The sequence below is a fragment of the Melospiza melodia genome, unplaced genomic scaffold (assembly GCF_035770615.1).
Source record: "Melospiza melodia melodia isolate bMelMel2 unplaced genomic scaffold, bMelMel2.pri scaffold_235, whole genome shotgun sequence".
NCBI classification, from domain to species: domain Eukaryota; kingdom Metazoa; phylum Chordata; class Aves; order Passeriformes; family Passerellidae; genus Melospiza; species Melospiza melodia.
This window is the reverse complement of record NW_026948562.1, coordinates 1989-74077: the sequence shown is the minus strand read 5'-3', so window position 1 is coordinate 74077 and position 72089 is coordinate 1989. Positions and strand designations below refer to the sequence as shown.

The window sequence follows — 72089 nt, the reverse complement described above, 5'->3', positions numbered from 1 at the left end:
AAAAAAAAAAAAAAAAAAAAAAAAAACAGAGCAAAACCAAAAATTACAAAGGCACCTTACCACCCCTAAACACAAAACCCAAAATCACAAACCTAAACATTCCCTGTGTTCTATGCTGTTTTCTTCACAGAATCTTCCAAGCCTCTGTGCTTTAGATGGCCAGCAACACCTGCTGAAAACAAGCTGAGACGAGATGAAAGAGCCTCTTCGCTGAAATGGGAGGAGAGCTCTTACCCCAACACATCCCAGACAGGGTATGAAGCCCCTCAGCCACGGCTGGGGTTAATAACCCCTGGTGGTGCCCGCCTCTCGTTCCCATGCCACCCAGGAAAAGGGAGGGAGCTAATCCCACCAAGCCCTCAGAGCAGCTGCAGCTGTTTAGCTCTGACTCAGATTCAAGGGGAGTAAAGGGCTTGTTAGAGAAGAAAGTTCTTCAGAAAAATAGCAGTACTTTCTTTTTTGCAACAACTACTTGGAGCAGAAGAACAGAAAACTGGCAAGATATAAAACTTTGTGGTAAGGTTACTTAGCTGGATAAATTGGGTAATTGAGTAATTTGCTGTTACCTTCTATAATTATTCTGTGTTTAACAAAAGCCATCTAATAAATTCACACCCAAAACTCCAGCAGCCCAGCTGGCCCTACCAAATCTCTATGTTTATGCATACAGTAAACAAAACCAAAATCCCAGTAATACCTATCAGAAGTCTATGAAAGAAACCTATTGAAATTAATCCTACCTCAAATACAAAACAACCCATCCAAAGTTAGCTTCACGCAAAAAACAATTTACACAGAGTTAATAACACCAAGAAATAAAACAACACACCATATACCACCAATGAATATAACAGTGAAGAAAAAAAAACCACTTTTTTTTTTTTTTTTGTTTTTTAAACTAACTTCTTTTATTAGCTAGAACAAAAGATTTTGCCAGGACTGTAACAACAACAACTTCTTCTTCTGAAATGTCCCTTCTTCTTCCCAAATTCCTTAAAACTTCTGAATTTACATCCAAGCAAAAAGCAAAATTCGTGCACTTGTGCATTCCATGCTCCTGTCAGATTCTCTGTTTCCCTCCACATCTTCTTACACTTTCAGTCTTCACGCTGTGCTGCCGTGATGAGTTTGACGGAAGAATTGGTAAACGTTAAGAGAGGATTTCCCTGCCTCCCTCCCCAAAGCTGGTTTCCTTAGTGCATTTCACTCAATCCCAAACCGGCAATGATGCACGCTCACCTCAAGGCTCACAGCTGCTCGGCTAAACTCGGCTATTGTCGGCTGCATTCGGCTGTACTCGCCTCTTCAGCGCGGCTCTGCTCTCTGCGCTTCGGCCGAACTCGGAGCCGCTCTCTGCGCTCGGCGCGGCTCGACTCGCTTCGGCAGAACTCGGAGCCGCTCAGCGCACTCGGCGCGGCTCGGCTCGCCTCGCTTCGGCGGAACTCGGAGCCGCTCTGTACGTTCGGCGCGGCTCGGCTCGCCTCGCTTCGGCCGAACTCGGAGCCGCTCAGTGCGCTCGACGCGACTCCGCTCGGCTCCCTGAGAGCGGGCAAGCGGCGGCGCCTCACGTTAAACTCGCCCGGCTCGGGGCTCTCCTGCTGCCGCGTCCCGCGGGCGGCCCGGCCATCGCACCGACACGATCGGGAGCGCGGCGTGCCGCAGGAGCTCATTAGGCTGTGACCGCGCTCGCGCTAATTAGCGCGCACGAGAGCAGCGGGCTCGGTTCGGCTGAGCTCGGCTCGGTTCAGGCAGCCTCGCAAGCCTGGCCTCGGTTCGCTCGAGGCCGTCAGGTTCGGCCGGTCTCGCCTTGGTTCGGCTGAGCTCGTTCCATTCGGCCGAAGGCGGCGTCGTTCGTTCGTGTTTTTATAAATATCTTTCTATATTGACTGTATATTTCTATATTTAGATTTATATTTCTATAATATTTCTTTTATTCAAAATAAAACCCCCATCTCTAGCCAAATAAATACAAAAAACCACCTTCTTTCAAACGATATTGAAATATTTTTATACTTAGTATAATTATACGCACATTTATAGTTAGTTTCTTTTGATGCAGTGTATTATTAATTACATATAATATACATAAAATTCTAGAAATGGATTTAAATTATTATTTATGTATCATATCTACTGCTACAACTAATTTTTTCTTGTTTTTAAACTTTTTATATATATATATATATCTGTATTTATTTATGATATATTCCTATACTTACATTTCTACCTTCATATTATTTGTATTTATAATTTTTATAATCAAAACCCTGCCTATTGACAAATAAAAAAAGCCTGCTTTATGTAACGATTTTAAAAAATATTTTCATATTTATAATTTTCATATTTATATTTATAATTTATTCTATATTACATGAGAACACATCTGCTCCTGCACCCCAGTGGGGCTCCCTCTCCTGGGGACCTTGGGGTGCCCCAACGGCATCAGAGCCCAGAGTCTTCACCCTCTTCTCCTCTATTTAGAAACTACACTACAACTCTTTTCTGGAAACAAAGATATTACCTAAATCCTCTCCCCATGTCCCAGACAGATAGATATTCAGTTATTAGTTGGCTGGGCAGCAGTTTCTTAAATAGAATGATAAACAAGACGTGAACATTTTAGCTACAAGCAAATAGGCAAATCTGAACAAGGTACTGATGGCCAGCCACAGAAGTTATTTTGAAGCAATTTTTTAAACAATAAAATACTGATACCACAAAAATAAAGCAAAAAGCTAACTACTGGCTAAAAAAAAATTAACTTTTGACAGCAACAACATTCCAACCACACAGGTTTTTTCCCGATGTCATACTTTATAACTACCTCTCTTGGGAATTCTCATCATGTATCCCAAAAGGAATAAATACCTTAGAGCGTCCTAAAGCAAAAAGTAGCACACATGAGCTCCTCACACTCCCGGGAGGCCGGCACAGCGTGCACTGAGTCAGCAATGAATTCTGCTCAGTGAAGGTCTGCAAACAAAGGTTCAACTGATGAATTTAACTGATTTTAAAGGGAGGTTTTCTAAGCACTGAAGCACAACAAAGAACAAGCAACAACAATTCTTAAAAAAATCTGCAAGTTTTATTTAGCATATATGTGACTGATTTCCACGCTGTGGCTTCTCACTTTGATTTGTCTGTAGGTTCAGGAAGATGACAATGCACACTCTGCCCTCCCTGAGCCCCCCACAGCAGCTGAGCGCTGCTCTGTGTGCTCAGATCATCAGGAACTGGATTACACGTGCCCGGATGGACTGGAACTGCTCTGCTGCAGATTCAGGAGACGATGGCACAGAGGGGCTGGCCGAGGCGTCGTCCCAATTCCATTTCTGTGTGACGAGAAGCGGTTTGTTCCAAACAGCTGCAACAATCCCCAGCTCCCTTCCGTGGTGAGTACCGATGGCACGCAAATGGCAGCCCGAGGAAATCGTGTTCTGGGCTCTAAGTGGTTGGGACAGGGTCTGATTTGTTGTTTTGTACTTGTATGAAGATTAGTACAACAGGGCTCTGATGGATGACATGGCAACACAGAATTAAAAACTCCTCGATAGGATTACATCGACTTCTAGGAAAAGACAAAAGCTTAGGACCCTTCTGAAATCTACTTTTAATCCAAAGCACGGGGATTGTCAGCATGCTGCACCTTCCAGCTTTTCAAAGCAGCTTCCCTCTGAAGACCAGGAAACATTGATTTCTACAGAAACAACGGGCAACCCCCAGGCTAATCTCAGCACTACTGTTTAATAGGGGACCTGCCAGCGTGCCAGTCCAGCTTCAAGTGTGCTTTACTTCACTCTAACGTCCCCACAAAATTCTTCTCACATCTTCCAACCCTGAAATCTTATTTTCCCCTAAAGCTTCTCTTCATTAGCAATTTCCAAGTAACATGGTATTTTTACAACATTCAAAAATGTCATGCTGGACTGTGCTAGAGAGTAATCTGCAAATATAAGCTTAGCAAAGTTTGAATTGACTTGTCCAGAGAAAAAAACTACAAGTGAACACCTACACCTGCCTACAAAGAGCTAACAAGCCCCTGGCAGCTGCCAGCATCAAAGCGCAGCGGATGTCTCTAATACAGGGTAAGGATAACAATATCACCTTCTGTTCTCTCCAGCTTCTTTTCCCTGCAGTCGTATTTTGCTTCTTATGATTTTTTTAGTCCCCGTATCTTCTTGGACAGCACCGAGCCCGACGACAAGGACACGAGAGTCTTTCCCTGCCGGGCGGAGAGAACCAGGAAAACAGTTAAAATAAGAACAGGGCAGTTTGAAATTCATACTTGCAACGAGAAGCAGCGCCTAACCAACAGAACAAAAGTAAACAAAGCATGACACCTCCCTGGGGACAGAAGACTCACAAACTCTCCAGGATTTACAATTCTAGCCACCAACCCCTTCAGGACAGCAGCCAAGTGTCCCCTGGGGTGGTGCTGCACCAAAGAACCATCTGAGAGGTTCCAAAGAGTGAAATGCACAGTATTTTGCAAAGACAAAAAATCTTGCAAAATAACAAAAATACAATAGATGTAAACTACAGGGCAAGAGTACAAGTGTTACCTTTGGCAGCTGGAACCATCCAGGTGAGCACCTGATAACTGGATCCTCACCAGAGTTTGAACCCTTCAGGACACAGAAGGGTTTTCCCCAGGAATTTCACAGACTGAGTTTTGACAGAAGCACGCTCGCCGGATCCTCAGAAACGTCGCCCATTCTCCAGGCGTCTGGAGAGAACTGCAAATGGCTCTCATGTAGTTGGAGCTGGTTCTGTAAGGTCTCAGGGTGAATTTCACCAGATGCAACCAAATTGGGCAACTCCCAGTGGGACAGAAGGAACCCAAAGCTTGGGTAAGCAGAGCTGCAGCAAATACTGAGGAAACAAACATAACAGCGTAAAAGATAATAAACCATCCTTTTTTTTCCCTTGCTTTTGTTTTTTTTTTTTCTTATTCAGATCAGCATAGCAATTAAAGAGAAGGTGAAAAACTCACCATTACTGAACATTTCATCACCTGTAAGCTGAGCATCCTTAGCATAGGGGACTCCAAAGTTAAAATTCACTGATTCCTGGGAAATGAAACCAAATATCGTATGGTAAATAATCAAACAGCAGACATAAAAATTTGTTTCCTCTAAGGACTTTCAGGTACGTATGTATCTTTGCATTACACATTAGAACATACACTTTATACCATCACCTAATACATAATAATTTACCTTTAAATTTTGATAGTATAGCATGAATTTTTAACTTAAACTGGTGATCTATTATTATTCAGTTGGTGCCTAAAGTTATTTCTGCTGTCACGTTCAAAAAAACATGAATTTTTTTTACTGGAATGAGCAATTGATTTCAAAGTCATCACAAGCCCACCAAAACACAAAGCTGGGTTCACTGGACGGGTCTGTGAGCTAGAAGTAGTTAGGCTTGTACTTCCCTCTTGTTCTTCCAGAACCAATAAATGCTGTCAACAAAACCAGGATCTTTAGCCCACTGCTGTGAAAGATTCTACAAGGATGATGGTTTGATTTGTGTTTAGAAGTTTTGATTTGAAATGGCCAGTCCAATGGATAAAGACAGTTTAAGTAGTATTACATTACTATTGTTATTATTTCTATTATGATTTTTACTAGTACTACTACTATTATTATCACCTGCTACTGGAAGAAACAAACCAGTAGTACCTATACTTAATTACTTTTATTTCCAGAAAATAATAAAGAAAAAGAACCAAACCAAAAAAGTCACTTCCTACCTTTTATATCAAGGGATGAAAAATTTCTCTTGGGCTCTTCTCCAATTGATCAAGACTCATAGCACTGAAAGGCAAACAAAACAGTGCTTTATAGAAGGCCAGGTGCACGTTTCAAGGCTGAACCACCAACTGATTGCAGTGACAGCACTTACAACATGAATCGTTCCCAGAGCCTCTGTTCAATGGAATGTTCTGTGGAACTGCCATTTCTTTCCCAAAACACTAACTTCCAACACTTCCTAAACTTATCTTGTATTTTAAAACCACAGAAGTTAGTGAGACTCTGTGCGGAGGTCAGCTTTAAATTTATTTCCTTCTAAAGCACAGAGCTCTGTTCCATCACCCTTCCCTTCGGCTCTACACTGGATCATGGTGAGCATTTGAGGAGTGCTCAAGAACCAATTCGATTTCTCTCTTTTTCTAGTTCTCTCTACTCTTAAATAATGCAAGACAAGTCAAATGAAAAATGACAAGTTCAGCATCAAAGCCACACTTTTTCCCTTTGTCTGCTCAAGAACAGGCTCTAAATCCACTTCTTGCTGCCTTCAACGATTCAGACTTGCAAAACCATTTTGACATGTTTTACAGCTTTATCATAACCCACAGAACGCAAGCTCTGTATTACAGGAAAAGGTAATTCACAGGCCAATATCTAAAGAGACCACTTACTTGTAAATACATACCTTGATAGAGATCGCACTGAGAACGTTTCTGTGGGACTCTAAGGGAGACATATTTTCTGAGTATCCTGTAAACAAGAAAAGCTACGATATATTACAAGACATCCCCACTTTTTCTACATATTCAAATAGGATTTTTAATAAAAACAATTCAGTTAAAAAAGAAGGAAGAAAATCAAGGTAATTTTACTCAGCTATATTTACTCCTGATTTAGAGGGAAAAAAAAGTCACGGGTGCTGCAAAGAAAAAAAAAGTGAACCATAAACGCTTACAGTAGAATTTTAAAACAAGTGCTTGCATAAAAGAATCTTACGGAACGTGAAGTAGAACAAAAAGTGAAACCACTATCAGACCTGCCTATTTTCTCACCATTGTACAAGAAAATCCTAAAAGCATTATAAAGTCGCTGCCTAAAACCGGTCATGGGATGTAACCAAGAACAATTGAGGCATTTGCTAATCTAGACAGAAACCTTTTCTGGATGCAAGTGTCAGATCACAAGTTTTGTCTTTCAGAAGCTCGACAATGCTGGAAAGCATTTTCCCTGGGGCTCGGGAGGGCAGGGGCGGAAGGGGGGGTGACTTTGCAGCTCGCACCTGTGCCATCCGAAGCATACAGCCCGCCCGCTCCCTGCGCTGGGCATTCTCCCGGCCATCTCTGGCTTTACCGCTCAGCGCCGCTCCATCCGCTGTCACGGCACAAAGAGCCACGAGCACTAACGCAGGCAGCAACCCCGTCATGCCGGCGATACCGCAGCGCTCCCTGCTCGCAGCGCCCAACACGCGGCGGAGCCGCCTCCGCCCGCAGCACCGGCAGCAGCCCGAGGGAGACGGCTGCAGCTCGGGGGCTCCTCCGGCGCCTCCGCCAGCCCGAGGGCGGCCGCCCCACCGGGACCGCGGCAGCGCCCGGCGCCGCTCGCCCGGGGCGGCTCCTGCAGCTCCCGGCCCACGGCAGCAAAGCACCGCCTCGCCCTCCGCCATCGGCGGGCGGCAGCGCCCCCCCCCCCGGCACCGCTGAGTGCGGCCGAGGAACCGGGCGGACGCTCCTTCCGCGCTGCTCAGCTCCGGGCGGGCGGCCAGACGGAGGCTGCGCCCCTCCAGCGTCGCTGTCCCGCGCGGGAGAGGCGCCGGCAGCTGCGCGCGCACAGCCCCGCGCGGCCGCCTGGCACGCCAGCCACTCATGTGCCGCGTCAGCCGTTGCGTCACACGCCGCGCCAGCAGCATGGCCTGCCGGGAGTTGTAGTCTCGGGCTGACAGCCACCGCTCCGTCCCCCGCCACCGGGAGCTGCAGTCCCTCCTGGGCATCAAACAGGTCCTTCGCCCCAGGGCTGGGAAGGACCTGAGGCAGCACCGCTCCTCTCCAATGCCCTCTCTTTTTCCCTCCAACTCTTTTTACTTTTTTCACTCTGTTTTTCACCACTTCCCTTCCCCTTCCCTTCCCCTTTCCTTTCCTTCCCCTTTCCTTTCCTTTCCTTTCCTTTCCTTTCCTTTCCTTTCCTTTCCTTTCCTTTCCTTTCCTTTCCTTTCCTTTCCTTTCCTTTCCTTTCCTTTCCTTTCCTTTCCTTTCCTTTCCCTTCCCTTTCCCTTCCCTTTCCCTTCCCCTTTCTTGTATTTCTAATCTTGGTTTACCTTTCCACCTTTAGAATAAAAAAGCAGCAGTAGAAACTTTCAGGCTACCCGAGAGTAAAAAAAAAAAAAATCCAAAACGAAAATGATTTAAAGAAAACTATTTATTCCCTGGGAGCCTGAAATTTTCTACTGCTGCACGTGACATAGAGCTTTTATTCCTTCTTACAGATAGTTGATATTTTATATATATTTATCGTTTATATTGATGCATTATATTAATAACTATATATAATATGCACCTTATTCAAAAAATATACGGGAAATATTTTTTAAATTATTTACCATATCTACTGCTACAACTTATTTTTCCTTATATTTCTAATTTTTATATAAATCTTTAATGTGTTTATGATATATTTCTATACTTATATTTCTACCTTTATATTATTTGTATTTGTAATTTTTACACGAAAACCCCTGCTTTGGCAAAGAAAAAACAAAACCATCCATTATTTTAAACTACCTAAATATTTCTTTATATTAATATTTATCATAATATACAACAAATGATAGATATAGATAGATAGATATATCACATCCGTATTTATATCTATTTTATATCCATTTCCGATAATATTTTTCATAAAATAAAATATATTTTCATAAAATATAATATGCAGTATTACTTGTATTATATATTGTATCAATTTATGTTATTTTACATTTACAATTTAATATTAATTTTTTATATATCTGCATATAGTTGCAATACATTTATATATTTGTATTTTTGTTTGGGTTGTATTTACATTTATATTCTCTATTCATATATCTATAAACATACACAATACTCTATTAAAATTAGAATAACTTATTGTAACATATAATGACTTATGTTACATGTTAAATTTTAAAAATTGACCGAATATATAAAAATAAAATTGGCTCATTCCCATTGCTACACATCTATTTCTTTTGTTTCAATATAGTTAGAGTCATAATTGCATATTTAAAATCCAATTCCTAAATGAAACGACAAAACAAACAGCGTCAAATTCCCACCAATGTCTTCCAAAAACATCAAGATACCTCCAACAGCCAAACAAGTGTCAGCAAAAAAACAAAGAACACTCTTTTCAATAACAATTCTCATCACGACAGAAAAATGGAACCAAAATAAAAGAAAATCCTATAGAAACACACACAGCAAATTACAAAAAGTACTAAAAAAAAGTCAAACCAATCTACTAAACTCAAGCCAGTGCCACTCACCCTGAATGACGTTACTAAAAAAAAAAACCCAACAAAATTCTACCTCTACACTAACTCAAGGAATAAACAATCCTCTGTAAAAATAACTTTAAAACCTGAACTAATTAACAAAATGGAAAAACATCTCAACCACTAAAAACTAAGAAATTAACTACCCAAATAAATAAATACTTTAAAAACCCACCATATAAATACCCATGTTCCCAAAGAAAACCCTGATAAACAATACTCAAATACATTAAAAGACAACAACAACAACAACAAGAAAATAAAGAAACCAACAACAGGAATAATACCAAAAACCAGATAAACTTAAATCTGCAACCAAAAAATTATTCCCAACTGAATAAACCCATAGTGCCTCAAGCTATCAAAATAAAAATACCACCTAGAAACAAACACAAAGACTAAAGACAAACGTAACCATAAACAATGTCCCCCAAATTACCCGTAGCCATAAAACATACACTACAATCAAATAAACCAAACAAATAAAAGCCCTGGAAGACGATAAACACACATGCAATTATAAAGATTAAAAACCCGCTGCTATGAACGACAGGACGCTACCTCAAGCCCCCCAAAACAAACACTACACACTCACGCTAATAAAAGCCACCGCAACAGAATTAAAATGCGAACCGCTGCTTCACGCTACGACCCGTAAAAACCACTGCGCTCCCTTCTAAACATAATACCCGGGAAAAAAAAAAAAAAAATCCGACTACAAAACCCAATCCAAAACAAACCATTATCATCCCTACCGGCACCGAGAACCGTGCCCCTCAGGAAGAACACCGTATCCCTTAGCGGACACCCGCTGCAAACCAAACCCAGCGATGCCACCCAGCCTCCAAAGCGCCTCCGAGCCACGGCACCGCCGAACCTGGTGCGGCCGAACCCCGCGCTCGCTGCCGGCCCCGGACGGAGCGCGGCTCCCGGCAGGAAAGCGGCTCCTGCGGCGGCTGCTCCGGCACGCGGGGCCGGCGCCGCCCCGGGGAGCCCCGCCCGCTGCCCCTGCCCGGCGGGGCCGGCACCGGGCCCGGGGCTACCGGCGGCGCCCGAGCCCCGCGCCCGGAGCGGACGGAGCGGCCGGCACCGCCCGGGCCGGCGCAGCAGCGCCCGCGCCGCCTCTGCCGCCCTTGGCCGGCCCGGCCCGGCTCCCCTCGGCTCCGCGCGGCTCGCACCGGCGCGGCTCCGCCACTGCCGCCCTTGGCCGGCCCGGCCGCGCCGAATCCCCCGTGCGCCCCGGCAGCTGCCCGGGCCGTGCCAGCAGCGCTCCCGAGCCGGAACGTTCCGGGCCGGGCCGCGGGCACGAGAAGCGCCCTCCAATGCAGCGGCACAGCCCCATTGCAGCCCTGCAAACGCTGCCGGAGCTGCGGCTTCCCGCAAGCCAACCCCGAAACCGCAGACGGGGCGCACCTCACTTCAACAAGGGCAAAGAAATGCGTTCTCCCCTAAAATTTCACCCCCTAGGAGAGCAGAAAAGAAGGGGCGCTCCCCAAATGAAAGCCTTCGACTGATGGGAAAGGGCGATTTCAACCTCCATTCAAACCCTTCAAAAGGAGGGACACAAGGGCTGCCCCCTCCATTTAAACCCGAGGGTGATGAAAATGGGGTGGGCTGCCTTCAAATCAAACCCATAATGCCACAAGAATACTTTTCCCATTCCCCTTAGAATAGAACGCAAGGATTCCCTGTCACCCCCGGGATACCCCTAACAGCCTGGAAAAGGCAGCTTTTCCTGCAATCAACACCCTTAAATCCACAAGTCAAGAGGGATCCCCTCAGGTCAAACGCAGACAATAAAAGAAGAGGAGCTGCTTCCTTCTCCTTAATTCCTTTTGTCTTCATAAGCTCCATTTTTGTTCCTGGGGAACCGGGGAGGGACTAGCAAGATGAAATTGCAAAGGGGAAGGAGAAAATTCCCCGCTCCAAACCCACACGGGCTCACCTGTTCGGCTGCTGCTCCCCGGCACAAAGATTTGTCCCTCGGCACCTCCTTTAAGCGATGCTCCACGTACCCAAGCGCGGATCCAGGTGTCCCCCCGACCCTGTGGGAAGCTCTCGCAGTCCTTCCATGAGACAGCGCCGGGAGCGGCCCATAAACCCCTCCACTCAGCAGTTCCATGCAAAAGGGAGCTGAGGCAAAGCCTCCCCCTAAAACAGCCTCGTCCTGGCCCCTCATCATCCTCACACTCACACCTGGTGCTGATCTGAGCCCCCATCATCCTCACACTCACACCTGGGCTGCTCCGAGCCCCCATCATCCTAACAGCTCACACCTGGGCTGCTCCGAGCCCCCATCATCCTCACACACACCTGGTGCTGATCTGAGGCCCCATCATATATTTTTCATATTTATAGTCGCATGTATATTTAGAATTTATATTACTGTATAATAAAAATTATATTATATATTGCATCTCTTCATGTTAGTTACATAGATTTCTATTTCTATTCATAGTTTGGTATTATATTTTTGTATCTCTATATATTTATTATATATTTCTGTGTGTCAATTTACATTTCTATAGTACTTATATTATTTAAAATAAAACCCTGCCTCTAATGAAATAAAAAGCAAAGACACCCCTTTATTTAAAACACATTTAAAAGTTTAAAAATAATTTTGTTTGTCATAATTCTATTCACATCTATATTTGTAATTTTCATTTGTTATATTTATAGATATTATATATATTGGAGAGAATACCTTTTTATATAATAATAGATATTTTCTTTTGACACAATAGATTTCTTTTACTTATATTTATATGTATTAAATATTTATTGATATCGACATATATATATGGTATATTTGGATTTCTAGTTTTATATTTTTTATGAAATCTCCAGCCCATACCCCAACAAAAGCCAAACAATCCCCAATTTATTTAAACTATATTTAAACATAAATCCTGTCACGGCTGCATTGCACAGCAGTGCCCCAAACTAATCTGACACTTGCTCATCTCCTGGACCTGAAACTGAACCCGCTCACCTTGATCGCACCTGGCAGAACCATTTTCGTACCTTTTTCTGGCATATCTTGTTTTTGGTTTTTTTTGTCTTGAGTTTTTGTGGCCTTTATTGCCACTCTTTCTTGCCTTGTTTCTTGGGGCTTTTACTCCCTTTTTCCTTGATTTTTTTCTGGCATTTCTTGGGGTTTTTTCTTCATTTCTTCTTGCCCATCTTGTTGGGGTTTTTTTTGGTTTTTCCTTGCCCCCCTTTGGGTTTTTTTTTTCAGGTGTTTTTTGTTTTTTGTTGTTTTTTTTTTTTTCCCTGGGTTTTTCTTGGCCTTTTTTTTTTTCTTTTCTGGATTTTTTCTTCCCCATCTTGGTTTTTTGTTCTGATTTTATTTCTTGCCCACTTTGGGGTTTTTCTCTGGTCTGTTTTCAGGGATTTTTCTTGCCCATCTTGGGTTCTTTTGTGGGTTTTTTTTTTTTTTTTCTCTGCCTTTCTTACGGTTTTTTCTGTTTCTTTTTATTTTTTTTTTTCCTGGGATTTTTCTCCCCCATCTTGGGGGTTTATTCTGGACTTTTTCATGCCCATCTTGGGGTTTTCTTCTGCGTTTTTTTCTTGCCCATCTTGTTCTTGTTTTTGGTTTTTTTTTGTTTTTTTTTTTTTTTTTTGTTTTCTTTATTTTGTTTTTTTCCTGTTTTTTTTTTTTTCTGTGGTATTTCTGGGATTTTTCTTGCCCATCTTGGATTTTTCGGGGAGGGGAGGTTTCTCACCCATCTCGAGTTTTTTTTTTATGTGGGTTTGTTTTTTGTTGTTTTTTTTTTTTTTTTTCTTTTTCGTTTTCTTTTTTGTTTTGTTTTTTTTTCCCCTAGGTTTCTCCTTGCCCTCCTCGTTTTTGGGTTTTTTGTCTGTCTTCCTTCCTCCCTTCCTGTCCTTCCTTCTTTCTTCCTTTCATTTCATTTCCTTTCCTTATTTTCTTTTATTCTTTTTCTTTCTTTCTTTCCCTGCATTTCTAATCTTGGTTTTCCTTTCTAGCTTTAGAATAAAAGAGCAGCAGTAGTAACTTTCAAGCTACCTGGGATTAAAAAAACTCCAAAACGAAAATGATTTAAAGAAAACGAGTTATTCCCTGGGAGCCTGAAATTTTCTACTGCTGACCCTGATATAGAGCTTTTATTCCTTCTTATAGATAGTTGATATTTTATACTTTATACAGCGCCCCCTGCCGTGTGCATGGGCGCACTGCAGGCACAGCGCTCCCTGCCGTCTGCACAGGCGCACTGCAGGCACAGCGCTGCGGCGTCGCCTTTTACGACAGTCGCGCTTTACGGCAGTCTTTACGGCAGTCGCGCTTTACGGCACCTTTTGCGACAGTCGCGCTTTACGGCACCTTTTGCGACAGTCGCGCTTCACAGCAGTCTTTGCAACAGCTTTGCTTTACGGCACCCTTTACGACAGTCGCGCTTTACGGCAGTCTTTACGACAGTCGCGCTTTACGGCACCTTTTACGACAGTCGCGCTTTACGGCACTCTTTACGACAGTCGCGCTTTACGGCACCTTTTACGACAGTCGCGCTTTACGGCACCTTTTACGACAGTCGCGCTTTACGGCACCTTTTACGACAGTTTTTTCTTGCCCATCTTGGCGTTTTTTCTGTTTTTTTTTTCTTGCCAGTCTTGGGGGGTTATTTCCAGATTGCTTCTTGCCCATCTTGGGGGATTTTTTCTGAGTTTTTTCCTGGATTGCTCTTGCCCATCCTTGGGTTTTTTTCCAGTTTTTTTTTCTGTTTTTTTTTTTTTTTTTTCTTGGTTTTTTAAGGTTTTTCTCTGGGCTATCTTGTTTTTTTTTCCTGGGAGTTTTCTCGCCCATCTTGGGGTTTTTTCCTTGGTTTTCTGTGGGTGTTTTCTGGGTTTTTTCTTGCCCATCTTGGGGTTTTTTTTCTTGTTTTTTTCCCTGTTTTTTTTTTTCCTGGTTTTCCCGGGGTTTTTTCTGGTCCATTCAGCATTTTTTTCCTGGGATTCTTCTTGCCGATCTTGGTGTTTTTTCTGGTTTTTCCTTGCCCCCTTGAGTTTTTTTTTTCAGTTTTTTTGTTTTTTTTTTTCCTGGGTTTTTCTTTTCTGGATTTTTTCTTCCCCATCTTGGTTTTTTGTTGTGATTTTTTTTCTTACCCATCTTGGGATTTTTCTCTGGTCTGTTTTCAGGGATTTTTCTTGCCCCTCTTGGTTTTTTTCTGTGTTTTTTTTTTTCCTCTGCCTTTCTTACATATTTTTCTGGTTTTTTTTGTTTTTTTTTTTTTCTGGGCTTTTTCATGCCCATCTTGAGGTTTTCTTCTGTGTTTTTTTCTTGCCCTTGATGTTGTTTTATGGGTATTTTTGGTTTTGTCTTTATTTTGTTTTTTTCCTGTTTTTTTTTCTGTGGTATTTCTGGGATTTTTCTTGCCCATCTTGGATTTTTCGGGGGGGGGGGGGGGGGTTTCCTCACCCATCCCGAGGTTTTTTTCTGTGGGTTTTTTTTTTGGTTTTTTTTTCTTTTGTTTTTCTTTTTCCTAGGTTTCTCCTTGCCCTTCTAGTTTTTGGGTTTTTTTGTCTGTCTGTCTTTCTTTCTTTCTTTCTTTCTCTCTCTCTTTCTCTCTCTGCATTTCTAATCTTGGTTTTCCTTTCTAGCTTTAGAATAAAAAAGCAGCAGTAGTAACTTTCAGGCTACCTGGGAGTAAAAAAAACTCTTAAACGAAAATGATTTAAAGAAAACTATTCATTCCCTGGGAGCCTGAAATTTTCTACTGCTGCACTTGACAGAGAGCTTTTATCCCTTCTTATCGATAGTTGATATTTTATACTTTATACAGCGCCCCCTGCCGTCTGCACCGGCGCACTGCAGGCACAGCACTTCGCCGTCATTCAGTTCTGTTTAAACTCGGCTGAATGCGGCTTGGTTCGGCTCTTGGTCTAAACTCGTTTCAGTTCAGCTCTTCGGCTAAATTCGGTCGTATTCGGCACGTTGTCTAAATGCGGCTCAAGTCGGCTACAGTCTGCTATCGGTTCCAGTCGTCTATCATCGGCTCTTCGTGTAAACTCGGCTATTTTCGGCTGCACTGGGCTCTTCGGTTCAAGTTGGCTGTTTCCGGCCACGCTCGGCTCTTCGGTTCAAGTTGGCTGTTTCCGGCCACGCTCGGCTCTTCGGTTCAAGTTGGCTGTTTCCGGCCACGCTCGGCTCTTCGGTTCAAGTTGGCTGTTTCCGGCCACGCTCGGCTCTTCGGTTCAAGTTGGCTGTTTCTGGCCACACTCGGCTCTTCGGAACAATTCAGCCCGGCTCGGCTGCCTCAGGGCAGGAAAGTGGACGCGAGAGGACCCCAGCACAGCGAGGCATTTACCCAGATGCCTGTAACAAACCCGCCAAAATACGCTTGCCCGCGGCGCCCCTGAGCCCACAGCATGTCTTGAGTACACATGAAACGCCACAAAAAAATCCGTCGGGGCCGCAATGACGTCGGTATTCCGTGCAGGCAGTCCAGCTACACCCACCCAGTCCTCCACTTCCCCGCCCTTTTCACCGCCATCTTGAGAAGGTCAACCAAAACTCCGTGACATCAGCCACGCGCCACTCCCAAGCTGGCGGCCTCTCGGTGCACGGCTGCAGTACCGCGCTCTGCCCACAAGGCGGCAGCACTGCCGCCCGCCCCAGCCGGGGGCGCAGCGCGCCTCGGGGCTGCAGAAGCGAAGGCGGCAATAAAGAACAGGGGCGACCCCTGCCGAAAACTGCTCTGAAATAAATGCCCCAAAACAACCGGGAAGAGGGAAAAAAAACCATCTGCCTCTAATCTAATAGGATAAAAGACAAAACAAAAACACTACACAAGAAAAAAAAAAAAAAAAAAACCACAAAAAGACATCAATTTATTTTAAAAATACTTAAGTTTTTTTTTAAATATTTTTTCATATTAACATTCACATTTCTATTTACAATGTATATTGATGTACACTGTCCATTTATACATTTCTTTTTATAAATACATTTCTATTCCATATTGCATATATCCCTAAAACTTAAACGTATTTTTGTATTTTTATACATATTTTTACATAGTAAGTATATATTTCTGTTACGATTTTTACTTCTGTAACACTTGGATTATTTAAAATAAAACCTTTACCTCCATCCAAATTAAAGCCAAAAAGAACCCCTTTTTTCTAAAGTGTATTTAAATATTTTTTAAAATTCTATTTTTCAGGTCCATATTCACATGTACATTTAAAATGTATACTTATGTATACTGTTATTTGTATTCTTCATTACATCTCTTCCTGTTATTTGTGTTTCTTTGTATTTTGTGTTTATATATATTTATATCTTGTTTGTATATCTCAATATTTAGAAATATATGACAATAATATCTACACTCATATTATTTAAAATAAAAACCCTGCCTCTAACACAATACGACTAAAAAAGACCCCAACCCTTTATTTTAAACAAAATTTAAATAGGTTTTATCCTAATGTTCAATTTTTATATTCATATTTGTATTTATAATGTATATTTAATGTATATTGCTTACTTACACATTTATCTTTACCAATGTCTATTTAAAACTAAATTTATATTCTATATTAGATCTGATGCGAGTAGTTTTTCATAATTTTTATATCTTTTTATTCATATTTTTTTATATTTGATTAAATATTTCTGCGTCAAGATTTCTACTTCTGGAATTTTTACTACGGCAGCAGGCCATGCGGCAGGGCAGAACAGCTCCAGCACAAATGTGTGCACACACCCGTGACACAGAACGTGACAAACAGGGGGACATAAAACACAACACATCATGCTTGTGCTGAGGGGATTGAGGTGGGAAGGCAAAAGGGACCCCAAAGACACACTAGGGAACATGGCACACCGGACAACACGACAGAGACCAGAGCTGTTCTGCACTGCCCGCCTGAAAGCTGCCATCAAAAGCAGAGCCTCTCTCCCTTCAGCTGTCCTAAGAGGCCCTTGCAGAAGAGATTGCTTTCCCCTCTGCTCATTTGTAAATCTGTCCCAGGGATTCCCAACCTGCTACTCCGCCATCTCCAGGCCGTGGCCCCCGACTTATCTTTTGGATGATCAGTCATGAGAATCCACGCTGCACCTGAAATGAGTCTGCCTTGGAGGGCCTCGTGATGGCCTGTGAGCCTCTCGGTCAGCTGCAATAAAGAAAACCAAACCCAAAGTATGAGTCCAGAGTTATGTGGGCCAAATCCCTGCAAGTCAGCTACTTGCCCTTTCCTGAGCGTGCCTGGCTCCCTCAGGCTCCAGCTTCATCCTGATTCCAAGGCTGTGGCCTTCATTAGGGGTGGCACCTGGGTTAGAGAAAGGCAAAGTTAAATGGCATTCCTGTGAGTGCACTGGATGACCTTGTGTGCTCTAAGACATGGCAATGCCTCTGCTAGGCTTCTGAACAGCCTTGTGTGGGGGGGCCCTCAAATAAACACCCTTACTCACCCTGCTGCCTGCAAACCCCCCGCCAATAACTCCTAACTGGATACCTGCTCACCCTCCCTCTCCCAGTCACAATCCCCAACTCACCTGAAGCCTCAATCTCAAACATCATCCTTGACACTGGGAAGATCCCTCTTGGGACACAATGAATCTGCTGAAAAATTGTTGTGCTTGAGAGCTGAGCAATAACAACCACTTCTCTCCGCTGCTCACCTTGGCTGCTGGTATCCAGATTGACTTCCTAAAAGAAAGACAAAGAACAGTGCTGTAACACAGTCACCATACACACTTCTGCTGCAGAGACAAATGGGGCCTCACCTGCTCGGGGCAATCCCCTCACCTGGGATGGGGCCCTCTGGCACAGATTTAATCCATCTCAATCTGAAAAGAAAGTTAGGACAAGAGTCAAACTGTTGCAGGATAACTGATGAGCTCCAGATATGATGAGTCCATCTACAAAACCCATCTAGAGTCCAACTACACCCCACATTACACATTCCAGGTCCCCGGGCCCTCTCCTATTGCAGCTGGCTATGCGGCAGGGCAGAGCAGCCCCGTCCCAAATGCGTGCAGACACCCGTGACACAGGACACACAAGACATGACAAACACCGGGGACACAACAGGAATAGAAATCTCTTAGCAAGGAAAATGGCTGCAAGGACTGAGAGAACGCAAAAGAAGAAGAGTTGAAGATGACGGCGAGCTGATGAGGCTCAGAGAACCCTGGAGGAAGAAGATGCAAACGGAATGATTTATTCCAAAAACTGCAAAGATGGATGCTCGAGAATCCTACAGTCAGAACCCTCTCCCTAACATCACATCCTTACAAGTCCCAGTCTGCTATAATGGATCATTGCACAGCATGGCTGTCCGTACAGCTCAGAACAAGACCTGACAAGACATCTGACTGGATGCTTCTAAAGAGAGATGCATTTCTGATGCCTGTGTGAGCTCCCCAGTCAAAAGTTCTATGGCACGGGTGCCAGGGCGAGGAACACTGAGATCACGGATACTAGGAAAGGTTTCTGAGAGGCCCCTCGCAGGGCTAAGATAAGAGACATGAGATATCCAGACAACACACAATACACAAAAGACAAGTGACACGAGACACACCGGGACTGCTCTGCCCTGCTGCGCACCTCAGCACTGTGATCAAAAGGGAGACTTTGCTTTTATAGGGCCTAAGGGGCAACATCTTGGCTACCCTCATTGCCAGAGCCAACTCAGACCCCCAACTCAGGGAGTCCTGACCAAGCACCCCACGTTCATCTCCTCTGTGGGTCACAGCCCTCTACTTATCTCTCAGACATCTGGGGATGCTGGTCCCTGTCAGGTGTGAAGGAAGGCCACCTCGTCACCTGGGAAGGTCCTGCTGGCACCGGGCTGGGGTCTCTCAGACAGCTGGATTAAAGAGAACCAAACATCAGTGCCTGACCTTGGCACCGCATCGGTCAAAACCCCACCACTCTGCTACTCACAGTGCTCCTAAGAAGGCCCGGCACCTCCTAACCCTGACCCTCTGCATGCACACCTGAAAGAAAGTTAGAACATATGTCAAACACCTCCACAATAACTCACAAGCTTCAAACGCCCTATGTCAATCTAGGAACAGCATCTAGAGCCCAAGTACAGCCCACGCCACAAATTCCAACTCCCCATGGTTTGTCCTACTGAAGCACGCCATGCGGCAGGGCAGAACAGCTCCGGCAAAAATACCTGCAGACACCCGTGACACAGAACGTGACAAACAGGGGGACATGAAACACGACACATCATGCTTGTGGTGAGGGCCTCGAGGGGAAAAGGCAAAAGGGATCCCAAAGACACACCAGGGAACACGACACACACCGGAGCTGTTCTGCACTGCCCGCCTGAAAGCTGCCATCAAAAGCAGAGCCTCTCTCCCTTCAGCTGTCCTAAGAGGCCCTTGCAGAAGAGATTGCTTTCCCCTCTGCTCATTTGTAAATCTGTCCCAGGGATTCCCAACCTGCTACTCCGCCATCTCCAGGCCGTGGCCCCCGACTTATCTTTTGGATGATCAGTCATGAGAATCCACGCTGCACCTGAAATGAGTCTGCCTTGGAGGGCCTCGTGATGGCCTGTGAGCCTCTCGGTCAGCTGCAATAAAGAAAACCAAACCCAAAGTATGAGTCCAGAGTTATGTGGGCCAAATCCCTGCAAGTCAGCTACTTGCCCTTTCCTGAGCGTGCCTGGCTCCCTCAGGCTCCAGCTTCATCCTGATTCCAAGGCTGTGGCCTTCATTAGGGGTGGCACCTGGGTTAGAGAAAGGCAAAGTTAAATGGCATTCCTGTGAGTGCACTGGATGACCTTGTGTGCTCTAAGACATGGCAATGCCTCTGCTAGGCTTCTGAACAGCCTTGTGTGGGGGGGCCCTCAAATAAACACCCTTACTCACCCTGCTGCCTGCAAACCCCCCGCCAATAACTCCTAACTGGATACCTGCTCACCCTCCCTCTCCCAGTCACAATCCCCAACTCACCTGAAGCCTCAATCTCAAACATCATCCTTGACACTGGGAAGATCCCTCTTGGGACACAATGAATCTGCTGAAAAATTGTTGTGCTTGAGAGCTGAGCAATAACAACCACTTCTCTCCGCTGCTCACCTTGGCTGCTGGTATCCAGATTGACTTCCTAAAAGAAAGACAAAGAACAGTGCTGTAACACAGTCACCATACACACTTCTGCTGCAGAGACAAATGGGGCCTCACCTGCTCGGGGCAATCCCCTCACCTGGGATGGGGCCCTCTGGCACAGATTTAATCCATCTCAATCTGAAAAGAAAGTTAGGACAAGAGTCAAACTGTTGCAGGATAACTGATGAGCTCCAGATATGATGAGTCCATCTACAAAACCCATCTAGAGTCCAACTACACCCCACATTACACATTCCAGGTCCCCGGGCCCTCTCCTATTGCAGCTGGCTATGCGGCAGTGCAGAGCAGCCCCGTCCCAAATGCGTGCAGACACCCGTGACACAGGACACACAAGACATGACAAACACCGGGGACACAACAGGAACAGAAATCTCTTAGCAAGGAAAATGGCTGCAAGGACTGAGAGAACGCAAAAGAAGAAGAGTTGAAGATGACGGCGAGCTGATGAGGCTCAGAGAACCCTGGAGGAAGAAGATGCAAACGGAATGATTTATTCCAAAAACTGCAAAGATGGATGCTCGAGAATCCTACAGTCAGAACCCTCTCCCTAACATCACATCCTTACAAGTCCCAGTCTGCTATAATGGATCATTGCACAGCATGGCTGTCCGTACAGCTCAGAACAAGACCTGACAAGACATCTGACTGGATGCTTCTAAAGAGAGATGCATTTCTGATGCCTGTGTGAGCTCCCCAGTCAAAAGTTCTATGGCACGGGTGCCAGGGCGAGGAACACTGAGATCACGGATACTAGGAAAGGTTTCTGAGAGGCCCCTCGCAGGGCTAAGATAAGAGACATGAGATATCCAGACAACACACAATACACAAAAGACAAGTGACACGAGACACACCGGGACTGCTCTGCCCTGCTGCGCACCTCAGCACTGTGATCAAAAGGGAGACTTTGCTTTTATAGGGCCTAAGGGGCAACATCTTGGCTACCCTCATTGCCAGAGCCAACTCAGACCCCCAACTCAGGGAGTCCTGACCAAGCACCCCACGTTCATCTCCTCTGTGGGTCACAGCCCTCTACTTATCTCTCAGACATCTGGGGATGCTGGTCCCTGTCAGGTGTGAAGGAAGGCCACCTCGTCACCTGGGAAGGTCCTGCTGGCACCGGGCTGGGGTCTCTCAGACAGCTGGATTAAAGAGAACCAAACATCAGTGCCTGACCTTGGCACCGCATCGGTCAAAACCCCACCACTCTGCTACTCACAGTGCTCCTAAGAAGGCCCGGCACCTCCTAACCCTGACCCTCTGCATGCACACCTGAAAGAAAGTTAGAACATATGTCAAACACCTCCACAATAACTCACAAGCTTCAAACGCCCTATGTCAATCTAGGAACAGCATCTAGAGCCCAAGTACAGCCCACGCCACAAATTCCAACTCCCCATGGTTTGTCCTACTGAAGCACGCCATGCGGCAGGGCAGAACAGCTCCGGCAAAAATACCTGCAGACACCCGTGACACAGAACGTGACAAACAGGGGGACATGAAACACGACACATCATGCTTGTGGTGAGGGCCTCGAGGGGAAAAGGCAAAAGGGATCCCAAAGACACACCAGGGAACACGACACACACCGGAGCTGTTCTGCACTGCCCGCCTGAAAGCTGCCATCAAAAGCAGAGCCTCTCTCCCTTCAGCTGTCCTAAGAGGCCCTTGCAGAAGAGATTGCTTTCCCCTCTGCTCATTTGTAAATCTGTCCCAGGGATTCCCAACCTGCTACTCCGCCATCTCCAGGCCGTGGCCCCCGACTTATCTTTTGGATGATCAGTCATGAGAATCCACGCTGCACCTGAAATGAGTCTGCCTTGGAGGGCCTCGTGATGGCCTGTGAGCCTCTCGGTCAGCTGCAATAAAGAAAACCAAACCCAAAGTATGAGTCCAGAGTTATGTGGGCCAAATCCCTGCAAGTCAGCTACTTGCCCTTTCCTGAGCGTGCCTGGCTCCCTCAGGCTCCAGCTTCATCCTGATTCCAAGGCTGTGGCCTTCATTAGGGGTGGCACCTGGGTTAGAGAAAGGCAAAGTTAAATGGCATTCCTGTGAGTGCACTGGATGACCTTGTGTGCTCTAAGACATGGCAATGCCTCTGCTAGGCTTCTGAACAGCCTTGTGTGGGGGGGCCCTCAAATAAACACCCTTACTCACCCTGCTGCCTGCAAACCCCCCGCCAATAACTCCTAACTGGATACCTGCTCACCCTCCCTCTCCCAGTCACAATCCCCAACTCACCTGAAGCCTCAATCTCAAACATCATCCTTGACACTGGGAAGATCCCTCTTGGGACACAATGAATCTGCTGAAAAATTGTTGTGCTTGAGAGCTGAGCAATAACAACCACTTCTCTCCGCTGCTCACCTTGGCTGCTGGTATCCAGATTGACTTCCTAAAAGAAAGACAAAGAACAGTGCTGTAACACAGTCACCATACACACTTCTGCTGCAGAGACAAATGGGGCCTCACCTGCTTGGGGCAATCCCCTCACCTGGGATGGGGCCCTCTGGCACAGATTTAATCCATCTCAATCTGAAAAGAAAGTTAGGACAAGAGTCAAACTGTTGCAGGATAACTGATGAGCTCCAGATATGATGAGTCCATCTACAAAACCCATCTAGAGTCCAACTACACCCCACATTACACATTCCAGGTCCCCGGGCCCTCTCCTATTGCAGCTGGCTATGCGGCAGGGCAGAGCAGCCCCGTCCCAAATGCGTGCAGACACCCGTGACACAGGACACACAAGACATGACAAACACCGGGGACACAACAGGAATAGAAATCTCTTAGCAAGGAAAATGGCTGCAAGGACTGAGAGAACGCAAAAGAAGAAGAGTTGAAGATGACGGCGAGCTGATGAGGCTCAGAGAACCCTGGAGGAAGAAGATGCAAACGGAATGATTTATTCCAAAAACTGCAAAGATGGATGCTCGAGAATCCTACAGTCAGAACCCTCTCCCTAACATCACATCCTTACAAGTCCCAGTCTGCTATAATGGATCATTGCACAGCATGGCTGTCCGTACAGCTCAGAACAAGACCTGACAAGACATCTGACTGGATGCTTCTAAAGAGAGATGCATTTCTGATGCCTGTGTGAGCTCCCCAGTCAAAAGTTCTATGGCACGGGTGCCAGGGCGAGGAACACTGAGATCACGGATACTAGGAAAGGTTTCTGAGAGGCCCCTCACAGGGCTAAGATAAGAGACATGAGATATCCAGACAACACACAATACACAAAAGACAAGTGACACGAGACACACCGGGACTGCTCTGCCCTGCTGCGCACCTCAGCACTGTGATCAAAAGGGAGACTTTGCTTTTATAGGGCCTAAGGGGCAACATCTTGGCTACCCTCATTGCCAGAGCCAACTCAGACCCCCAACTCAGGGAGTCCTGACCAAGCACCCCACGTTCATCTCCTCTGTGGGTCACAGCCCTCTACTTATCTCTCAGACATCTGGGGATGCTGGTCCCTGTCAGGTGTGAAGGAAGGCCACCTCGTCACCTGGGAAGGTCCTGCTGGCACCGGGCTGGGGTCTCTCAGACAGCTGGATTAAAGAGAACCAAACATCAGTGCCTGACCTTGGCACCGCATCGGTCAAAACCCCACCACTCTGCTACTCACAGTGCTCCTAAGAAGGCCCGGCACCTCCTAACCCTGACCCTCTGCATGCACACCTGAAAGAAAGTTAGAACATATGTCAAACACCTCCACAATAACTCACAAGCTTCAAACGCCCTATGTCAATCTAGGAACAGCATCTAGAGCCCAAGTACAGCCCACGCCACAAATTCCAACTCCCCATGGTTTGTCCTACTGAAGCACGCCATGCGGCAGGGCAGAACAGCTCCGGCAAAAATACCTGCAGACACCCGTGACACAGAACGTGACAAACAGGGGGACATGAAACACGACACATCATGCTTGTGGTGAGGGCCTCGAGGGGAAAAGGCAAAAGGGATCCCAAAGACACACCAGGGAACACGACACACACCGGAGCTGTTCTGCACTGCCCGCCTGAAAGCTGCCATCAAAAGCAGAGCCTCTCTCCCTTCAGCTGTCCTAAGAGGCCCTTGCAGAAGAGATTGCTTTCCCCTCTGCTCATTTGTAAATCTGTCCCAGGGATTCCCAACCTGCTACTCCACCATCTCCAGGCCGTGGCCCCCGACTTATCTTTTGGATGATCAGTCATGAGAATCCACGCTGCACCTGAAATGAGTCTGCCTTGGAGGGCCTCGTGATGGCCTGTGAGCCTCTCGGTCAGCTGCAATAAAGAAAACCAAACCCAAAGTATGAGTCCAGAGTTATGTGGGCCAAATCCCTGCAAGTCAGCTACTTGCCCTTTCCTGAGCGTGCCTGGCTCCCTCAGGCTCCAGCTTCATCCTGATTCCAAGGCTGTGGCCTTCATTAGGGGTGGCACCTGGGTTAGAGTAAGGCAAAGTTAAATGGCATTCCTGTGAGTGCACTGGATGACCTTGTGTGCTCTAAGACATGGCAATGCCTCTGCTAGGCTTCTGAACAGCCTTGTGTGGGGGGGCCCTCAAATAAACACCCTTACTCACCCTGCTGCCTGCAAACCCCCCGCCAATAACTCCTAACTGGATACCTGCTCACCCTCCCTCTCCCAGTCACAATCCCCATCTCACCTGAAGCCTCAATCTCAAACATCATCCTTGACACTGGGAAGATCCCTCTTGGGACACAATGAATCTGCTGAAAAATTGTTGTGCTTGAGAGCTGAGCAATAACAACCACTTCTCTCCGCTGCTCACCTTGGCTGCTGGTATCCAGATTGACTTCCTAAAAGAAAGACAAAGAACAGTGCTGTAACACAGTCACCATACACACTTCTGCTGCAGAGACAAATGGGGCCTCACCTGCTCGGGGCAACCCCCTCAACGGGATGGGGCCCTCTGGCACAGATTTAATCCATCTCAATCTGAAAAAAAAAATAGGACAAGAGTCAAACTGTTGCAGGATAACTGAGGGGCTCCATATATCCTGTGTCCATCTACAAATCCCATCTAGAGTCCAACTACACACCACATTACACATTCCAGGTCCCCGGGCCCTCTCCTATTGCAGCTGGCTATGCGGCAGGGCAGAGCAGCTCCGGCACATACGTGTGCTGACACCCGTGACACAGGACAGACAGGACAGGACAGGACAGACAACAGGGACACAACAGGAACAAAAATCTCTTGGCAAGGAAAATGGCTGCAAGGACTGAGAGAATGCAAAAGGAGATGACTGAGTTCAAACTGACAGTCAGATGATGAGGCTCAGAGAACCCTGAAGGAAGAAGATGCTAACTGAAGGATTTATTCCAAGAACAGCAAAGATCGATGCCCAGGAATCCTATGGTCAGAAGCCTCTGCCTGCCCTCACATTCTTTCAAGTCCTAATCCACCAAAATGGATCCAGGTGGGGCATGGCTGTCCCTACAGCTCAGAACAAGACCTGACAAGACATCTGACTGGATGCTTCCAAAGAGAGAACTTCTGACTGGAGAGCTCAGACAGGTGTCAGATTCGCATCTATGGCCTGGGTGCCAGGCCTAGGAATGCAGAGATCACAGATGCCAACAATGATGCCTGGGTGTCTGACAGGCCCCCCAAAGGCTAACGTAAAAGAAACAGGATACACAAACAACACACAATGCACAATAGACAAGTGACATGAGACACACCGGGACTGCTCTGCCCTGCACACCTCAGCACTGGGATCAAAAGTGAGACGTGGCTTTTATGGGGCCTAAGGGGCCACTTCATGGACACCCCCCAACTCCAAATTGGACTCAAAAACCCCTCCCAGTAATTCCCAAACCAGCACCATGCCTTCATCCCCTCTGTGGGTCACAGCCCTCTTATCTCTCAGACATCTGGAGATGCTGGTCCCTGTCAGGTGCAAAGAAAGGCCACCTCGTCAGCTGGGAAGGTCCTACTGGCACCGGGGCTGGGGTCTCTCAGACAGCTAGATTAAAGAGAACCAAACATCAATGCCTGACCTTGGCACCGCATCGGCCAAAACCCCACCACTCTGCTACTCACCACGCTCCTAAGAAGGCCCGGCACCTCCTAACCCTGACCCTCTGCCACACCTGGAATGCATCTGCACCTGAAAGAAAGTTAGAACATATGTCAAACACCACCAGGGTAAATCACAAGCTGCAAACACCTTATGTCAATCTAGGAACAGCATCTAGAGCCCAAGTACAGACCACATTACAAATTCCAACTCCCCAGGCTTGTCCTACTGCAGCAGGCCATGCGGCAGGGCAGAACAGCTCCGGCACAAATGTGTGCACACACCCGTGAAACAGAACGTGACAAACAGGGGGACATGAAACACGACACATCATGCTTGTGCTGAGGGGTTTGAGGGGAAAAGGCAAAAGGGACCCCAAAGACACACTAGGGAACACAGCACACCGGACAACACGACAAACACCGGAGCTGTTCTGCACTGCCTGCCTGAAAGCTGCCATCAAAAGTAGAGCCTCTCCCTTTAGCTGTCCTAAGAGGCCTTTGGAGAAGAATGCTTTTCCCTTTGCTAATTTCTAAATCTGCCCCAAGAACTCCCAACCCACTATTCTCTCATCTCCAGGCCGTGGCCCTCAACTTATCTTTTGGATGATCGGTGATGGGAATCCACGCTGCACCTGAAATGAGTCTGCCTCGGAGGGCTCTGGGATGGCCTATGAGCCTCTCGGTCAGCTGCAATAAAGAAAACCAAAACCAAAGTGTGAGTCCAGAGTTACGTGGGCCAAATCCCACCAAGGCAGCTACTTGCCCTTTCCTGAGCGTGCCTGGCTCCCTCAGGCTCCAGCTTCATCCTGATTCCAAGGCTGTGGCCTTCATTAGGGGTGGCACCTGGGTAAGAGAAAGGCAAAGTTAAATGGCATTGCTGTGAGTGCAGTGGATGACCTTGTGTGCTGCAAGACATGGGAATGCCTCTGCTAGGCTTCTGAACAGCCTTGTGGGGGGGGGGCGCTCAAATAAACAAATAAACACCCTTTCTCACCCTGCTGCCTGCAAACCCCCTCCCAAGAACTCCTAACTGGATACCTGATCACCCTCCCTCTCCCAGTCACAATCCTCAACTCACCTGAAGCCTCAATCTCAAACATCATCCTTGACACTGGGAAGATCTCTCTTGCAACACGATGAATCTACTGAAAAATTGTTGTGCTTGAGAGCTGAGCAATAACAACCACTTCTCTCCACTGCTCACCTTGACTGACGTCCTAAAAAGAAAGACAAAGAACAGTGCTGTAACACAGTCACCATACACACTTCTGCTGCAGAGACAAATGGGGCCTCACCTGCTCGGGGCAATCCCCTCACCCGGGACGGGGCCCTCTGGCACAGATTTAATCCATCTCAATCTGAAGAAAAAATTAGGACAAGAGTCAAACAGTTGCAGGATAACTGAGGAGCTCCAGATATCCTGTGTCCATCTACAAATCCCACCTAGAGTCCAACTACACCCCACATTACACATTCCAAGTCCCTGGGACTTCTCCTATCGCACCAGGCTGTGTGGCAGGGCAGAGCAGCTCCGGCACATACGTGTGCTGACACCCGTGACACAGGACAGACAGGACAGGACAGGACAGGACAAACACTGGGGACACAACAGGAACAGAAATCTCTTAGCAAGGAAAATGGCTGCAAGGACTGAGAGAACGCAAAAGAAGAAGAGTTGAAGCTGACGGTCAGCTGATGAGGCTCAGAGAACCCTGGAGGAAGAAGATGCAAACGGAATGATTTATTCCAAAAACTGCAAAGATGGTGGCTCGGGAATCCTACAGTCAGAATCCTCTCCCTAACCTCACATCCTTACAAGTCCTAGTCTGCTATAATGGATCATTGCACAGCATGGCTGTCCGTACAGCTCAGAACAAGACATGACAAGACATCTGACTGGACGCTTCTAAAGAGAGATGCATTTCTGATGCCTGTGTGAGCTCCCCAGTCAAAAGTTCTATGGCACGGGTGCCAGGGCGAGGAACACTGAGATCACGGATGCTAGGAAAGGTTTCTGAGAGGCTCCTCACAGGGCTAAGATAAGAGACATGAGATATCCAGACAACACACAATACACAAAAGACAAGTGACACGAGACACACCGGGACTGCTCTGCCCTGCTGCGCACCTCAGCACTGTGATCAAAAGGGAGATGTTGCTTTTATGGGGCCTAAGGGCCACATCTTGGCTACCCTCATTGCCAGAGCCAACTCAGACCCCCACCTCAGGGAGTCCTGACCCAGCACCCCACGTTCATCTCCTCTGTGGGTCACAGCCCTCTACTTATCTCTCAGACATCAGGGGATGCCAGTCTGTGTCAGGTGCAAAGAAAGGCCACCTCGTCACCTGGGAAGGTCCTGCTGGCACCGGGCTGGGGTCTCTCAGACAGCTGGATTAAAGAGAACCAAACATCAGTGCCTGACCTTGGCACCGCATCGGTCAAAACCCCACCACTCTGCTACTCACAGTGCTCCTAAGAAGGCCCGGCACCTCCTAACCCTGACCCTCTGCCACACATGGAATGCATCTGCACCTGAAAGAAAGTTAGAACATATGTCAAACAACACCAGGATAACTCAAAAGCTGCGAACACCTTATGTCAATCTAGGAAGAGCAGCTAGAGCCCAAGTACAGCCCACGCCACAAATTCCAACTCCCCATGGTTTGTCCTACTGAAGCACGCCATGCAGCAGGGCAGAACAGCTCCGGCAAAAATACCTGCAGACACCCGTGACACAGAACGTGACAAACAGGGGGACATGAAACACGACACATCATGCTTGTGGGTGAGGGTCTCGAGGGAAGAGGGCAAAAGGCACCCCAAAGACACACTAGGGAAGACGGCACACACCGGAGCTGTTCTGCACTGCCCACCTGAAAGCTGCCATCAAAAGTAGAGCCTCTCCCTTTAGCTGTCCTAAGAGGCACTTGGAGAAGAATGCTTTTCCCTTTCCTAATTTCTAAATCTGCCCCAAGAACTCCCAACCCACTATTCTCTCATCTCCAGGCCGGGGCCCTCAACTTATCTTTTGCATGATCGGCGATGTGGAACCACTTTGCACCTGAAATGCGTCTGCCTCGGAGGGCCTCGTGAGCGCCTATGAGCCTCTTGGTCAGCTACAATAAAGAAAACCAAAACCAAAGTGTGAGTCCAGAGTTATGTGGGCCAAATCCCTGCAAGTCAGCTACTTGCCCTTTCCTGAGCGTGCCTGGCTCCCTCAGGCTCCAGCTTCATCCTGATTCCAAGGCTGTGGCCTTCATTAGGGTTGGTACCTGGGTAAGAGAAAGGCAAAGTTAAATGGCATTGCTGTGAGTGCAGTGGATGACCTTGTGTGCTGCAAGACATGGGAATGCCTCTGCTAGGCTTCTGAACAGCCTTGTGTGGGAGGGCCCTCAAATAAACAAATAAACACCCTTTCTCACCCTGCTGCCTGCAAACCCCCTCCCAAGAACTCCTAACTGGATACCTGATCACCCTCCCTCTCCCAGTCACAATCCTGAATCACCTGAAGCCTCAATCTCAAACATCATCCTTGACACTGGGCAGATCTCTCTTGCGACACGATGAATCTTCTGAAAAATTGTTGTGCTTGAGAGCTGAGCAATAACAACCACTTCTCTCCGCTGCTCACCTTGGCTGCTGGTATCCAGATTGATTTCCTAAAAAGAAAGACAAAGAACAGTGCTGTAACACAGTCACCATACACACTTCTGCTGCAGAGACACACGGGGCCTCACCTGCTCGGGGCAATCCCCTCACCCGGGATGGGGCCCTCTGGCACAGATTTAATCCATCTCAACCTGAGGAAAAAATTAGGACAAGAGTCAAACAGTTGCAGGATAACTGAGGAGCTCCAGATATCCTGTGTCCATCTACAAATCCCACCTAGAGTCCAACTACACCCCACATTACACATTGCAAGTCCCTGGGACTTCTCCTATCGCACCAGGCTGTGCGGCAGGGCAGAGCAGCTCCGGCACATACGTGTGCTGACACCCGTGACACAGGACAGACAGGACAGGACAGGACAGACAACGGGGACACAACAGGAACAGAAATCTCTTGGCAAGGAAAATGGCTGCAAGGACTGAGAGAATGCTAAGAGAGATGACTGAGTTCAAACTGACGGTCAGCTGATGAGGCTCAGAGAACCCTGGAGGAAGAAGATGCTAACTGAATGATTTATTCCAAGAACAGCAAAGATCGATGCCTAGGAATCCTATGCTCAGAATCCTCTGCCTGCCCTCACATTCTTACAAGTCCTAATCCACCATAATGGATCCAGGTGGGGCATAGCTGTCCAGACAGCTCAGAACAAGACCTGACAAGACACCTGACTGGATGCTTCCAAAGAGAGAAGAGAGTCTGATGCCTGTCTGAGCTCCCCAGTCAAAAGTTCTATGGCCTGGGTGCCAGGCCAAGGAATGCAGAGATCACAGATGCTAACAATGATGCCAAGGTTTCTGACAGGCCCCCCTAAGGTAAAAGACATGGCATACACAAACAACACATAATGCACAACAGACAAAGGACACGAGACACACCGGGACTGCTCTGCCCTGCACACCTCAGCACTGGGATCAAAAGTGAGACGTGGCTGTTATGGGGCCTAAGGGGCCACTTCATGAACACCCCCTACCTCCAAATTGGACTCAAAAACCCCTCCCAGTAGTTCCCAAACCAGCACCATGCCTTCATCCCCTCTGTGGGTCACAGCCCTCTACTTATCTCTCAGACATCAGGGGATGTCAGTCTGTGTCAGGTGCATAGAAAGGCCACCTCGTCACCTGGGAAGGTCCTGCTGGCACTGGGCTGGTGTCTCTCAGGTGTCAGCTACAATAAAGAAAACCAAAACCAAAGTGTGAGTCCAGAGTTATGTGGGCCAAATCCCACCAAGGCAGCTACTTGCTTTTTCCTGAGTATGCCTGGCTGCCTCAGGCTCCAGCTTCATCCTGATTCCAAGGCTGTGGCCTTCATTAGGGGTGGCAGCTGGGTAAGAGAAAGGCAAAGTTAAATGGCATTGCTGTGAGTGCAGTGGATGACCTTGTGTGCTGTATGGGAATGCCTCTGCTAGGCTTCTGAACAGCCTTGTGTGGGAGGGCCCTCAAATAAACAAATAAACACCCTTTCTCACCCTGCTGCCTGCAAACCCCCTCCCAAGAACTCCTAACTGGATACCTGATCACCCTCCCTCTCCCAGTCACAATCCTGAATCACCTGAAGCCTCAATCTCAAACATCATCCTTGACACTGGGCAGATCTCTCTTGCGACACGATGAATCTTCTGAAAAATTGTTGTGCTTGAGAGCTGAGCAATAACAACCACTTCTCTCCGCTGCTCACCTTGGCTGCTGGTATCCAGATTGATTTCCTAAAAAGAAAGACAAAGAACAGTGCTGTAACACAGTCACCATACACACTTCTGCTGCAGAGACTCACGGGGCCTCACCTGCTCGGGGCAATCCCCTCACCCGGGATGGGGCCCTCTGGCACAGATTTAATCCATCTCAACCTGAGGAAAAAATTAGGACAAGAGTCAAACAGTTGCAGGATAACTGAGGAGCTCCAGATATCCTGTGTCCATCTACAAATCCCACCTAGAGTCCAACTACACCCCACATTACACATTGCAAGTCCCTGGGACTTCTCCTATCGCACCAGGCTGTGCGGCAGGGCAGAGCAGCTCCGGCACATACGTGTGCTGACACCCGTGACACAGGACAGACAGGACAGGACAGGACAGACAACGGGGACACAACAGGAACAGAAATCTCTTGGCAAGGAAAATGGCTGCAAGGACTGAGAGAATGCTAAGAGAGATGACTGAGTTCAAACTGACGGTCAGCTGATGAGGCTCAGAGAACCCTGGAGGAAGAAGATGCTAACTGAATGATTTATTCCAAGAACAGCAAAGATCGATGCCTAGGAATCCTATGGTCAGAATCCTCTGCCTGCCCTCACATTCTTACAAGTCCTAATCCACCATAATGGATCCAGGTGGGGCATAGCTGTCCAGACAGCTCAGAACAAGACCTGACAAGACACCTGACTGGATGCTTCCAAAGAGAGAAGAGAGTCTGATGCCTGTCTGAGCTCCCCAGTCAAAAGTTCTATGGCCTGGGTGCCAGGCCAAGGAATGCAGAGATCACAGATGCTAACAATGATGCCAAGGTTTCTGACAGGCCCCCCTAAGGTAAAAGACATGGCATACACAAACAACACATAATGCACAACAGACAAAGGACACGAGACACACCGGGACTGCTCTGCCCTGCACACCTCAGCACTGGGATCAAAAGTGAGACGTGGCTGTTATGGGGCCTAAGGGGCCACTTCATGAACACCCCCTACCTCCAAATTGGACTCAAAAACCCCTCCCAGTAGTTCCCAAACCAGCACCATGCCTTCATCCCCTCTGTGGGTCACAGCCCTCTACTTATCTCTCAGACATCAGGGGATGTCAGTCTGTGTCAGGTGCATAGAAAGGCCACCTCGTCACCTGGGAAGGTCCTGCTGGCACTGGGCTGGTGTCTCTCAGGTGTCAGCTACAATAAAGAAAACCAAAACCAAAGTGTGAGTCCAGAGTTATGTGGGCCAAATCCCACCAAGGCAGCTACTTGCTTTTTCCTGAGTATGCCTGGCTGCCTCAGGCTCCAGCTTCATCCTGATTCCAAGGCTGTGGCCTTCATTAGGGGTGGCAGCTGGGTAAGAGAAAGGCAAAGTTAAATGGCATTGCTGTGAGTGCAGTGGATGACCTTGTGTGCTGTATGGGAATGCCTCTGCTAGGCTTCTGAACAGCCTTGTGTGGGAGGGCCCTCAAATAAACAAATAAACACCCTTTCTCACCCTGCTGCCTGCAAACCCCCTCCCAAGAACTCCTAACTGGATACCTGATCACCCTCCCTCTCCCAGTCACAATCCTGAATCACCTGAAGCCTCAATCTCAAACATCATCCTTGACACTGGGCAGATCTCTCTTGCGACACGATGAATCTTCTGAAAAATTGTTGTGCTTGAGAGCTGAGCAATAACAACCACTTCTCTCCGCTGCTCACCTTGGCTGCTGGTATCCAGATTGATTTCCTAAAAAGAAAGACAAAGAACAGTGCTGTAACACAGTCACCATACACACTTCTGCTGCAGAGACTCACGGGGCCTCACCTGCTCGGGGCAATCCCCTCACCCGGGATGGGGCCCTCTGGCACAGATTTAATCCATCTCAACCTGAGGAAAAAATTAGGACAAGAGTCAAACAGTTGCAGGATAACTGAGGAGCTCCAGATATCCTGTGTCCATCTACAAATCCCACCTAGAGTCCAACTACACCCCACATTACACATTGCAAGTCCCTGGGACTTCTCCTATCGCACCAGGCTGTGCGGCAGGGCAGAGCAGCTCCGGCACATACGTGTGCTGACACCCGTGACACAGGACAGACAGGACAGGACAGGACAGACAACGGGGACACAACAGGAACAGAAATCTCTTGGCAAGGAAAATGGCTGCAAGGACTGAGAGAATGCTAAGAGAGATGACTGAGTTCAAACTGACGGTCAGCTGATGAGGCTCAGAGAACCCTGGAGGAAGAAGATGCTAACTGAAGGATTTATTCCAAGAACAGCAAAGATCGATGCCTAGGAATCCTATGCTCAGAATCCTCTGCCTGCCCTCACATTCTTACAAGTCCTAATCCACCAAAATGGATCCAGGTGGGGCATAGCTGTCCAGACAGCTCGGAACAAGACCTGACAAGACACCTGACTGGATGCTTCCAAAGAGAGAAGAGAGTCTGATGCCTGTCTGAGCTCCCCAGTCAAAAGTTCTATGGCCTGGGTGCCAGGCCAAGGAATGCAGAGATCACAGATGCTAACAATGATGCCAAGGTTTCTGACAGGCCCCCCTAAGGTAAAAGACATGGCATACACAAACAACACATAATGCACAACAGACAAAGGACAACAGACACACCGGGACTGCTCTGCCCTGCACACCTCAGCACTGGGATCAAAAGTGAGACGTGGCTGTTATGGGGCCTAAGGGGCCACTTCATGAACACCCCCTACCTCCAAATTGGACTCAAAACCCCCTCCCAGTAGTTCCCAAACCAGCACCATGCCTTCATCCCCTCTGTGGGTCACAGCCCTCTACTTATCTCTCAGACATCAGGGGATGTCAGTCTGTGTCAGGTGCATAGAAAGGCCACCTCGTCACCTGGGAAGGTCCTGCTGGCACTGGGCTGGTGTCTCTCAGGTGTCAGCTACAATAAAGAAAACCAAAACCAAAGTGTGAGTCCAGAGTTATGTGGGCCAAATCCCACCAAGGCAGCTACTTGCTTTTTCCTGAGTATGCCTGGCTGCCTCAGGCTCCAGCTTCATCCTGATTCCAAGGCTGTGGCCTTCATTAGGGGTGGCAGCTGGGTAAGAGAAAGGCAAAGTTAAATGGCATTGCTGTGAGTGCAGTGGCTGATCTTGTGTGCTGTATGGGAATGCCTCTGCTAGGCTTCTGAACAGCCTTGTGTGGGAGGGCCCTCAAATAAACAAATAAACACCCTTTCTCACCCTGCTGCCTGCAAACCTCCCCCCTTCCACAATAACTCCTAACTGGATACCTGATCACCCTCCCTCTCCCAGTCACAATCCTCAACTCATCAGAAGCCTGAGTCTCAAACATCATCTTGGACACTGGGCAGATCCCTCTGAAGACATGATGAATCTGCTGAGAATTTGTTGTGCTTGACACAGCTTGGAATTTCAGGGAGTCTCACTCCTCAATTTAACAAAAAAAAAAAAAAAAAAAAAAAAACAACAAAAAAAAAAAAAAAAAAAAACTAAACCAGAAAACAAAAATAAAAAACCCAAAACACCTAAATCCCCACAAAAAATAAAAAAAAAAATACAGAAACCACCAAAAAATCAAAGAAAGCAACGAAAACCAACCAAAAACCCCAAAAAGAAAACCTAAGAAACCAAAATTTCCACCAAAAAAAAATCCAACAACAAAAAAAAAAAAAAAAAAAAAAACAGAGCAAAACCAAAAATTACAAAGGCACTTTACCACCCCTAAACACAAAACCCAAAATCACAAACCTAAACATTCCCTGTGTTCTATGCTGTTTTCTTCACAGAATCTTCCAAGCCTCTGTGCTTCAGATGCCCAGAAACACTTGCTGAAAACAAGCTGAGATGAGCTGAAAGAGCCTCTTCCCTAAAATGAGGAGAGCTCTTGCCCCAGCACATCCCAGAGAGGGTATGAAGCCCCTCAGCCACGGCTGGGGTTAATAACCCCTGATTGTGCCCCGCCTCTCGTTCCCATGGCACCCAGGAAAAGGGAGGGGGCAATCCCACCAAGCCCTCAGAGCAGCTGCAGCTGTTTGGCTCCTCTGACTCACATTCAAGGGCAGTAAAGGGCTTGTCATAGAAGAAAGTTCTTCAGAAGAATAGCAGTACTTTCTTTTTTGCAACAACTACCTGGAGCAGAAGAACAGAAAACTGGCAAGATATAAAACTTTGTGGTAAGGTTACATAGCTGGATAAATTGGGTAATTGAGTAATTTGCTGTTACCTTACATAATTATTCTGTGTTTAACAAAAGCCATCTAATAAATTCACACCCAAAACTCCAGCAGCCCAGCTGGCCCTACCAAATCTCTATGTTTATGCATACAGTAAACAAAACCAAAATCCCAGTAATACCTATCAGAAGTCTGTGAAAGAAATCTATTGAAATTGATCCTACCTCAAATACAAAACAACCGATGCAAAGTTAGCTTCACTCAAAAAACAATTTACACAGAGCTAATAACACCAAGAAATAAAACAACACACCATATACCAGCAAAGAATATAATAGTGAAGAAAAAAGAAACCACTTTTTTTTTTTTTAATTTAAACTAACTTCTTTTATTAGCTAGAACAAAAGCTTCCCAAATTCCTTACAACTTCTGAGTTTCCATCCAAGCAAAAAGCAAAATTCGTGCACTTGTGCGTTCGATGCTCCTGTCAGATTCTCTGTTTCTCTCCACATCTTCTTACACTTTCAGTCTTCACGCTGTGCTGCCGTGATGAGTTTGACGGAAGAATTGGTAAACGTTAGGAGAGGATTTCCCTGCCTCCCTCCCCAAAGCTGGTTTCCTTAGTGCATTTCACTCAATCCCAAGCCGGCAATGATGCACGCTCACCTCAAGGCTCACAGCTGCTCGGCTAAACTCGGCTGTAATCGGCTAAACTCGGCCACTGTCATCTGCATTCGGCCAGACTCGACCCTTCGGCACAGCTCGGCTCGCTTCGGCCGAACTCGGAGCCGCTCAGTGCGCTCGGCGCGGCTCGGCTCGCTTCGGCCGAACTCGGAGCCGCTCTCTGCGCTCGGGCCACCTCGGCTCGCTTCGGCCGAACTCGGTACCGCTCTGTGCGCTCGGCGCGGCCCGGCTCGCTTCGGCCCAACTCGGAGCCGCTCTCTGCGCTCGGCGCGCCTCGGCTCGCCTCGCTTCGGCCGAACTCGGAGCCTCTCCGTGCGCTCGGTGCGGCTCGGCTCGCTTCGGCCGAACTCGGAGCCGCTCTCCGCGCTCGGCGCGGCTCGGCTCGCTTCGGCCGAACTCGGAGCCTCTCCGTGCGCTCGGTGCGGCTCGGCTCGCTTCGGCCGAACTCGGAGCCGCTCTCTGCGCTCGGCGCGGCTCGGCTCGCTTCGGCCGAACTCGGAGCCGCTCTCTGCGCTCGGCGCGGCCTGGCTCGCTTCGGCCCAACTCGGAGCCGCTCTCTGCGCGTTCGGCTGAGCTCGGCTCCCTGAGGGCGGGCAAGCGGCGGCGCCTCGCGTTAAACTCGCCCGGCTCGGGGCTCTCCTGCTGCCGCGTCCCGCGGGCGGCCCGGCCATCGCACGGACACGATCGGGAGCGCGGCGTGGCACAGGAGCTCATTGGGCTGTGACCGCACTCGCGCTAATTAGCGCTCACGAGAGCAGCGGGCTCGGTTCGGCTGAGCTCGGCTCGGTTCAGGCAGCCTCGCAAGCCTGGCCTCGGTTCGCTCGAGGCCGTCAGGTTCGGCCGGTCTCGCCTTGGTTCGGCTGAGCTCGTTCCATTCGGCCGAAGGAGGCGTTGTTCGCTCGTGTTTTTATAAATATCTTTCTATATTGACTGTATAATTCTATATTTAGTTTTATACTTCTATAATACTTCCATTATTCCAAATAAAAACCCCGTCTCTAACCAAATATATAAAAAAACCCCTTCTTTTAAAGGATATTGAAATATTTTTTATTTATACTTTGTATAATTATACATTCATATTTTAATTTATCGTTTCTTTGGATGTATTACATTAATTATGATATATATATACAATTTTAAAATAGATTTAAATTAGTATTTAAATTATGTATAATATCTACTGCTACAACTAATTTTTTCTTATATTTTTAATTTTTATATTTATCTGTATGTATTTATTATATATTTCTAAACTTAGATTTCTACCTTTATATTATTTGTATTTATAATTTTTACAATCAAAACCCTGCCTATTGACCAATAAAGAAAACCTGCTTTATTTAAGTATTTTAAAAATATTTTCATGTTTATAATTTTCATATTTATAATTTGTTCAATATTAGATGAGAACACACCTGCTCCTGCACCGCAGTGGGGCTCCCTCTCCTGGGGACCTTGGGGTGCCCCAACGGCATCAGAGCCCAGAGTCTTCACCCCCTTCTCCTCTGTTTAGAAAGTACACTGGAACTTTTTTCTGGAAACAAAGACATTACCTAAATCCTCTCCCCGTGTCCTAGACAGATGGATATTCAGTTATTAGTTGGCTGGGCAGCAGTTTCTTAAATAGAATGATAATCAAGATGTGAACATTTCAGCTACAAGCAAATAGGCAAATCTGAACAAGGTACTGGTGGGCGACCACTGAAGTTATTTTGAAGGAATTTTTTAAACAATAAAATACTGATACCACAAAAATAAAGCAAAAAGCTACCTACTGGCTAAGAATGAAGGAAAAATTAACTTTTGACAGCAACAACATTCCAACCACACAGGCTTTTTCCCAATGTCATACCTTATAACTACCTCTCTTGGGAATTCTCATCACGTATCCCAAAAGGAATAAATACCTCAGAGCGTCCTAAAGCAAAAAGTAGCACACATGAGCTCCTCACACTCCCGGGAGGCCGGCACAGCGTGCACTGAGTCTGCAACAAATTCTGCTCACTGAGGGTCTGCAAACAAAGGTTCAACTGATGAACTGAACTGATTTTAAAGGGAGGTTTTCTAAGCACAGAAGCACAACAAAGAACAAGCAAAAACAATTCTTAAAAACAACCTGCAAGTTTTGTTTAGCATATATGCAACTGATTTCCACCCTGTGGCTTCTCACTTTGATTTGTCTGTAGGTTCAGGAAGATGACAATGCACACACTGCCTTCCCTGAGCCCCCCACAGCAGCTGAGCGCTGCTCCGTGTGCTCAGATCATCAGGAACTGGATTGCACGTGCCCGGATGGACTGGAACTGCTCTGCTGCAGATTCAGGAGACGATGGCAGAGAGGGGCTGGCCGAGGCGTCGTCCCAATTCCATTTCTGTGTGACAAGAAGCGGTTTGTTCCCAACGGGTGCAACAATCCCCAGCTCGCTTCCATGGTGAGTACCGATGGCACACAAATGGCAGCCTGAGGAAATCGTATTCTGGGCTCTAAGTGCTTGGGATGGGGTCTGATTTTTTGTTTTGCATCTGGATGATGATTAGTACGACAGGGCCCTGATTGATGACATGGCAGCACAGAATTAAAAACTCCTCGACAGGATTACATCGACTTCTAGGAAAAGACAAAAGCCTAGGACCCTTCTGAAATCTATTTTTAATGCGAAGCACACGGATTGTCACTATGCTGCGCCTTCCAGCTTTTCAAAGCAGCTTACTTCTGAAGACCAGAAAACATTTATTTCTACAGAAACAATGGGCAACCCCCAGGCTAATCTCAGCACTACTGTTTAATAGGGGATCTGCCAGCATGCCAGTCCAGCTTCAAGTGTGCTTTATTTCAGTCTAACATCCCCTCAAAATTCTTCTCACATCTCCCAACACTGACATCTTATTTTCCCCTAAAGCTTCTCATCATTAGCAATTTCCAAGTAACATGGTATTTTTACAACATTCAAAAATGTCATGCTGGACTGTGCTAGAGAGTAATTTGCATATATAAGCTTAGCAAAGTTTGAATTGACTTGTCCAGAGAAAAAACCTACAAGTGAACACCTACACCTGCCTACAAAGAGCTAACAAGCCCCTGGCAGCTGCCAGCATCAAAGCACAGCGGATGTTTCTAATACAGGGTAAGGATAACAATATCACCTTCTGTTCTCTCCAGCTTCTTTTCCCTGCAGTCATATTTTGCTGCTTATGATTTTTTTAGTCTCTGTATCTTCTTGGACAGCACCGAGCCCGACGACGAGGATATGAGAGTCTTTCCCTGTCGGACGGAGAGAACCAGGAAAACAGTTAAAATAAGAACAGGGCAGTTTGAAATTCATACTTGCAACGAGAAGCAGCGCCTAACAAACAGAACAAAAGTAAACAAAGCATGGTACCTCCCTGGGGACAGAAGACTTATAAACTCTCCAGAATTTACAATTCTAGCGACCATCCCCTTCAGGACAGCAGCCAAGTGTCCCATGGGGTGGTGCTGCACCAAAGAACCATCTGAGAGGTTCCAAAGAGTGAAATGCACAATATTTTGCAAAGACAAAAAATCTTGCAAAATAACAAAAATACAATAGATGTAAACTACAGGGTAAGAGTACAAGTGTTCACTTTAAGAGCTGGAACCATCCAGGTGAGCACCTGATAAATGGATCCTCACAGGAGTTTGAACCCTTCAGGACACAGAAGGGTTTTCCCCAGAAACTTCACAGACTGAGTTTTGATAGAAGTACACTTGCCAGACCCTCAGAAACGTCACCCATTCTCCAGGTGTCTGGAGAGAACTGCAAATGGCTCTCACGTAGTTTGAGCTAGTTGTGTAAGGTCTCAGGGTGAATTTCACCAGATGCAACCAAACTGGGCAACTCCCAGTGGGACAGAAGGAACACAAAGCTTGGGTAAGCAGAGCTGCAGCAAATACTGAGGAAACAAACATAACAGCGTAAAAAATAATAAACCATCCTTTTTTTTCCCTCTTGCTTTTGTTTTTTTCTTATTCAGATCAGCACAGCAATTAAAGAGAACGTGAAAAACTCACCATTACTGAACATTTCATCATCTGTAAGCTGAGCATCCTTAGCATAGAGGACTCCAAAGTTAAAATTCACCGATCCCTGGGAAATAAAACCAAATATCGTATGGTAAACAATCAAACAGCAGTCAAAAAAATTTGTTTCCTCTAAGGACTATCTGGTATGTATGTATCTTTGCATTACACATTAGAACATACACTTTATACCATCTCCTAATAGGTAATAATTTACCTTTGAACTTTGTTAGTATAGCATGAATTTTTAACTTAAACTGGTGATCTATTATTATTAAGTTGGTGCTTAAAGTTATTTCTGCTGTCACGTTCAAAAAAACATGAATTTTTTTTACTGGAATGAGCAATTGATTTCAAAGTCATCAAAAGCCCACCAAAACACAAAGCTGGGTTCACTGGACGGGTCTGTGAGCTAGAAGTAGTTAGGCTTGTACTTCCCTCTTGCTCTTCCAGAACCAATAAATCCTGTCAACAAAACCAGGATCTTTAGCCCGCTGCTGTGAAAGATTCTACAAGGATGATGGTTTGATTTGTGTTTAGAAGTTTTGATTTGAAATGGCCAGTCCAATGGATAAAGACAGTTTAGGTAGTATTACATTGCTATTATTATTTTTACTATTACTACTGCTATTGTTATCATCTGCTACTGGAAGAAACAAACCAGTAGTACCTATACTTAATTACTTTTATTTCCAGGAAATAATAAAGAAAAAGAACCAAACCAAAAAAAGTCACTTCCTACCTTTTATATCAAGGGATGAAAAATTTCTCTTGGGCTCTTCTCCAATTTATCAAGACTCATAGCAATGAAAGGCAAACAAAACAGCGCTTTATAGAAGGCCAAGTGCACGTTTCAAGGCTGAACCACCAACTGATTGCAGTGACAGCAGTTACAACATGAATCCTTCCTAGAGCCTCTGTGAAATGGAATGTTCTGTGGAACTGCCGTTTCTTTCCCAAAATACTAACTTCCAACACTTCCTAAACGTATTTTGTATTTTAAAACCACAGAAGTTAGTGAGACTCTGTGCGGAGATCAGGTTTAAATTTATTTCCTTCCAAAGCACAGAGCTCTGTTCCATCACCCTTCCCTTTGGCTCTACACTGAATTATGGTGAGCATTTGAGGACTGCTCAATAATCGATTCTATTTCTCTCTTTTTCTAGTTCTCTCTATTCCTAAATCATTCAAGACAAGTCAAATGAAAAATGACAAGTTCAGCATCAGAGTCACACTTTTTCCCTTTGTCTGCTCAAGAACAGGCTCTAAATCCACTTATTGCTGCCTTCAACGATTCAGACTTGCAAAACCATTCTTACATGTTTTACAGCTTTATCATACAACCCACAGAACGCAAGCTCTGAATTACAGGAAAAGGTACACAGGCAAATATCTAAAGGGATCACTTATTTGTAAATACATACCTTGATAGAGAGCCCACTGAGAACCTTTCTGTGGGACTCTAAGGGACGCATGCTTTCTGAGCACCCTGTAAACAAGAAAAGCTACGATATATTACAGGACATCCCCACTTTTTCTACATATTCAAATAGAATTTTTAATAAAAACAGTTCAGTTACAAAAGAAGGAAGAAAACCAAGCTAATTTTACTCAGCTGTATTTACTGCCGATTTAGAGAAAAATGCCGGGCCGCGTCGGCCGTTGCGTCACACGCCGCGCCGGCAGCAGGGCCTGCCGGGAGTTGGAGTCTCGGGCTGACAGCCACTCACGTGCCGCGTCAGCCGCTGCGTCACACGCCGCGCCGGCAACAGGGCCTGCCGGGAGTTGTAGTCTCGGGCTGACAGCCACGGCTCCGTCCCCCGCCACCGGGAGCTGCAGTCCCTCCTGGGCATCAAACGGGTCCTTCGCCCCAGGGCGGGGAAGGACCTGAGGCAGCACCGCTCCTCCCGGATGCCCTCTCTTTTTTCCTCCAACTCTTTTTACTTTTTTCACTCTGTTTTTTTTTTCACCACTTCCCTTCCCCCTTGCTCTCCTGCTTCCTTTCATTTCCTTTCCTTTCCTTCCCTTCCCTTTGCCTTTCTTCTATTTCTGATCTTGGTTTACTTTTCCACCTTCAGAATAAAAAAGCAGCAGTAGAAACTTTCAGGCTACCCGGGAGTAAAAATAAAACTCCAAAACGAAAATGCTTTAAAGAAAATGATTTATTCCCTGGGAGCCTGAAATTTTCTACTGCTGCATGTGACACAGAGCTTTTATTCCTTCTTATAGATAGTTGATATTTTATATATATTTATAGTTTATGTTGATGCATTATATTAATAACTACATATAATATGCACCTTATTCAAAAAATATACGGGAATTATTTTTTAAATTATTTACCATATCTACTGCTACAACTTATTTTTCCTTATATTTCTAATTTTTATATAAATCTTTAATGTGTTTATGATATATTTCTATACTTATATTTCTACCTTTATATTATTTGTATTTGTAATTTTTACACTAAAACCCCTGCTTTGGCAAAGAAAAAACAAAACCATCCATTATTTTAAACTACCTAAATTTTTTTTATATTTATATTTATCATAATATACAACAAATGATAGATATAAGTAGATAGATATATCACACCCGCATTTATATCTATTTTATATCCATTTCCTATAATATTTTTCATAAAATATATGCAGTATTACGTGTATTATATATTGTATCAATTTATGTTATTTTACATTTACAATTTATTATTAATTTTTTATAGATCTGCATATAGTTGCAATACACTTATATATTTGTATTTTTGCTTGGCTTGTATTTACATTTATATTCTCTATTCATATATCTATAAACATACACAATACTCTATTAAAATTAGAGTAACTTATTGTAACATATAATGACTTATGTTACATGTTAAATTTTAAAAATTGACCGAATATATAAAAATAAAATTGGCTCATTCCCATTGCTACACATCTATTTCTTTTGTTTCAATATAGTTAGAGTCATAATTGCATATTTAAAATCCAATTCCTAAATGAAATGACAAAACAAACAGCATCAAATTCTCACCAATATCTTCCAAAAACATCAAGATACCTCCAACAGCCAAACAAGTGTCAGCGAAAAAACCAAGAACACTCTTTTCAATAACAATTCTCATCACGACAGAAAAATGGAACCAAAATAAAAGAAAATCCTATAGAAACACACACAGCAAATTACAAAAAGTACTAAAAAAAAGTCAAACCAATCTACTCAACTCAAGCCAGTGCCGCTCACCCTGAACGACATTACTAAAAAAGAAAAAACCAACAAAATTCTACCTCTACACTAACTCAAGGAATAAACAATCCTCTGTAAAAATAACTTTAAAACCTGAACTAATTAACAAAATGGAAAAACATCTCAACCACTAAAAACTAAGAAATTAACTACCCAAATAAATAAATAGTTTTAAAAACCACCATATAAATACCCATGTTCCCAAAATAAACCCTGATAAACAATACTCAAAAAAATTAAAAGACAACAACAACAACAACAAAAAAAAAGAAAATAAAGAAACCAACAAGAATAATACCAAAAACCAGATAAACTTAAAACTGCAACAAAAAAATTATTCCCAACTGAATAAACCCATAGTGCCTCAAGCTATCAAAATAAAAATACCACCTAGAAACAAACACAAAGACTAAAGACAAACGTAACCATAAACAATGTCCCCCAAATTACCCGTAACCATAAAACATACACTACAATCAAATAAACCAACCAAATAAAAGCCCTGGAAGACGATAAACACACATGCAATTATAAAGATTAAAAACCCGCTGCTATGAACGACACGACGCTACCTCAAGCCCTCCAAAACAAACACTACAGACTCACGCTAATAAAAGCCACCGCAACAGAATTAAAATCCGAACCGCTGCTTCACGCTATGACCCGTAAAAATCATTGCACGCCCTTCTAAACATAATACCCCGGGAAAAAAAAAAAAACTCCGACTACAAAACTCAATCCAAAACAAACCTTTATCATCCCTACCGGCACCGAGAACCGTACCACTCAGGAAGAACACCGTATCCCTTAGCGTACACCCGCTGCAAACCGAACACAGCGATGCAATCAACGCCTCCAAAGCGCCTCCGAGCCACGGCACCGCCGAACTATGAGCGGCCAAACCCCGCGCTCGCTGCCAGCCCCGGACGGAGCGCGGCTCCCGGCAGGAAAGCGGCTCCTGCGGCGGCCGCTCCGGCACGCGGGGCCGGCGCCGTCCCGGGGAGCCCCGCCCGCTGCCCCTGCCCGGCGGGGCCGGCACCGGGCCCGGGGCTACCGGCGGCGCCCGAGCCCCGCGCCTGGAGCGGACGGAGCGGCCAGCACCGCCCGGGCCGGTGCAGCAGCGCCCGCGCCGCCTCTGCCGCCCTTGGCCGGCCCGGCCTGGCTCCGCTCGGCTCCGCATGGCTCGCACCGGCGCAGCTCCGCCACTGCCGCCCTGGCCGCGCCAAAACCCCGTGCGCCCCGGCAGCTGCTCGGGCCGTGCCAGCAGCACTCCCGAGCGGGAACGTTCCGGGCCGGGAACGTTCCGGGCCGGGCCGCGGGCACGAGGAGCGCCCTCCAATGCAGCGGCACAGCCCCATTGCAGCCCTGCAAACGCTGCCGGAGCTGCGGCTTCCCGCAAGCCAACCCCGAAACCTACGCCGCAGGCGGGGCTCACCTCACTTCAACAAGGGCAAAGAAATGCGTTCTCCCCTAAAATTTCACCCCCTAGGAGAGCAGAAAAGAAGGGGTGCTCCTCAAATGAAAGCCTTCGTCTGATGGGAAAGGGCGATTTCAAACCCTTGAAAAGGAAGGACACCAGGGCTGCCCCCTCCATTTAAACCCTAGGGTGATGAAAATGGGGTGGGCTGCCTTCAAATCAAACCCATAATACCACAAGAATACTTTTCCCATTCCCCTTAAAATAGAACGCAGGGATTCCCTGTCACCCCCGGGATACCCCTAACAGCCTGGAAAAGGCAGCTTTTCCTGCAATCAACACCCTTAAAACCACAAGTGAAGAGGGATCCCCTCAGTTCAAACACAGACAATAAGAGAAGAGGAGCTGCTTCCTTCTCCGTAATTCATTTTGTCCTCATAAGCTCCACTTTTGTTCCTGGGGAACCGGGGAGGGACTGGCAAGATGAAATTGCAAAGGGGAAGGAGAAAAGTCCCCGCTCCAAACCCACACGGGCTCACCTGTTCGGCTGCTGCTCCCCGGCACAAAGATTCATCCCTCGGCACCTCCTTTAAGCGATGCTCCACGTACCCAAGCGCGGATCCAGGCGTTTCCCCGACCCTGTGGGAAGCTCCCGCAGTCCTTCCATGAGACAGCGCCGGGAGCGCCCCATAAACCCCTTCACTCAGCAGCTCCATGCAAAAGGGAGCTGAGGCAAAGCCTCGCCCCGGCAGGAGCCGGCCCCTCATCATCCTCACACTCACACCTGGGCTGCTCTGAGCCCCCATCATCCTCACACTCGCACCTGGGTTGCTCCGAGCCCCCCATCATATATTTTTCATATTTATATTCGCATGTATATTTAGAATTTATATTACTGTATAATAAAAATTATATTATATATTGCATCTCTTTATGTTACTTACATAGATTTCTATTTCTATTTCTATTCATAGTTTGGTATTATATCTTTATATCTCTATATATTTATTATATATTTCTGTATGTCGATTTACATTTCTATAGTACTTACATTATTTAAAATAAAACCTCTGCCTCTAATGAAATAAAAAGCAAAGACACCCCTTTCTTTAAAACACATTTAAAATTTTAAAAATAATTTTGTTTGTCATAATTCTATTCACATCTATATTTGTAATTTCCATTTGTTATATTTATAGATATTATATATATTGGAGAGAATACCTTTTTATATAATAATAGATATATTCTTTTGACACAATATATTTCTTTTACTTATATCTATATATATTAAATATTTATTGATATTGACATATATATGATATATTTGGATTTCTAGTTTTATATTTTTTATGAAATCTCCAGCCTATCCCCCTATAAAAGCCAAACAATCCCCAATTTATTTAAACTATATTTAAACATAAATCCTGTCACAGCTGCATTGCACAGCAGTGCCCCAAGCTAATCTGACACTTGTTCATCTCCTGGACCTGAATCTGAACCCGCTCACCTTGATCGCACCTGGCAGAACCATTTTCGTACCTTTTTCTGGCATATCTTGTTTTTGGTTTTTTTTGTCTTGAGTTTTTGTGGCCTTTATTGCCACTCTTTCTTGCCTTGTTTCTTGGGGCTTTTACTCCCTTTTTCCTTGATTTTTTTCTGGCATTTCTTGGAGTTTTTTCTTTGTTTCTTCTTGCCCATTTTGGTGTTTTTTCTGGCTTTTCCTTGCCCCTTGGGATTTTTTTTTCTGTTTATTTTTTTTTCTGCGTTTTTATTTGCCATTTTGTTTTTTTTTTTTTTTTTTTTTCCTGGATTTTTCTTCCCCATCTTAGTATTTTGTTCTGATTTTATTTCTTGCCCATCTTGGGGTTTTTCCCTGGTCAGTTTCAGGGGATTTTTCTTGCCCATCTTGGGTTCTTTTCTGGTTTTTTTTTTCTGGGTTTTTCTTAGGGTTTTTGTCCGTATTTTTTTTTTTCTGGGATTTTTCTCGCCCATCTCGGGGTTCTATTGTGGGCTTTTTCTTGCCCATCTTGGGGTTTTCTTCTGCGTTGTTTTCTTACCCATTTTGTTGTTGTTGTTGTTTGGGATTTTTGTTTGTTTGGTTTTGGGGGTTTTTTTCCTGTTATTTTTTTTTTTTTCCTGAGGTATTTCTGGGATTTTTCTTACCCATCTTGGGGTTTTTTTCGGGGGGGGGGCGGTTTTCTCGCCCATCTCGAGGTTTTTTCTGTGGGTTTGTTTTTTGTTGCATTTTCTTTCTTTTATTTTTCTTTTTTTACCCCCTAGGTTACTCCGTGCCCTCCTGGTTTTTTCTTTACGGCCGTATTTACGACAGTCGTGCTTTACGGCCGTATTTACGACAGTCGCGCTTTACGGCACCTTTTACGACAGTCGCGCTTTACGGCCGTATTTACGACAGTCGCGCTTTACGGCCGTATTTACGACAGTCGCGCTTTACGGCCGCATTTACGACAGTCGCGCTTTACGGCCGTATTTACGGCAGTCGCGCTTTACGGCCGTATTTACGACAGTCGCGCTTTACGGCCGCATTTACGACAGTCGCGCTTTACGGCACCTTTTACGACAGTCGCGCTTTACGGCCGTATTTACGACAGTCGCGCTTTACGGCACCTTTTACGACAGTCGCGCTTTACGGCACCTATTACGACAGTCGCGCTTTACGGCCGTATTTACGACAGTCGCGCTTTACGGCACCTTTTACGACAGTCGCGCTTTACGGCCGTATTTACGACAGTCGCGCTTTACGGCACCTTTTACGACAGTCGCGCTTTACGGCCGTATTTACGACAGTCGCGATTTACGGCCGTATTTACGGCAGTCGCGCTTTACGGCCGTATTTACGGCAGTCGCGCTTTACGGCCGTATTTACGGCAGTCGCGCTTTACGGCCGTATTTACGGCAGTCGCGCTTTACGGCCGTATTTACGGCAGTCGCCCTTACGGCCGTATTTACGGCAGTCGCGCTTTACGGCCGTATTTACGACAGTCGCGCTTTACGGCCGTATTTACGGCAGTCGCGCTTTACGGCCGTATTTACGACAGTCGCGATTTACGGCCGTATTTACGGCAGTCGCGCTTTACGGCCGTATTTACGACAGTCGCGCTTTACGGCCGTATTTACGGCAGTCGCGCTTTACGGCCGTATTTACGACAGTCGCGCTTTACGGCCGTATTTACGGCAGTCGCGCTTTACGGCCGTATTTACGACAGTCGCGCTTTACGGCCGTATTTACGGCAGTCGCGCTTTACGGCCGTATTTACGGCAGTCGCGCTTTACGGCCGTATTTACGACAGTCGCGCTTTACGGCCGTATTTACGACAGTCGCGCTTTACGGCCGTATTTACGGCAGTCGCGCTTTACGGCCGTATTTACGGCAGTCGCGCTTTACGGCCGTATTTACGGCAGTCGCGCTTTACGGCCGTATTTACGACAGTCGCGATTTACGGCCGTATTTACGACAGTCGCGCTTTACGGCCGTATTTACGGCAGTCGCGCTTTACGGCCGTATTTACGGCAGTCGCGATTTACGGCCGTATTTACGACAGTCGCGCTTTACGGCCGTATTTACGACAGTCGCGATTTACGGCCGTATTTACGACAGTCGCGCTTTACGGCCGTATTTACGGCAGTCGCGCTTTACGGCCGTATTTACGGCAGTCGCGCTTTACGGCCGTCTTTACGACAGTCGCGCTTTACGGCCGTATTTACGGCAGTCGCGCTTTACGGCCGTATTTACGACAGTCGCGCTTTACGGCCGTATTTACGGCAGTCGCGCTTTACGGCCGTATTTACGGCAGTCGCGCTTTACGGCGTATTTACGGCAGTCGCGATTTACGGCCGTATTTACGGCAGTCGCGCTTTACGGCCGTATTTACGACAGTCGCGCTTTACGGCCGTATTTACGACAGTCGCGCTTTACGGCCGTATTTACGGCAGTCGCGCTTTACGGCCGTATTTACGACAGTCGCGCTTTACGGCCGTATTTACGGCAGTCGCGCTTTACGGCCGTATTTACGGCAGTCGCGCTTTACGGCCGTATTTACGGCAGTCGCGCTTTACGGCCGTATTTACGACAGTCGCGCTTTACGGCCGTATTTACGGCAGTCGCGCTTTACGGCCGTATTTACGACAGTCGCTATTTACGGCCGTATTTACGACAGTCGCGCTTTACGGCCGTATTTACGACAGTCGCGCTTTACGGCCGTATTTACGGCAGTCGCGCTTTACGGCCGTATTTACGGCAGTCGCGCTTTACGGCCGTATTTACGGCAGTCGCGCTTTACGGCCGTATTTACGGCAGTCGCGCTTTACGGCCGTATTTACGGCAGTCGCGCTTTACGGCCGTATTTACGACAGTCGCGATTTACGGCCGTATTTACGGCAGTCGCGCTTTACGGCCGTATTTACGGCAGTCGCGCTTTACGGCCGTATTTACGACAGTCGCTATTTACGGCCGTATTTACGACAGTCGCGCTTTACGGCCGTATTTACGACAGTCGCGCTTTACGGCCGTATTTACGACAGTCGCGCTTTACGGCCGTATTTACGGCAGTCGCGCTTTACGGCCGTATTTACGGCAGTCGCGATTTACGGCCGTATTTACGACAGTCGCGATTTACGGCCGTATTTACGACAGTCGCGCTTTACGGCCGTATTTACGACAGTCGCGCTTTACGGCCGTATTTACGGCAGTCGCGCTTTACGGCCGTATTTACGACAGTCGCGCTTTACGGCCGTATTTACGGCAGTCGCGCTTTACGGCCGTATTTACGACAGTCGCGCTTTACGGCCGTATTTACGACAGTCGCGCTTTACGGCCGTATTTACGGCAGTCGCGCTTTACGGCCGTATTTACGGCAGTCGCGCTTTACGGCCGTATTTACGGCAGTCGCGCTTTACGGCCGTATTTACGACAGTCGCTATTTACGGCCGTATTTACGACAGTCGCGCTTTACGGCCGTATTTACGGCAGTCGCGCTTTACGGCCGTATTTACGGCAGTCGCGCTTTACGGCCGTATTTACGGCAGTCGCGCTTTACGGCCGTATTTACGGCAGTCGCGCTTTACGGCCGTATTTACGACAGTCGCGCTTTACGGCCGTATTTACGGCAGTCGCGATTTACGGCCGTATTTACGGCAGTCGCGCTTTACGGCCGTATTTACGACAGTCGCGCTTTACGGCCGTATTTACGACAGTCGCGCTTTACGGCCGTATTTACGACAGTCGCGCTTTACGGCACCTTTTACGACAGTCGCGCTTTACGGCCGTATTTACGACAGTCGCGCTTTACGGCCGTATTTACGACAGTCGCGCTTTACGGCCGCATTTACGACAGTCGCGCTTTACGGCCGTATTTACGGCAGTCGCGCTTTACGGCCGTATTTACGACAGTCGCGCTTTACGGCCGCATTTACGACAGTCGCGCTTTACGGCACCTTTTACGACAGTCGCGCTTTACGGCCGTATTTACGACAGTCGCGCTTTACGGCACCTTTTACGACAGTCGCGCTTTACGGCACCTATTACGACAGTCGCGCTTTACGGCCGTATTTACGACAGTCGCGCTTTACGGCACCTTTTACGACAGTCGCGCTTTACGGCCGTATTTACGACAGTCGCGCTTTACGGCACCTTTTACGACAGTCGCGCTTTACGGCCGTATTTACGACAGTCGCGATTTACGGCCGTATTTACGGCAGTCGCGCTTTACGGCCGTATTTACGGCAGTCGCGCTTTACGGCCGTATTTACGGCAGTCGCGCTTTACGGCCGTATTTACGGCAGTCGCGCTTTACGGCCGTATTTACGGCAGTCGCCCTTACGGCCGTATTTACGGCAGTCGCGCTTTACGGCCGTATTTACGGCAGTCGCGCTTTACGGCCGTATTTACGACAGTCGCGCTTTACGGCCGTATTTACGGCAGTCGCGCTTTACGGCCGTATTTACGACAGTCGCGATTTACGGCCGTATTTACGGCAGTCGCGCTTTACGGCCGTATTTACGACAGTCGCGCTTTACGGCCGTATTTACGGCAGTCGCGCTTTACGGCCGTATTTACGACAGTCGCGCTTTACGGCCGTATTTACGGCAGTCGCGCTTTACGGCCGTATTTACGACAGTCGCGCTTTACGGCCGTATTTACGGCAGTCGCGCTTTACGGCCGTATTTACGGCAGTCGCGCTTTACGGCCGTATTTACGACAGTCGCGCTTTACGGCCGTATTTACGACAGTCGCGCTTTACGGCCGTATTTACGGCAGTCGCGCTTTACGGCCGTATTTACGGCAGTCGCGCTTTACGGCCGTATTTACGGCAGTCGCGCTTTACGGCCGTATTTACGACAGTCGCGATTTACGGCCGTATTTACGACAGTCGCGCTTTACGGCCGTATTTACGGCAGTCGCGCTTTACGGCCGTATTTACGGCAGTCGCGATTTACGGCCGTATTTACGACAGTCGCGCTTTACGGCCGTATTTACGACAGTCGCGATTTACGGCCGTATTTACGACAGTCGCGCTTTACGGCCGTATTTACGGCAGTCGCGCTTTACGGCCGTATTTACGGCAGTCGCGCTTTACGGCCGTCTTTACGACAGTCGCGCTTTACGGCCGTATTTACGGCAGTCGCGCTTTACGGCCGTATTTACGACAGTCGCGCTTTACGGCCGTATTTACGGCAGTCGCGCTTTACGGCCGTATTTACGGCAGTCGCGCTTTACGGCGTATTTACGGCAGTCGCGATTTACGGCCGTATTTACGGCAGTCGCGCTTTACGGCCGTATTTACGACAGTCGCGCTTTACGGCCGTATTTACGACAGTCGCGCTTTACGGCCGTATTTACGGCAGTCGCGCTTTACGGCCGTATTTACGACAGTCGCGCTTTACGGCCGTATTTACGGCAGTCGCGCTTTACGGCCGTATTTACGGCAGTCGCGCTTTACGGCCGTATTTACGGCAGTCGCGCTTTACGGCCGTATTTACGACAGTCGCGCTTTACGGCCGTATTTACGGCAGTCGCGCTTTACGGCCGTATTTACGACAGTCGCTATTTACGGCCGTATTTACGACAGTCGCGCTTTACGGCCGTATTTACGACAGTCGCGCTTTACGGCCGTATTTACGGCAGTCGCGCTTTACGGCCGTATTTACGGCAGTCGCGCTTTACGGCCGTATTTACGGCAGTCGCGCTTTACGGCCGTATTTACGGCAGTCGCGCTTTACGGCCGTATTTACGACAGTCGCGATTTACGGCCGTATTTACGGCAGTCGCGCTTTACGGCCGTATTTACGGCAGTCGCGCTTTACGGCCGTATTTACGACAGTCGCTATTTACGGCCGTATTTACGACAGTCGCGCTTTACGGCCGTATTTACGACAGTCGCGCTTTACGGCCGTATTTACGACAGTCGCGCTTTACGGCCGTATTTACGGCAGTCGCGCTTTACGGCCGTATTTACGGCAGTCGCGATTTACGGCCGTATTTACGACAGTCGCGATTTACGGCCGTATTTACGACAGTCGCGCTTTACGGCCGTATTTACGACAGTCGCGCTTTACGGCCGTATTTACGGCAGTCGCGCTTTACGGCCGTATTTACGACAGTCGCGCTTTACGGCCGTATTTACGGCAGTCGCGCTTTACGGCCGTATTTACGACAGTCGCGCTTTACGGCCGTATTTACGACAGTCGCGCTTTACGGCCGTATTTACGGCAGTCGCGCTTTACGGCCGTATTTACGGCAGTCGCGCTTTACGGCCGTATTTACGGCAGTCGCGCTTTACGGCCGTATTTACGACAGTCGCTATTTACGGCCGTATTTACGACAGTCGCGCTTTACGGCCGTATTTACGGCAGTCGCGCTTTACGGCCGTATTTACGGCAGTCGCGCTTTACGGCCGTATTTACGGCAGTCGCGCTTTACGGCCGTATTTACGGCAGTCGCGCTTTACGGCCGTATTTACGACAGTCGCGCTTTACGGCCGTATTTACGGCAGTCGCGATTTACGGCCGTATTTACGGCAGTCGCGCTTTACGGCCGTATTTACGACAGTCGCGTTTTACGGCCGTATTTACGGCAGTCGCGCTTTACGGCCGTATTTACGACAGTCGCGCTTTACGGCCGTATTTACGGCAGTCGCGCTTTACGGCCGTATTTACGACAGTCGCGCTTTTCGGCCGTATTTACGGCAGTCGCGCTTTACGGCCGTATTTACGGCAGTCGCGCTTTACGGCCGTATTTACGGCAGTCGCGCTTTACGGCCGTATTTACGGCAGTCGCGCTTTACGGCCGTATTTACGACAGTCGCGCTTTACGGCCGTATTTACGACAGTCGGGATTTACAGCCGTATTTACGACAGTCGCGCTTTACGGCCGTATTTACGGCAGTCGCGCTTTACGGCCGTATTTACGGCAGTCGCGCTTTACGGCCGTATTTACGACAGTCGCGCTTTACGGCCGTATTTACGACAGTCGCGCTTTACGGCCGTAGTTACGACAGTCGCGCTTTACGCCCTATTTACGACAGTCGGGATTTACGGCCGTATTTACGACAGTCGCGCTTTACGGCCGTATTTACGGCAGTCGCGCTTTACGGCCGTATTTACGGCAGTCGCGCTTTACGGCCGTATTTACGACAGTCGCGCTTTACGGCCGTATTTACGACAGTCGCGCTTTACGGCCGTATTTACGACAGTCGCGCTTTACGGCCGTATTTACGACAGTCGCGCTTTACGGCCGTATTTACGGCAGTCGCGCTTTACGGCCGTATTTACGACAGTCGCGCTTTACGGCCGTATTTACGACAGTCGCGCTTTACGGCCGTATTTACGACAGTCGCGCTTTACGGCCGTATTTACGGCAGTCGCGCTTTACGGCCGTATTTACGACAGTCGCGCTTTACGGCCGTATTTACGACAGTCGTGCTTTACGGCACCTTTTACGACAGTCGCGCTTTACGGCCGTATTTACGACAGTCGCGCTTTACGGCCGTATTTACGGCAGTCGCGCTTTACGGCCGTATTTACGGCAGTCGCGCTTTACGGCCGTATTTACGGCAGTCGCGCTTTACGGCCGTATTTACGACAGTCGCGATTTACGGCCGTATTTACGACAGTCGCGCTTTACGGCCGTATTTACGACAGTCGCGCTTTACGGCCGTATTTACGGCAGTCGCGCTTTACGGCCGTATTTACGACAGTCGCGCTTTACGGCCGTATTTACGGCAGTCGCGCTTTACGGCCGTATTTACGACAGTCGCGCTTTTCGGCCGTATTTACGACAGTCGCGCTTTACGGCCGTATTTACGGCAGTCGCGCTTTACGGCCGTATTTACGACAGTCGCGCTTTACGGCCGTATTTACGGCAGTCGCGCTTTACGGCCTTATTTACGACAGTCGCGCTTTACGGCCGTATTTACGACAGTCGCGCTTTACGGCCGTATTTACGACAGTCGGGATTTACGGCCGTATTTACGACAGTCGCGCTTTACGGCCGTATTTACGGCAGTCGCGCTTTACGGCCGTATTTACGACAGTCGCGCTTTACGGCCGTATTTACGGCAGTCGCGATTTACGGCCGTATTTACGGCAGTCGCGCTTTACGGCCGTATTTACGGCAGTCGCGCTTTACGGCCGTATTTACGGCAGTCGCTATTTACGGCCGTATTTACGACAGTCGCGCTTTACGGCCGTATTTACGGCAGTCGCGCTTTACGGCCGTATTTACGGCAGTCGCGATTTACGGCCGTATTTACGGCAGTCGCGCTTTACGGCCGTATTTACGGCAGTCGCGCTTTACGGCCGTATTTACGACAGTCGCGCTTTACGGCCGTATTTACGGCAGTCGCGATTTACGGCCGTATTTACGACAGTCGCGCTTTACGGCCGTATTTACGGCAGTCGCGCTTTACGGCCGTATTTACGGCAGTCGCGCTTTACGGCCGTATTTACGGCAGTCGCGATTTACGGCCGTATTTACGACAGTCGCGCTTTACGGCCGTATTTACGACAGTCGCGATTTACGGCCGTATTTACGGCAGTCGCGCTTTACGGCCGTATTTACGGCAGTCGCGCTTTACGGCCGTATTTACGGCAGTCGCGCTTTACGGCCGTATTTACGACAGTCGCGCTTTTCGGCCGTATTTACGGCAGTCGCGATTTACGGCCGTATTTACGGCAGTCGCGCTTTACGGCCGTATTTACGACAGTCGCGCTTTACGGCCGTATTTACGGCAGTCGCGCTTTACGGCCGTATTTACGGCAGTCGCGCTTTACGGCCGTATTTACGGCAGTCGCGCTTTACGGCCGTATTTACGACAGTCGCGCTTTACGGCCGTATTTACGGCAGTCGCGCTTTACGGCCGTATTTACGGCAGTCGCGCTTTACGGCCGTATTTACGGCAGTCGCGCTTTACGGCCGTATTTACGACAGTCGCGATTTACGGCCGTATTTACGACAGTCGCGCTTTACGGCCGTATTTACGACAGTCGCGCTTTACGGCCGTATTTACGGCAGTCGCGCTTTACGGCCGTATTTACGGCAGTCGCGCTTTACGGCCGTATTTACGGCAGTCGCGCTTTACGGCCGTATTTACGACAGTCGCTATTTACGGCCGCATTTACGACAGTCGCGATTTACGGCCGTATTTACGACAGTCGCGCTTTACGGCCGTATTTACGACAGTCGCGCTTTACGGCCGTATTTACGGCAGTCGCGCTTTACGGCCGTATTTACGACAGTCGCGCTTTACGGCCGTATTTACGACAGTCGCGCTTTTCGGCCGTATTTACGGCAGTCGCGCTTTACGGCCATATTTACGACAGTCGCGCTTTACGGCCGTATTTACGACAGTCGCGCTTTACGGCCGTATTTACGGCAGTCGCGCTTTACGGCCGTATTTACGGCAGTCGCGCTTTACGGCCGTATTTACGGCAGTCGCGCTTTACGGCCGTATTTACGACAGTCGCTATTTACGGCCGCATTTACGACAGTCGCGATTTACGGCCGTATTTACGACAGTCGCGCTTTACGGCCGTATTTACGACAGTCGCGCTTTACGGCCGTATTTACGGCAGTCGCGCTTTACGGCCGTATTTACGACAGTCGCGCTTTACGGCCGTATTTACGACAGTCGCGCTTTTCGGCCGTATTTACGGCAGTCGCGCTTTACGGCCGTATTTACGACAGTCGCGCTTTACGGCCGTATTTACGACAGTCGCGCTTTACGGCCGTATTTACGGCAGTCGCGCTTTACGGCCGTATTTACGACAGTCGCGCTTTACGGCCGTATTTACGGCAGTCGGGATTTACGGCCGTATTTACGGCAGTCGCGATTTACGGCCGTATTTACGACAGTCGCGCTTTACGGCCGTATTTACGGCAGTCGCGCTTTACGGCCGTATTTACGGCAGTCGCGATTTACGGCCGTATTTACGGCAGTCGCGCTTTACGGCCGTATTTACGGCAGTCGCGCTTTCCGGCCGTATTTACGACAGTCGCGCTTTACGGCCGTATTTACGACAGTCGCGCTTTACGGCCGTATTTACGGCAGTCGCGCTTTACGGCCGTATTTACGGCAGTCGCGCTTTACGGCCGTATTTACGGCAGTCGCGCTTTACGGCCGTATTTACGGCAGTCGCGCTTTCCGGCCGTATTTACGACAGTCGCGCTTTACGGCCGTATTTACGACAGTCGCGCTTTACGGCCGTATTTACGGCAGTCGCGCTTTACGGCCGTATTTACGACAGTCGCGCTTTACGGCCGTATTTACGACAGTCGCGCTTTACGGCCGTATTTACGGCAGTCGCGCTTTACGGCCGTATTTACGGCAGTCGCGCTTTACGGCCGTATTTACGACAGTCGCGCTTTACGGCCGTATTTACGACAGTCGCGCTTTACGGCCGTATTTACGGCAGTCGCTATTTACGGCCGTATTTACGACAGTCGCGCTTTACGGCCGTATTTACGGCAGTCGCGCTTTACGGCCGTATTTACGGCAGTCGCGCTTTACGGCCGTATTTACGACAGTCGCGCTTTACGGCCGTATTTACGGCAGTCGCGCTTTACGGCCGTATTTACGGCAGTCGCGCTTTACGGCCGTATTTACGGCAGTCGCGCTTTACGGCCGTATTTACGGCAGTCGCGCTTTACGGCCGTATTTACGGCAGTCGCGCTTTACGGCCGTATTTACGACAGTCGCGCTTTACGGCCGTATTTACGGCAGTCGCGCTTTACGGCCGTTATTACGGCAGTCGCGCTTTACGGCCGTATTTACGGCAGTCGCGCTTTACGGCCGTATTTACGGCAGTCGCGCTTTACGGCCGTATTTACGGCAGTCGCGATTTACGGCCGTATTTACGACAGTCGCGCTTTACGGCCGTATTTACGACAGTCGCGATTTACGGCCGTATTTACGACAGTCGCGCTTTACGGCCGTATTTACGACAGTCGCGCTTTACGGCCGTATTTACGGCAGTCGCGCTTTACGGCCGTATTTACGGCAGTCGCGCTTTACGGCCGTATTTACGACAGTCGCGCTTTTCGGCCGTATTTACGACAGTCGCGCTTTACGGCCGTATTTACGGCAGTCGCGCTTTACGGCCGTATTTACGGCAGTCGCGCTTTACGGCCGTATTTACGACAGTCGCGCTTTACGGCCGTAGTTTCGACAGTCGCGCTTTACGGCCGTATTTACGACAGTCGGGATTTACGGCCGTATTTACGACAGTCGCGCTTTACGGCCGTATTTACGGCAGTCGCGCTTTACGGCCGTATTTACGACAGTCGCGCTTTACGGCCGTATTTACGGCAGTCGCGCTTTACGGCCGTATTTACGACAGTCGCGCTTTACGGCCGTATTTACGACAGTCGCTATTTACGGCCGCATTTACGACAGTCGCGATTTACGGCCGTATTTACGACAGTCGCGCTTTACGGCCGTATTTACGACAGTCGCGCTTTACGGCCGTATTTACGACAGTCGCGCTTTACGGCCGTATTTACGGCAGTCGCGCTTTACGGCCGTATTTACGGCAGTCGCGCTTTACGGCCGTATTTACGACAGTCGCGATTTACGGCCGTATTTACGGCAGTCGCGCTTTACGGCCGTATTTACGACAGTCGCGCTTTACGGCCGTATTTACGACAGTCGCGCTTTACGGCCGTATTTACGACAGTCGCGCTTTACGGCCGTATTTACGGCAGTCGCGCTTTACGGCCGTATTTACGGCAGTCGCGATTTACGGCCGTATTTACGGCAGTCGCGCTTTACGGCCGTATTTACGGCAGTCGCGCTTTACGGCCGTATTTACGACAGTCGCGCTTTACGGCCGTATTTACGGCAGTCGCGATTACGGCCGTATTTACGACAGTCGCGCTTTACGGCCGTATTTACGGCAGTCGCGCTTTACGGCCGTATTTACGGCAGTCGCGCTTTACGGCCGTATTTACGACAGTCGCGCTTTACGGCCGTATTTACGGCAGTCGCGATTTACGGCCGTATTTACGACAGTCGCGCTTTACGGCCGTATTTACGACAGTCGCGCTTTACGGCCGTATTTACGACAGTCGCGATTTACGGCCGTATTTACGGCAGTCGCGCTTTACGGCCGTATTTACGGCAGTCGCGCTTTACGGCCGTATTTACGGCAGTCGCGATTTACGCCGTATTTACGGCAGTCGCGCTTTACGGCCGTATTTACGGCAGTCGCGCTTTCCGGCCGTATTTACGACAGTCGCGCTTTACGGCCGTATTTACGACAGTCGCGCTTTACGGCCGTATTTACGGCAGTCGCGCTTTACGGCCGTATTTACGACAGTCGCGATTTACGGCCGTATTTACGACAGTCGCGCTTTACGGCCGTATTTACGGCAGTCGCGCTTTACGGCCGTATTTACGGCAGTCGCGCTTTACGGCCGTATTTACGACAGTCGCGCTTTACGGCCGTATTTACGACAGTCGCGCTTTACGGCCGTATTTACGGCAGTCGCTATTTACGGCCGTATTTACGACAGTCGCGCTTTACGGCCGTATTTACGGCAGTCGCGCTTTACGGCCGTATTTACGGCAGTCGCGCTTTACGGCCGTATTTACGGCAGTCGCGATTTACGGCCGTATTTACGACAGTCGCGCTTTACGGCCGTATTTACGACAGTCGCGATTTACGGCCGTATTTACGACAGTCGCGCTTTACGGCCGTATTTACGACAGTCGCGCTTTACGGCCGTATTTACGGCAGTCGCGCTTTACGGCCGTATTTACGGCAGTCGCGCTTTACGGCCGTATTACGACAGTCGCGCTTTTCGGCCGTATTTACGACAGTCGCGCTTTACGGCCGTATTTACGGCAGTCGCGCTTTACGGCCGTATTTACGGCAGTCGCGCTTTACGGCCGTATTTACGACAGTCGCGCTTTACGGCCGTAGTTTCGACAGTCGCGCTTTACGGCCGTATTTACGACAGTCGGGATTTACGGCCGTATTTACGACAGTCGCGCTTTACGGCCGTATTTACGGCAGTCGCGCTTTACGGCCGTATTTACGGCAGTCGCGCTTTACGGCCGTATTTACGGCAGTCGCGCTTTACGGCCGTATTTACGACAGTCGCGCTTTACGGCCGTATTTACGACAGTCGCTATTTACGGCCGCATTTACGACAGTCGCGATTTACGGCCGTATTTACGACAGTCGCGCTTTACGGCCGTATTTACGACAGTCGCGCTTTACGGCCGTATTTACGACAGTCGCGCTTTACGGCCGTATTTACGGCAGTCGCGCTTTACGGCCGTATTTACGGCAGTCGCGCTTTACGGCCGTATTTACGACAGTCGCGATTTACGGCCGTATTTACGGCAGTCGCGCTTTACGGCCGTATTTACGACAGTCGCGCTTTACGGCCGTATTTACGACAGTCGCGCTTTACGGCCGTATTTACGACAGTCGCGCTTTACGGCCGTATTTACGGCAGTCGCGCTTTACGGCCGTATTTACGGCAGTCGCGATTTACGGCCGTATTTACGGCAGTCGCGCTTTACGGCCGTATTTACGGCAGTCGCGCTTTACGGCCGTATTTACGACAGTCGCGCTTTACGGCCGTATTTACGGCAGTCGCGATTTACGGCCGTATTTACGACAGTCGCGCTTTACGGCCGTATTTACGGCAGTCGCGCTTACGGCCGTATTTACGGCAGTCGCGCTTTACGGCCGTATTTACGACAGTCGCGCTTTACGGCCGTATTTACGGCAGTCGCGATTTACGGCCGTATTTACGACAGTCGCGCTTTACGGCCGTATTTACGACAGTCGCGATTTACGGCCGTATTTACGGCAGTCGCGCTTTACGGCCGTATTTACGGCAGTCGCGCTTTACGGCCGTATTTACGGCAGTCGCGCTTTACGGCCGTATTTACGGCAGTCGCGATTTACGGCCGTATTTACGGCAGTCGCGATTTACGGCCGTATTTACGGCAGTCGCGCTTTACGGCCGTATTTACGGCAGTCGCGCTTTACGGCCGTATTTACGGCAGTCGCGCTTTACGGCCGTATTTACGGCAGTCGCGATTTACGGCCGTATTTACGGCAGTCGCGCTTTACGGCCGTATTTACGGCAGTCGCGCTTTACGGCCGTATTTACGGCAGTCGCGCTTTACGGCCGTATTTACGGCAGTCGCGCTTTACGGCCGTATTTACGGCAGTCGCGATTTACGGCCGTATTTACGGCAGTCGCGATTTACGGCCGTATTTACGGCAGTCGCGCTTTACGGCCGTATTTACGACAGTCACGCTTTACGGCCGTATTTACGGCAGTCGCGCTTTACGGCCGTATTTACGGCAGTCGCGCTTTACGGCCGTATTTACGACAGTCGCGCTTTACGGCCGTATTTACGGCAGTCGCGCTTTACGGCCGTATTTACGGCAGTCGCGCTTTACGGCCGTATTTACGACAGTCGCGCTTTACGGCCGTATTTACGACAGTCGCGATTTACGGCCGTATTTACGACAGTCGCGCTTTACGGCCGTATTTACGACAGTCGCGCTTTACGGCCGTATTTACGACAGTCGCGCTTTACGGCCGTATTTACGGCAGTCGCGCTTTACGGCCGTATTTACGGCAGTCGCGCTTTACGGCCGTATTTACGACAGTCGCGCTTTACGGCCGTATTTACGACAGTCGCTATTTACGGCCGCATTTACGACAGTCGCGATTTACGGCCGTATTTACGACAGTCGCGCTTTACGGCCGTATTTACGACAGTCGCGCTTTACGGCCGTATTTACGGCAGTCGCGCTTTACGGCCGTATTTACGGCAGTCGCGCTTACGGCCGTATTTACGGCAGTCGCGCTTTACGGCCGTATTTACGGCAGTCGCGATTTACGGCCGTATTTACGACAGTCGCGCTTTACGGCCGTATTTACGGCAGTCGCGCTTTACGGCCGTATTTACGGCAGTCGCGCTTTACGGCCGTATTTACGACAGTCGCGCTTTACGGCCGTATTTACGGCAGTCGCGATTTACGGCCGTATTTACGGCAGTCGCGATTTACGGCCGTATTTACGACAGTCGCGCTTTACGGCCGTATTTACGGCAGTCGCGCTTTACGGCCGTATTTACGACAGTCGCGCTTTACGGCCGTATTTACGGCAGTCGCTATTTACGGCCGTATTTACGACAGTCGCGCTTTACGGCCGTATTTACGGCAGTCGCGCTTTACGGCCGTATTTACGACAGTCGCGCTTTACGGCCGTATTTACGACAGTCGCGCTTTACGGCCGTATTTACGGCAGTCGCGCTTTACGGCCGTATTTACGGCAGTCGCGCTTTACGGCCGTATTTACGGCAGTCGCTATTTACGGCCGTATTTACGACAGTCGCGCTTTACGGCCGTATTTACGACAGTCGCGCTTTACGGCCGTATTTACGGCAGTCGCGCTTTACGGCCGTATTTACGACAGTCGCGCTTTACGGCCGTATTTACGGCAGTCGCGCTTTACGGCCGTATTTACGACAGTCGCGCTTTACGGCCGTATTTACGGCAGTCGCGCTTTACGGCCGTATTTACGACAGTCGCGCTTTACGGCCGTATTTACGACAGTCGCTATTTACGGCCGCATTTACGACAGTCGCGATTTACGGCCGTATTTACGACAGTCGCGCTTTACGGCCGTATTTACGACAGTCGCGCTTTACGGCCGTATTTACGGCAGTCGCGCTTTACGGCCGTATTTACGGCAGTCGCGCTTTACGGCCGTATTTACGGCAGTCGCGCTTTACGGCCGTATTTACGGCAGTCGCGCTTTACGGCCGTATTTACGACAGTCGCGATTTACGGCCGTATTTACGGCAGTCGCGCTTTACGGCCGTATTTACGATTGTCGCGCTTTACGGCCGTATTTACGGCAGTCGCGCTTTACGGCCGTATTTACGACAGTCGCGCTTTACGGCCGTATTTACGACAGTCGCGCTTTACGGCCGTATTTACGGCATTCGCGCTTTACGGCCGTATTTACGGCAGTCGCGATTTACGGCCGTATTTACGGCAGTCGCGCTTTACGGCCGTATTTACGGCAGTCGCGCTTTACGGCCGTATTTACGACAGTCGCGCTTTACGGCCGTATTTACGGCAGTCGCGATTTACGGCCGTATTTACGACAGTCGCGCTTTACGGCCGTATTTACGGCAGTCGCGCTTTACGGCCGTATTTACGGCAGTCGCGCTTTACGGCCGTATTTACGACAGTCGCGCTTTACGGCCGTATTTACGGCAGTCGCGATTTACGGCCGTATTTACGACAGTCGCGCTTTACGGCCGTATTTACGACAGTCGCGCTTTACGGCCGTATTTACGACAGTCGCGATTTACGGCCGTATTTACGGCAGTCGCGCTTTACGGCCGTATTTACGGCAGTCGCGCTTTACGGCCGTATTTACGGCAGTCGCGCTTTACGGCCGTATTTACGGCAGTCGCGATTTACGGCCGTATTTACGACAGTCGCGATTTACGGCCGTATTTACGGCAGTCGCGCTTTACGGCCGTATTTACGGCAGTCGCGCTTTACGGCCGTATTTACGGCAGTCGCGCTTTACGGCCGTATTTACGGCAGTCGCGCTTTACGGCCGTATTTACGGCAGTCGCGATTTACGGCCGTATTTACGGCAGTCGCGATTTACGGCCGTATTTACGGCAGTCGCGCTTTACGGCCGTATTTACGACAGTCGCGCTTTACGGCCGTATTTACGGCAGTCGCGCTTTACGGCCGTATTTACGGCAGTCGCGCTTTACGGCCGTATTTACGACAGTCGCGCTTTACGGCCGTATTTACGGCAGTCGCGCTTTACGGCCGTATTTACGGCAGTCGCGCTTTACGGCCGTATTTACGACAGTCGCGCTTTACGGCCGTATTTACGACAGTCGCGATTTACGGCCGTATTTACGACAGTCGCGCTTTACGGCCGTATTTACGACAGTCGCGCTTTACGGCCGTATTTACGACAGTCGCGCTTTACGGCCGTATTTACGGCAGTCGCGCTTTACGGCCGTATTTACGGCAGTCGCGCTTTACGGCCGTATTTACGGCAGTCGCGCTTTACGGCCGTATTTACGACAGTCGCTATTTACGGCCGCATTTACGACAGTCGCGATTTACGGCCGTATTTACGACAGTCGCGCTTTACGGCCGTATTTACGACAGTCGCGCTTTACGGCCGTATTTACGGCAGTCGCGCTTTACGGCCGTATTTACGGCAGTCGCGCTTTACGGCCGTATTTACGGCAGTCGCGATTTACGGCCGTATTTACGACAGTCGCGCTTTACGGCCGTATTTACGGCAGTCGCGCTTTACGGCCGTATTTACGACAGTCGCGCTTTACGGCCGTATTTACGACAGTCGCGCTTTACGGCCGTATTTACGGCAGTCGCGATTTACGGCCGTATTTACGGCAGTCGCGATTTACGGTCGTAACGACAGTCGCGCTTTACGGCCGTATTTACGGCAGTCGCGCTTTACGGCCGTATTTACGGCAGTCGCGATTTACGGCCGTATTTACGGCAGTCGCGCTTTACGGCCGTATTTACGGCAGTCGCGCTTTCCGGCCGTATTTACGGCAGTCGCGCTTTACGGCCGTATTTACGACAGTCGCGCTTTACGGCCGTATTTACGGCAGTCGCGCTTTACGGCCGTATTTACGACAGTCGCGATTTACGGCCGTATTACGACAGTCGCGATTTACGGCCGTATTTACGACAGTCGCGCTTTACGGCCGTATTTACGACAGTCGCGCTTTACGGCCGTATTTACGACAGTCGCGCTTTACGGCCGTATTTACGACAGTCGCGCTTTACGGCCGTATTTACGGCAGTCGCGCTTTACGGCCGTATTTACGGCAGTCGCGCTTTACGGCCGTATTTACGGCAGTCGCGCTTTACGGCCGTATTTACGACAGTCGCGCTTTACGGCCGTATTTACGACAGTCGCGCTTTACGGCCGTATTTACGGCAGTCGCGCTTTACGGCCGTATTTACGGCAGTCGCTATTTACGGCCGTATTTACGACAGTCGCGCTTTACGGCCGTATTTACGACAGTCGCGCTTTACGGCCGTATTTACGGCAGTCGCGCTTTACGGCCGTATTTACGACAGTCGCGCTTTACGGCCGTATTTACGGCAGTCGCGCTTTACGGCCGTATTTACGACAGTCGCGCTTTACGGCCGTATTTACGGCAGTCGCGCTTTACGGCCGTATTTACGGCAGTCGCGCTTTACGGCCGTATTTACGGCAGTCGCGATTTACGGCCGTATTTACGACAGTCGCGCTTTACGGCCGTATTTACGACAGTCGCGCTTTACGGCCGTATTTACGACAGTCGCGCTTACGGCCGTATTTACGGCAGTCGCGCTTTACGGCCGTATTTACGGCAGTCGCGCTTTACGGCCGTATTTACGGCAGTCGCGCTTTACGGCCGTATTTACGACAGTCGCGCTTTACGGCCGTATTTACGGCAGTCGCGATTTACGGCCGTATTTACGACAGTCGCGCTTTACGGCCGTATTTACGGCAGTCGCGCTTTACGGCCGTATTTACGGCAGTCGCGCTTTACGGCCGTATTTACGGCAGTCGCTATTTACGGCCGTATTTACGACAGTCGCGCTTTACGGCCGTATTTACGACAGTCGCGCTTTACGGCCGTATTTACGGCAGTCGCGCTTTACGGCCGTATTTACGACAGTCGCGCTTTACGCCGTATTTACGACAGTCGCGCTTTACGGCCGTATTTACGGCAGTCGCGCTTTACGGCCGTATTTACGGCAGTCGCGCTTTACGGCCGTATTTACGGCAGTCGCGCTTTACGGCCGTATTTACGGCAGTCGCGCTTTACGGCCGTATTTACGGCAGTCGCGCTTTACGGCCGTATTTACGACAGTCGCGCTTTTCGGCCGTATTTACGGCAGTCGCGCTTTACGGCCGTATTTACGACAGTCGCGCTTTTCGGCCGTATTTACGGCAGTCGCGCTCTACGGCCGTATTTACGGCAGTCGCGCTTTACGGCCGTATTTACGACAGTCGCGCTTTACGGCCGTATTTACGGCAGTCGCGCTTTACGGCCGTATTTACGACAGTCGCTATTTACGGCCGTATTTACGACAGTCGCGCTTTACGGCCGTATTTACGGCAGTCGCGCTTTACGGCCGTATTTACGGCAGTCGCGCTTTACGGCCGTATTTACGGCAGTCGCGCTTTACGGCCGTATTTACGACAGTCGCGCTTTACGGCCGTATTTACGACAGTCGCGCTTTACGGCCGTATTTACGGCAGTCGCGCTTTACGGCCGTATTTACGACAGTCGCGCTTTACGGCCGTATTTACGGCAGTCGCGCTTTACGGCCGTATTTACGGCAGTCGCGCTTTACGGCCGTATTTACGGCAGTCGCGCTTTACGGCCGTATTTACGGCAGTCGCGCTTTACGGCCGTATTTACGACAGTCGCGCTTTACGGCCGTATTTACGACAGTCGCGCTTTACGGCCGTATTTACGACAGTCGCGCTTTTCGGCCGTATTTACGACAGTCGCGCTTTACGGCCGTATTTACGGCAGTCGCGCTTACGGCCGTATTTACGGCAGTCGCGCTTTACGGCCGTATTTACGGCAGTCGCGCTTTACGGCCGTATTTACGACAGTCGCGCTTTACGGCCGTATTTACGACAGTCGCGCTCTACGGCCGTATTTACGGCAGTCGCGCTTTACGGCCGTATTTACGGCAGTCGCGCTTTACGGCCGTATTTACGGCAGTCGCGCTTTACGGCCGTATTTACGGCAGTCGCGATTTACGGCCGTATTTACGGCAGTCGCGATTTACGGCCGTATTTACGGCAGTCGCGCTTTACGGCCGTATTTACGACAGTCGCGCTTTACGGCCGTATTTACGGCAGTCGCGCTTTACGGCCGTATTTACGGCAGTCGCGCTTTACGGCCGTATTTACGACAGTCGCGCTTTTCGGCCGTATTTACGACAGTCGCGCTTTACGGCCGTATTTACGGCAGTCGCGCTTTACGGCCGTATTTACGGCAGTCGCGCTTTACGGCCGTATTTACGACAGTCGCGCTTTACGGCCGTATTTACGGCAGTCGCGCTCTACGGCCGTATTTACGGCAGTCGCGCTTTACGGCCGTATTTACGGCAGTCGCGCTTTACGGCCGTATTTACGACAGTCGCTATTTACGGCCGTATTTACGACAGTCGCGCTTTACGGCCGTATTTACGGCAGTCGCGCTTTACGGCCGTATTTACGGCAGTCGCGCTTTACGGCCGTATTTACGGCAGTCGCGCTTTACGGCCGTATTTACGACAGTCGCGCTTTACGGCCGTATTTACGACAGTCGCGCTTTACGGCCGTATTTACGGCAGTCGCGCTTTACGGCCGTATTTACGACAGTCGCGCTTTACGGCCGTATTTACGACAGTCGCGCTTTACGGCCGTATTTACGGCAGTCGCGCTTTACGGCCGTATTTACGGCAGTCGCGCTTTACGGCCGTATTTACGGCAGTCGCGATTACGTCGTATTTACGACAGTCGCGCTTTACGGCCGTATTTACGGCAGTCGCGCTTTACGGCCGTATTTACGGCAGTCGCGATTTACGGCCGTATTTACGCAGTCGCGCTTTACGGCCGTATTTACGGCAGTCGCGCTTTCCGGCCGTATTTACGGCAGTCGCGCTTTACGGCCGTATTTACGGACAGTCGCGCTTTACGGCCGTATTTACGGCAGTCGCGCTTTACGGCCGTATTTACGACAGTCGCGATTTACGGCCGTATTTACGACAGTCGCGATTTACGGCCGTATTTACGACAGTCGCGCTTTACGGCCGTATTTACGACAGTCGCGCTTTACGGCCGTATTTACGGCAGTCGCGCTTTACGGCCGTATTTACGACAGTCGCGCTTTACGGCCGTATTTACGGCAGTCGCGCTTTACGGCCGTATTTACGGCAGTCGCGCTTTACGGCCGTATTTACGGCAGTCGCGCTTTACGGCCGTATTTACGACAGTCGCGCTTTACGGCCGTATTTACGACAGTCGCGCTTTACGGCCGTATTTACGGCAGTCGCGCTTTACGGCCGTATTTACGGCAGTCGCTATTTACGGCCGTATTTTACGACAGTCGCGCTTTACGGCCGTATTTACGACAGTCGCGCTTTACGGCCGTATTTACGGCAGTCGCGCTTTACGGCCGTATTTACGACAGTCGCGCTTTACGGCCGTATTTACGGCAGTCGCGCTTTACGGCCGTATTTACGACAGTCGCGCTTTACGGCCGTATTTACGGCAGTCGCGCTTTACGGCCGTATTTACGGCAGTCGCGCTTTACGGCCGTATTTACGGCAGTCGCGATTTACGGCCGTATTTACGACAGTCGCGCTTTACGGCCGTATTTACGACAGTCGCGCTTTACGGCCGTATTTACGACAGTCGCGCTTTACGGCCGTATTTACGGCAGTCGCGCTTTACGGCCGTATTTACGGCAGTCGCGCTTTACGGCCGTATTTACGGCAGTCGCGCTTTACGGCCGTATTTACGACAGTCGCGCTTTACGGCGTATTTACGGCAGTCGCGATTTACGGCCGTATTTACGACAGTCGCGCTTTACGCCGTATTTACGCAGTCGCGCTTTACGGCCGTATTTACGGCAGTCGCGCTTTACGGCCGTATTTACGGCAGTCGCTATTTACGGCCGTATTTACGACAGTCGCGCTTTACGGCCGTATTTACGACAGTCGCGCTTTACGGCCGTATTTACGGCAGTCGCGCTTTACGGCCGTATTTACGACAGTCGCGCTTTACGGCCGTATTTACGACAGTCGCGCTTTACGGCCGTATTTACGGCAGTCGCGCTTTACGGCCGTATTTACGGCAGTCGCGCTTTACGGCCGTATTTACGGCAGTCGCGCTTTACGGCCGTATTTACGGCAGTCGCGCTTTACGGCCGTATTTACGCAGTCGCGCTTTACGGCCGTATTTACGACAGTCGCGCTTTTCGGCCGTATTTACGGCAGTCGCGCTTTACGGCCGTATTTACGACAGTCGCGCTTTCGGCCGTATTTACGGCAGTCGCGCTCTACGGCCGTATTTACGGCAGTCGCGCTTTACGGCCGTATTTACGACAGTCGCGCTTTACGGCCGTATTTACGGCAGTCGCGCTTTACGGCCGTATTTACGACAGTCGCTATTTACGGCCGTATTTACGACAGTCGCGCTTTACGGCCGTATTTACGGCAGTCGCGCTTTACGGCCGTATTTACGGCAGTCGCGCTTTACGGCCGTATTTACGGCAGTCGCGCTTTACGGCCGTATTTACGACAGTCGCGCTTTACGGCCGTATTTACGACAGTCGCGCTTTACGGCCGTATTTACGGCAGTCGCGCTTTACGGCCGTATTTACGACAGTCGCGCTTTACGGCCGTATTTACGGCAGTCGCGCTTTACGGCCGTATTTACGGCAGTCGCGCTTTACGGCCGTATTTACGGCAGTCGCGCTTTACGGCCGTATTTACGGCAGTCGCGCTTTACGGCCGTATTTACGACAGTCGCGCTTTACGGCCGTATTTACGACAGTCGCGCTTTACGGCCGTATTTATGACAGTCGCGCTTTTCGGCCGTATTTACGACAGTCGCGCTTTACGGCCGTATTTACGGCAGTCGCGCTTTACGGCCGTATTTACGGCAGTCGCGCTTTACGGCCGTATTTACGGCAGTCGCGCTTTACGGCCGTATTTACGACAGTCGCGCTTACGGCCGTATTTACGACAGTCGCGCTCTTACGGCCGTATTTACGGCAGTCGCGCTTTACGGCCGTATTTACGGCAGTCGCGCTTTACGGCCGTATTTACGGCAGTCGCGCTTTACGGCCGTATTTACGGCAGTCGCGATTTACGGCCGTATTTACGGCAGTCGCGATTTACGGCCGTATTTACGGCAGTCGCGCTTTACGGCCGTATTTACGACAGTCGCGCTTTACGGCCGTATTTACGGCAGTCGCGCTTTACGGCCGTATTTACGGCAGTCGCGCTTTACGGCCGTATTTACGACAGTCGCGCTTTTCGGCCGTATTTACGACAGTCGCGCTTTACGGCCGTATTTACGGCAGTCGCGCTTTACGGCCGTATTTACGGCAGTCGCGCTTTACGGCCGTATTTACGACAGTCGCGCTTTACGGCCGTATTTACGCAGTCGCGCTCTTACGGCCGTATTTACGGCAGTCGCGCTTTACGGCCGTATTTACGGCAGTCGCGCTTTACGGCCGTATTTACGACAGTCGCGATTTACGGCCGTATTTACGACAGTCGCGCTTTACGGCCGTATTTACGGCAGTCGCGCTTAACGGCCGTATTTACGGCAGTCGCGCTTTACGGCCGTATTTACGGCAGTCGCGCTTTACGGCCGTATTTACGACAGTCGCGCTTTACGGCCGTATTTACGACAGTCGCGCTTTACGGCCGTATTTACGGCAGTCGCGCTTTACGGCCGTATTTACGACAGTCGCGCTTTACGGCCGTATTTACGACAGTCGCGCTTTACGGCCGTATTTACGGCAGTCGCGCTTTACGGCCGTATTTACGGCAGTCGCGCTTTACGGCCGTATTTACGGCAGTCGCGCTTTACGGCCGTATTTACGACAGTCGCGCTTTACGGCCGTATTTACGGCAGTCGCGCTTTACGGCCGTATTTACGGCAGTCGCGCTTTACGGCCGTATTTACGACAGTCGCGATTTACGGCGTATTTACGGCAGTCGCGCTTTACGGCCGTATTTACGGACAGTCGCGCTTTTCGGCCGTATTTACGACAGTCGCGCTTTAGGCCGTATTTACGGCAGTCGCGCTTTACGGCCGTATTTACGACAGTCGCGCTTTACGGCCGTATTTACGACAGTCGCGCTTTACGGCCGTATTTACGACAGTCGCGATTTACGGCCGTATTTACGACAGTCGCGCTTTACGGCCGTATTTACGACAGTCGCGCTTTACGGCCGTATTTACGACAGTCGCGCTTTACGGCCGTATTTACGGCAGTCGCGCTTTACGGCCGTATTTACGGCAGTCGCGCTTTACGGCCGTATTTACGGCAGTCGCGCTTTACGGCCGTATTTACGACAGTCGCGCTTTACGGCCGTATTTACGACAGTCGCGCTTTACGGCCGTATTTACGACAGTCGCGATTTACGGCCGTATTTACGACAGTCGCGCTTTACGGCCGTATTTACGGCAGTCGCGCTTTACGGCCGTATTTACGACAGTCGCGCTTTACGGCCGTATTTACGGCAGTCGCGCTTTACGGCCGTATTTACGGCAGTCGCGCTTTACGGCCGTATTTACGGCAGTCGCGATTTACGGCCGTATTTACGTCAGTCGCGCTTTACGGCCGTATTTACGGCAGTCGCGCTTTACGGCCGTATTTACGACAGTCGCGCTTTACGGCCGTATTTACGGCAGTCGCGCTTTACGGCCGTATTTACGGCAGTCGCGCTTTACGGCCGTATTTACGACAGTCGCGATTTACGGCCGTATTTACGACAGTCGCGCTTTACGGCCGTATTTACGGCAGTCGCGCTTTACGGCCGTATTTACGGCAGTCGCGCTTTACGGCCGTATTTACGGCAGTCGCGCTTTACGGCCGTATTTACGGCAGTCGCGCTTTACGGCCGTATTTACGACAGTCGCGCTTACGGCCGTAGTTACGACAGTCGCGCTTTACGGCCGTATTTACGACAGTCGGATTTACGGCCGTATTTACGACAGTCGCGCTTTACGGCCGTATTTACGGCAGTCGCGCTTTACGGCCGTATTTACGGCAGTCGCGCTTTACGGCCGTATTTACGGCAGTCGCGCTTTACGGCCGTATTTACGGCAGTCGCGCTTTACGGCCGTATTTACGGCAGTCGCGCTTTACGGCCGTATTTACGGCAGTCGCGCTTTACGGCCGTATTTACGGCAGTCGCGCTTTACGGCCGTATTTACGACAGTCGCGCTTTACGGCCGTATTTACGACAGTCGCGATTTACGGCCGTATTTACGGCAGTCGCGCTTTACGGCCGTATTACGGCAGTCGCGATTTACGGCCGTATTTACGGCAGTCGCGCTTTACGGCCGTATTTACGGCAGTCGCGCTTTACGGCCGTATTTACGTCAGTCGCGCTTTACGGCCGTATTTACGGCAGTCGCGCTTTACGGCCGTATTTACG

At 49.0% G+C, this 72089-nt stretch overlaps 2 long non-coding RNA genes across 4 annotated transcripts; both read right to left on the bottom strand.

The window, feature by feature from the left end:
- Nucleotides 1-3063: 3063 nt before the first annotated feature.
- Nucleotides 3064-7315, bottom strand: LOC134433677 (uncharacterized). 3 transcript variants are annotated; one of them, XR_010031682.1, is made up of 7 exons: nt 7036-7315; nt 6442-6506; nt 5759-5822; nt 4994-5069; nt 4563-4872; nt 4105-4222; nt 3064-3510 (listed from the first exon to the last, which is right to left on the bottom strand). It is a non-coding gene; the product is annotated as an uncharacterized LOC134433677 (long non-coding RNA). The 3 variants fall into 3 exon arrangements; XR_010031681.1 differs by having other exon boundaries at nt 3064-3332; XR_010031683.1 differs by having other exon boundaries at nt 3064-3332; nt 4613-4872.
- A 31104-nt stretch (nt 7316-38419) lies between these two features.
- LOC134433676 (uncharacterized) lies at nt 38420-42041 on the bottom strand. The gene is made up of 3 exons (XR_010031680.1): nt 41418-42041; nt 39781-40742; nt 38420-39097 (listed from the first exon to the last, which is right to left on the bottom strand). It is a non-coding gene; the product is annotated as an uncharacterized LOC134433676 (long non-coding RNA).
- Nucleotides 42042-72089: the final 30048 nt, after the last annotated feature.